The sequence below is a fragment of the Gobius niger genome (genome assembly GCF_951799975.1).
Source record: "Gobius niger genome assembly, chromosome: 17".
NCBI classification, from domain to species: domain Eukaryota; kingdom Metazoa; phylum Chordata; class Actinopteri; order Gobiiformes; family Gobiidae; genus Gobius; species Gobius niger.
The window spans coordinates 25,491,278-25,561,146 of record NC_136868.1 but is presented as its reverse complement, the minus strand read 5'-3'; the positions used below and the strand labels follow the sequence as shown (position 1 = coordinate 25,561,146).

The 69,869-nt window shown below is 42.8% G+C and overlaps 4 protein-coding genes across 15 annotated transcripts; 1 reads left to right on the top strand and 3 right to left on the bottom strand.

Annotated features, from left to right (window-relative positions):
• Positions 1 to 12,325: 12,325 nt before the first annotated feature.
• atg4c (autophagy related 4C, cysteine peptidase) lies at positions 12,326 to 20,223 on the bottom strand. The gene is made up of 11 exons (XM_079575610.1): positions 20,031 to 20,223; positions 19,814 to 19,934; positions 19,149 to 19,232; positions 18,791 to 19,024; positions 17,324 to 17,663; positions 17,150 to 17,220; positions 16,660 to 16,862; positions 15,526 to 15,604; positions 14,679 to 14,755; positions 13,960 to 14,079; positions 12,326 to 12,761 (listed from the first exon to the last, which is right to left on the bottom strand). The coding sequence occupies exons 2-11, from the start codon at positions 19,887 to 19,889 to the stop codon at positions 12,603 to 12,605; spliced, it is 1,443 nt and encodes a 480-aa protein (XP_079431736.1). The 5' UTR covers positions 19,890 to 19,934; positions 20,031 to 20,223; the 3' UTR covers positions 12,326 to 12,602.
• A 424-nt stretch (positions 20,224 to 20,647) lies between these two features.
• Positions 20,648 to 61,101, top strand: dock7 (dedicator of cytokinesis 7). Of its 11 annotated transcripts, XM_079575560.1 has the most exons (52): positions 20,649 to 20,835; positions 22,082 to 22,181; positions 22,773 to 22,948; positions 23,139 to 23,207; positions 23,296 to 23,425; positions 23,844 to 24,056; positions 24,202 to 24,287; positions 24,385 to 24,451; positions 24,745 to 24,894; positions 24,971 to 25,051; positions 25,130 to 25,292; positions 25,652 to 25,794; positions 25,910 to 26,003; positions 26,102 to 26,264; positions 32,814 to 32,931; positions 33,005 to 33,075; positions 36,045 to 36,183; positions 36,273 to 36,374; positions 36,457 to 36,543; positions 37,848 to 38,079; positions 38,358 to 38,522; positions 38,882 to 39,051; positions 39,863 to 39,952; positions 40,919 to 41,008; positions 42,465 to 42,560; positions 42,638 to 42,778; positions 43,130 to 43,243; positions 43,321 to 43,488; positions 43,564 to 43,703; positions 44,156 to 44,325; positions 46,451 to 46,626; positions 46,776 to 46,958; positions 47,294 to 47,453; positions 48,617 to 48,713; positions 49,175 to 49,192; positions 50,732 to 50,828; positions 50,899 to 51,033; positions 51,315 to 51,467; positions 51,789 to 51,947; positions 52,040 to 52,140; positions 52,217 to 52,409; positions 52,506 to 52,649; positions 52,721 to 52,852; positions 53,321 to 53,335; positions 54,595 to 54,720; positions 54,809 to 54,898; positions 56,460 to 56,696; positions 56,951 to 57,094; positions 58,955 to 59,061; positions 59,147 to 59,314; positions 59,464 to 59,483; positions 60,364 to 61,101. In XM_079575560.1, the coding sequence occupies exons 1-51, from the start codon at positions 20,798 to 20,800 to the stop codon at positions 59,477 to 59,479; spliced, it is 6,417 nt and encodes a 2,138-aa protein (XP_079431686.1). In that variant the 5' UTR covers positions 20,649 to 20,797; the 3' UTR covers positions 59,480 to 59,483; positions 60,364 to 61,101. The 11 variants fall into 11 exon arrangements, with proteins under 11 accessions (XP_079431683.1, XP_079431688.1, XP_079431686.1 ...); XM_079575559.1 differs by lacking the exon at positions 59,464 to 59,483 and having other exon boundaries at positions 47,318 to 47,453; XM_079575554.1 differs by lacking the exon at positions 59,464 to 59,483.
• On the bottom strand, positions 27,002 to 30,664 carry angptl3 (angiopoietin-like 3). The gene is made up of 7 exons (XM_079575611.1): positions 30,039 to 30,664; positions 29,858 to 29,968; positions 29,676 to 29,772; positions 29,486 to 29,599; positions 29,227 to 29,322; positions 28,585 to 28,851; positions 27,002 to 28,145 (listed from the first exon to the last, which is right to left on the bottom strand). The coding sequence occupies exons 1-7, from the start codon at positions 30,555 to 30,557 to the stop codon at positions 27,958 to 27,960; spliced, it is 1,392 nt and encodes a 463-aa protein (XP_079431737.1). The 5' UTR covers positions 30,558 to 30,664; the 3' UTR covers positions 27,002 to 27,957.
• Positions 61,102 to 62,038: 937 nt separating the features above from the next.
• On the bottom strand, positions 62,039 to 66,817 carry usp1 (ubiquitin specific peptidase 1). 2 transcript variants are annotated; one of them, XM_079575593.1, is made up of 9 exons: positions 66,677 to 66,817; positions 65,947 to 66,172; positions 65,516 to 65,660; positions 64,864 to 64,965; positions 64,630 to 64,790; positions 63,898 to 64,544; positions 63,658 to 63,816; positions 63,375 to 63,576; positions 62,039 to 63,258 (listed from the first exon to the last, which is right to left on the bottom strand). In XM_079575593.1, exons 2-9 carry the CDS (start codon positions 66,114 to 66,116, stop codon positions 62,556 to 62,558), a joined length of 2,289 nt encoding a protein of 762 aa, XP_079431719.1. In that variant the 5' UTR covers positions 66,117 to 66,172; positions 66,677 to 66,817; the 3' UTR covers positions 62,039 to 62,555. The 2 variants fall into 2 exon arrangements, with proteins under 2 accessions (XP_079431719.1, XP_079431720.1); XM_079575594.1 differs by lacking the exon at positions 66,677 to 66,817 and adding an exon at positions 66,382 to 66,543.
• Between the last annotated feature and the right edge of the window lie 3,052 nt (positions 66,818 to 69,869).

Sequence of the window (69,869 nt, the reverse complement as noted above, 5' to 3'; positions counted from 1 at the left end):
CTTATCGAATAAAGCTTCTGGATCAAAAAATCCTTTGTAAAAATGAGTAAAAGAGAGAGCCTTATCAAAGACATTGTCCCATTAAACTAAGTAGTGAAAAAAAACACAAATAGCCATCAGATGCACTTTGACATTAAGATTGACTATCTCCATGGCGACACTATAGTAAGTGGCACCTTTGTACACACTGCCCACATTCAAATTCTGGGTTATGTTTATATTTCCTTGACATGCTTACATCCTACTATGTATTTTAACACTCACACACCACATCATTCCCCAGTACATTTGTTAGACTTTGCACCAAAATATATTCGTAACAGATGCGGTTACATCAGTCAACCTCGCAGCCAAATTCACAGCCAATATGGGCTTCGGCACTGACTCTGTTCCCGGTCCTTCAAAAGCAATGCGTGTGTAAAATAAGGCTATCCCGCGTATGACAGCAACCCCCCACTAAACCACGCCGGAGCGGACCCAATTTTGAGCCTCGCCGGTGGATGGATGCGCGGTGGCGTTCGGCGCGAAGGGGGGTAAACTGTATTGATCCCGATCTTGTCTCATTTTTGTAAGCAGACGGCATTTCGCAGCATGTTTGGGTGCCTTTTTGATGCCCCCTGTCAGGCCGGCGCTGAAGCCTGTCCGGGACGATTTGACTGGATTCTGTTATCGGGAGGAGGGGACGGAGGGAGGGGAGAGTTGGCATTAGTGACAATCGCCTCGGCCTCGGAATCAATTCGCTCCTGTTTACAGACCATTTCACAGCCCTTTACCTGCAACATCACTTGTGTCAGTCCCATTAATACCAATGGATATATAATGCTTGGATTAGCATAATGGCTAAAGCGGGGCGCCGGATGGTGAGCACACAGCAAATGTCAACATGTTCACTTCACAGAGCCAATTAGGCGGCTATTAGCAGGCCCGCTCGGCTGCGAACATCATCAAAGTTAAAGGCGATTCCAATGAGCATCCCCCTTGACACGTTTGTTCCATTGTTGGAACAGGCGGGACATAGGAACTGAAATGTTAGTAAACAGAAGGTTGGTTCTCCCTACCCCCTGCTACTCACACATGTTCAACCCAGGAACCATACAGCCTCTTCAGCCTTGTCATCGGAGAGAGGACTGGGGAGTCTAGTTCAGGCCAGGTCCAACTGACTGGACATCCGTTAAAATGTTAGAAACTTGCATGAATTCCCTGATTTTGCCCCAAAAGAAATAGACTGGAGTGTCTTAGATAGTCACCTGGTGTAAAGATAGATGAATCAATGCATACAAAAATGGAAAAAACTGCACATATGGTTAAAGTATTAAGAGAAACTAGATGCTACTGTGTTGTATATGAACAAACATTACAATCCAAACGTCGAAGGAACCCACACAACTGGGGATCGAACCCAGGACCTCCTCACTGTAATGTATTTCACACATTGCACACCATTCAGTTTTCCAAATCTCAAAGGGGTCCCCGTGCGTTGTGTTTTTTATCCCCCCGTCCACGCACTTAGCCCTTGGCCTTTTTTATTGAAAACTGAAACACAGTGGTGCTAGTGTTAAGCAAAGGCCTTGAAAGTATTGTCACAAAACTGCAGCGCCAAGCAAGGCCAGGAATCAGCTCCTCCACCGGGCAGGACCACACATCATCCGGACGACCTTCGGGAACGCTGTTAGCTGATACAGGCCAGATTCAAGTTCCTCTGCACACTGCATGTCATCACCGCACACATCCAATTGACTTTATCTATAAATTCTTCCATTCAAACCTTTTTATCTGCGAACTTTTCTGTTAACTGGTCAGCAATTTCAACATGCCGAGGTATTTACTATTTTTTAAGCAGGACTAAGTAGCTTGTTTACCTTAATAAATCCTTTTCGTTGTCCCTCTGGGGGTAATACAAGTGTTGATGTCTCTGGCCAGAAAGCCAGAATTGCAACTTTCCCTGCTCCGACCCGGAGGCGCAATACACACTAATGGAAACACGAAGGAGGAGCTAACAGGCCAAACGGGCAAAGCTAACTGCAGGGTGCCGCCACTTAAACAGTATTTACAGCCAAGTTTGGGAGGACAAAAATGATCTCCATTGTGTAATTGGATGTACAATATCCCTCTCTCCCTCTGTCTTTTCTGCCAGTGTAGTATTTACTCTCACGGACAATTAATGAGTAAAAAAAACGCAACATGACGACAGCTGCAGTGGCGCTTATGGCCTCTAGGGGCATGAGTTACCTAGTACTGCTTTAAACGGAAGACAACAGTGGGACACATGAAATTGAAAAGTGAAAACTGAAAAGTTGACATATTTGCAGAACATGAAATAATACCAGGCTAGAAATGATGATCTGCCCTTTTTCAGTCAGAGATTTAGCTCACCTGTATAGTTGCTTGCTTTAAAATCGGATGACTTGGAATCTTGACGACATTTCCTTTTTTACTTGGGGTTACCACTCTCATAATCTGATACATCTCCACAGTTAGATGTATCTTTCCACTTTCTACACATGGGTCACTATTGTCTTTCTTTTCCCGTCCCACTCAAGCGCACACTTAATGCAGTTCTGTGTGATTACAACACCTCAGCCAGTATCTGATAGATTTACATACGTGAAAACCACCAGTAAACGACTGCTCTTATTGCAATTTGAAAGTGAATGAAACCATGCAGGGTTGCACCGTTTTATTTGTTTTTTTGCAGTTCACACAAACAATACTTTACATATCATTTCCATAGGCAGCACAGTTTTTATAGTTTTTTCCCCCCTACTCTTTGTGGTAAAGGGTCCCTCCCCAGGCATGGTAAAAAATGCTAATATCCTCCATCAGTGACATCCACAGAAATGGCATTTCATACATAAAGTTATGTAAGATTCAGAAATGCTATAGAAATGGTATCAGACGTTTGCACTCAAGTTTCATACAGGTTTAACCAACATGCAATATTTAATGATTGGAGTAAATGCTTTTGAAGTGAAAAGTGCATAATGTGACTGCCAGTCTGTACATAATGACAGATCTTTCATGACTGAATCTTTACGCAGACCAATGCACAGTGATCGTAATATCTCGTAATATGCGGCTCAAACAACCTGCACTCTGTTGTCTCCCAGGCTGATCAAATTCTACTGAGTGCTCTTTCGCGGGCACTTCTCCCCATCCTTCTCCCTGTTTGGACTCGTAACAAATGCTCCCGGGCCTGGTGCTCCGATAGCCGTCCTCACGTCTGCATCAAGGATTCAGCCCTTGCTGTCCAGCGCTGCCCCACTCGTCTTCAGCCGCCGCCGTGATAAGTCGTCCCGCCAGCCCTCGTATTGATCGGGGCTCCTCCAGGCTTACGCACGGCCGAGGAGGGAGGTGACTGATTGTGTTTTACAGAGAACATTATTACTCCACTCAACGCGGGAGGGCCCCCGTTGAATTTCCGCGGCGCGAGGAATGGAGACGACCACCCAGGCCCGGAGTATATGACTTGACTCAGTGAAGCGCTAAGTCCAATTTGAAAGCCAAATTGTGGGGCTTAGAACAAAAGGCGAAAAAAGAGAGAAATGGTCACAGTTTGTCTGGTGATTTTTCTCCCTTTAGTTGACTAGTCCATATAATACCATCCTCCTCGTGTCTGCTGCACTTTCTGTAAATTCATAAAGGCGCTGAAACAAATTGCTTCTCTGGTACGTGATCAGCATTCTCCCCATTCGCTCAAACTCGACCAGAACACACTCGGCTATACGGTGTGCATTCTTTTCAGCTTTATCCCCTTTTACCCCCGTCAGAGTTGCTCCATCGAACCCTGGCACGGTGGTTTCAGTTCATCCCACGCCACAGCAAGGAGTTCCTGAATGTTTTCCCCACGCCTGAGTGGATTACCTCTTTTAGTGCTTCAATTTCTCCCTTTTTGGAAAGTCTGAGAACACCTTTTGAACACCTGAGCTGCTTTTATGTAACAAAAACGGCAGAGCGCTAACAAAGACACTAGCTCTCTGGCTTCTGTGGACCTCACCCTCGAAAAACCAAGAAAGTGCGTTGAGTTTCATCTTTATACTTGACTCCACCTAGATACTTGCAGATTGGGTTCAACATGCCATGAGAATAAAAAATGTTACTCGTCAGGCGTTTGTAGAAATGCAGAAAGGCCCTTGTGGAGCTACGGTTTGAGACGTCATTTTTTCTCACAAAGGAGTGGATTCTGCTGTAATAGCGTGGACCTGCGATTCTGTCAGTTACACTTGGAGATTAAGTTACAGATTAAGCCTAACGGATGTCATAATCTCACACAGAAGACACTATTGTTTGCTGAAGTAGATGCTCTTCCTTGATCACGTTGGCCCTAAATAAAGCTTGTATTCTCCTCCAGTAATCAGGCCAGAGCATCAGGATCTAATAGACTCACACAAGCTCCCTTATCAGCCAGGTGCAATCTGAGGCGGCTGCCGCTTAACAAGGAATTAAACATTTTTCCATGCCGCTGCCAGCACTTTAATTGATTGATGCTAAAAGTTTGCAAAATAAAGGGCTGGAGCGAGAGGCTGTGTGCGCGCTGTCCATCCGCTGGCCACATCAGGCAGACAGCGGGCCTGGATTAGAAGTGGCAGCTCGCTTTTCAGCCTGAGCCAGCCCTGTCAACCCAGTCAGCCCGGGCCTGTGCTCCTTCACATGGAGAGCAGCGACTGAAAGACACATGTACTCCAAATAAGGGAATCAATACAACACTTAATGAACAATTAGGGGAACAGCTGTAGGCCTGTCAGACACCCATCTGTACACATGGGCAGTGAGGGAGGCAGCCTCTCGGCTCGGAGGCCATGGCTGCAGGTCATGCTCGACCCCCTGCAGTCAGAGTCAGGCACGATTCCACCCGCCTCCACCCCTCAGCTCCCATTAGCACCAGAAGTGGCTAAAGATATGGAAATAGCACAGGACATCCTTCAGGCTTGTGTCAGGGGCGGGGGATCGATAAATTTGGCAATTCATGGCATTTAATTAAAATGGCTGCCGGAAGCTAGGCAGTTTGTTTTTCTGTGGGGGACACAGGCCGGCGTTTATTGCTCAAATGAATACATAAGCGTATTCATAAGCACCGCATACATTAAATCCACCTCACTCTTTGAGACGAGGGGGGGGCTTTCAACTTTGAACAGTGCACGAGCACGCGGACACATAAAATTAATATCTCCACCTCTCCCCCAGTGACTTTTAACGTATTCTCGATGCATAAAGAGATATCCTCCTCAACAAGAGCCCTGACAAATGAACGTGGACCGCAGTCAGCTCTCCTGATTTGCCTGTCTGTGACAGTGGCGACCTTATGTGCCAGTCAGCAGGAAAAATAGTCAACAGTAAACGTACACTGACAGCAGTGTTGGATAGATCGCTTCAGCCTTCATCCAGGCACCTGACGTTTTTACTTGTACACCAGCAGGCATTGACAGACAGCCTTTATGTTGCCCGAGCACAGGGATCTGACACAGTGCAGAAGAGCAGCCAAAGTCTAATAATTAACCTTGTACAGACTGGCATTGTTCTTTATTAACACTTCATTTAAAGAAGAACAACGGCGGGTGGGCCCTGCGCTGCACCCTTTATCTCTGCTCCCTCAGCATCTCTAATGGATCACATAGGAATCCATTATACACCCCACACCAGAACGGAGTAGGGCCCGAGACCTGCTAAAAATATATATTTTTAGTACTGAAAATTAATGTGTTCACGCAAGCCACTGAATCATTTTAAATGTTCTTTTTTTACTATATTAGGTATACGTGTTGAAAAGACCTATATTTCAACGAGGCTGGGGGCCCGAGGTGTGAGAGTAATAGGTGTGCTAATTTATTCATGATTTTAGCTGTGTCCTTAGCTGGGTTTTCGCTTGTGGTTGTTAGCAAAGTGCAAGACTGTTTCCAAAGTCTATATTTTGTTTCCAAGCCTGCACTTGGTATAATGGCTCCAATCCTTGACGGGGAAAAACTTGGCTGGTATGTTTATAAAAGTGACTGATAAATCATGTTCTTGATTATGTCTCAGCAATAATTTGTGTTCAGGTGACAATCCATGCTTAAAGTGCATATAGGCCGAGGTCAAGCGATAGTTGTGGCTTTGTGTGCTGTACTTCCTTAAACTTCCTAATCTGAAGGATCAGCGTTAAACCTTTTCCACATTTCCTTTGCGAAGACTCTCTCTCCTCTCCTCCCCACTCGCTCGCGTAGAGACGGCGCCCACTCAGCAGACTGCAAGCTTTAATATTTGCCTTGGACAATGGACCACTCATTGTCCACTCAAGAGTTTCAAAATACGGAATGATTATCAGGTGTATAATTTTTTACCATTCTAATTTCTGGGGTATTAAAAGGTTAGATTGCTCCATTAGGTTGACTGTGAGCACAGGTGCTGATTAAGTTGATTCACTGTGGCAATTACAGCCAGATCCCCTTTAATTACTGTGGGTTTTATTGCGACCGCGTGATAATGGTGCGCGGGGGCCTGCAGGAGTTTCAGATGGAGCTCAGATAGACACGGATCTATAAGATGGAGGAGACCTTTCATTGTGCATGCAGCGCACACATACGGCCTTTTATCGGTTTGGAGAATATCACATAGGCGCTAATTAGATTCTCGCGCTCTCTAACAGTAATTCTGATTGGCTATATGTAACCCGAACCCTCGAAAACTATTAACATACCTTTATTGTTTTGCCTGACACCATGTAAGCCATGTGACCATCTAATAATGGATATGTTCAGTGCAAGGTCTACAATGTGGGGTTCTTACCCATATGGCGGCTGTGGAGGACGAACAGGCGGGTCAGGAAATTGTTTTAGTTGACATACTTGTTGACGACGTTGTTTCATTTCCCCTAAACCTGAATGTATTATTACATCTGCATGACCTACAGAGAAGAATCACAAATTTCATTCCAAGAAAACAAACAAAATGCAACATCCTGCTAGTGTCAAGTCCATTGGATACACGTACATAAAGCAGAACTAAGTACTCATGTCCCTAGAAGCCATAAGCACCACTGCAGGTGTTGTAGCATGTTGCGTTTTTTTTAGTCATTAATGGCGTTAGCCCGCAGTTAGCTTTGCCTGTTAGCCTGTTAGCTTCTTCTTTGTGATTCTATTAGTGTGTATTGGGGCCTCCAACCCAGAGGTAGGAAAGTTACAATTGTGGTTTTCTGGCCAGAGACACCAGGGGGAGATGAAAGACCCCCAATCATCCCATCAACACTTGTATTACCTCCAGAGGGACTATGGAAAGGATTAATCAAGTAAACAAGTTATTTCGTACTGCTTAAAAGTTGGGGGGGGGGGGCATGTTGAGGGCCTGTAGCACATTGTAGACCCACATGTTCGATGATCATCGGTGTATAGCAATTGTAGTAAAGGTCACAAGACTAATAACTCCATCTAGATTAGAACGATTGGCATTAAAGGGGGGGGTATTATGCAAAATCGACTTTTTCAAGCTTTACATCATGTTATTATGTCATTCCCTCATTAAAAGCATGGCTGAAGTGTTGCCTTGGCACATTCACATATTTGTGAGTAATCTGTAAAAACTCTGATGGCGGCCATTTTAGGGATAGGTTTGCCTGAGTCCTCCTAGGAACGCCCCCACCTCCTGGAGACGCCTCCGAGCTTTCATCACCAGCCGAGTAACCAACCACTGCTCCTCAGCAGAGCCCCCTCCCCACTGATGCCACAGACAGCGTGTGGAGGGGGCGTGTCTGAAAGGCTCAGAGGTTCTTAAAGAGACAGAGGCCTATTTCAAGACATTCACTACAGCCATTTTGAGAGAGCAATTTTATACAAGGCAGTTATTCTAATTTACTGCATTTACATCATTGTAGTGTGATATAGACTGGTGCTATGTGATTGAAAAAAAAGCATAATACCCCCTCTTTAAACCTTATCAATCACGTTATGTTAAAACAAAGAAAGGAGCTGTAATACAAAGCTTCGGTCCTGGAGGGAATGTGAGCGATGTCACAGACTGGCAACAGAAGCCACTCAAGTCTGCGTTGTTATTATTTGACACTCAGCCTGGAACCTTGATGGCTCTGTTTGGAATGAAACCCTCTGTCCAGCTAGCATACTATATAGCCTATAGTTTTTGCTTGGGTGAAGGCTTTTAAAATCTCCATTGGTATAACTTACTATGTCACTATGACTGATCGATCTCAAATTGAAGCAGAAAATATAACCAGCTGTTGTCATGTCAAAGCGAAGGCAGGCCTTATTGACATCAGTGCTCTTGTCTCACAGAAAGAAGGTCCTGAAGGCGCACTCCCCTGAAAAGGAGAATCTCAGTGACACTATCCTGGTAAAAGTAGTTATCATTCTGTGAAATTATTATTTCATTTACATTTATGTTGCACATTTAACATTTCCCTAAAAACATCAAAATGATCCCAAATATTCTAGGGTCAAAGGCCAATGTAGAGGGTGAGCTAACTTTGGATTCTACAACCAAACCAGTGCCGAATGAGTGATTTAGTCCACAGCATGATGGATACCGCATACACAAAGAAATACTCTAAACATGAATAAAACCTTTATACAGCCGGGGCTCTGGAAAGTGTACCAAACTTGCTGTTATGGCATAGACAGATGGTAGTAACTGTCCAAAGGAATGGCTGAGACCCAGCGGTGTGCGTGAATGATCCCGCCCGAAATTCATAGCATGTCCAGGCGCAACACACGGATACGCGGGGAGACAGGCTGACACCCCGCTCACCTCCGCCCAGGCTTCGGCGGCGAGAGGAGAGCCGACAGCTACAGCGCAGCCAATATCCCCTGCCTTCAGCCCCGGTGCCTGCTCCCGGATGCATCTGGTTAGTAAAAGCTGACAGAGGGTTGGCCATGCCTCAGAGGAGAGAATGAGGGATTTCTCCACATTCGGCGTTCCTCCACATCACCCTTTGAGATGGTGCACCCCCCCCCCACCCCCACCTCACGAACACCGCTCGCTAACACAAGCTGAGGTGTGCTCCCAAGATGGGCTGTCACCGCGAATGGAAATGGAAGGGAGGCACACACATCCGTTATCTAAATGTTAACTCCGGTGCCCTTCTTGTTGTCACAGCCGGGCGAGGTTAGCCAACAGCGGGCCAGGTGCTTTGCTTTGGGCCCCTGCCCATGTGCTCTGCTGCCTCAGAGGGGGAGAAAAGGCAGTGTGGGGTGTAGGAAGAGGGTACAGGGGCACAAGTTGAGGGGCTCCTTGATCTGCGTCTATTAAAAGAGACCTTTATAAAGAGTTTTAGATATTGCATGAGATTCAAATGTTTGAGTCATTTTTATTTATATAGAAAATAGAAAGAGAACTTCATATTCTAGTACTTAAATATTGAAGGCAATAAATTATGGTGATAATAACAACGATGCCAGATTGGACATTGCGAACCGATAAAGGATAAAGAGTCAAGCCTAAATTCCAAAATAGTATTACCTCTTACCCCCGCCCTCTGTTACATCAATAGCATTATCCATGTTACAAGAAAAGCAGTTTTGGTAGTTGTAAAAATATATTCCCTGGGTTCAGTTTGCAGGGTGAGAAAGTTGGAGAACCTTTGACCCAGTCCGGTGCGGGTCACGTTCACGGGGAGGTCATCCATAGAGCCGCTGTCCCGCATGGCGTTGATTAATCACGGCGTCGTGACACGTGTCTGGCTCAGGCCCAGCCTGGATGTGCCCGGCATGCGGCGTCTCAGCACTTCTGCGGGACACACAGGGGGTGCGTGTGTGGGTGGGAGCGGCCCGCGCGGGAGACGCCTGGAGACAAGTGGACGGCGGTGTGGACAGACTTGAGACTAAGGGCTGTAACTAATGATTATTTAAGTAGTCGGCTAGTCGGCAGTTATTTTATAGATTAATCAGCTGTCAATGATATTTCTGATCTTTTCAGGGATTTTTTTTTTTACCCGACTGAGGTGGAGGTGCAGAATAAGGGCCGCTTGATGGAAAATATTTAGACTATTGTCATTTGCAAATCAAAGATATATTTTGCTGTTGTTCCATTTTTATTTCAATTGTTCTTTCTTTCCCGTAAAGATATTTTTAACCAGATAACAATTATTGATTACTAAACCAATCATTGATTATTCTATTAGTCGTCAGGGCAGCCTTTCTTGAGACTGGCCCCAGCCTGAGTGGACGGTATTTACGCACTGCCTGAGGGGTGGAGGTGTATCTAGGAGCCGGATATATTTAGGCGCTCTGAGAGATCACGCTGAGATGAGATTTCAAAGTGGAGTACCTGTTTGAAGATGCGTGGCATTCCACAGGGGTGGGCAAGGCTCCGGCGCATAAATCTGACAGGCCTGCACCTGGTGTGAAGACACGGAGGCGCGGTGACGCCGACCAGTTAGGATGACTTACACTGTCCCCACACATGTGTAAACTACATGTCCACTGGATAAATCTCCAGACGGTAGAATGAACGAAAGAAATCCCATTATGTGTTACAAAACAAGCACATTTTTGATGAAGCTTATTTTCATAATGGGAAAATCACTCTAGTATGGAAATGTTGTGTTTGAATCATGTTCAAATCATGTGTTCATTTGAAGTACTCTTACAAGCAGTAAAAAAAATCAATTTGAGAATTTTGTCCATGCTCATATATTCTTTATTGTGGGGGTACATTTTATTTCTTCTTTAGTTTATAATCAAAACATTCTTTTGCCTGTAAATCATTTGAGCAAGTACATTTCTGTAAAAATACTCCTACATTTCCAAATGTGAACCACATGGTATTCAAGTCATTATCAGCCTTTACATTAATGTGGCTCAACTTTCTATTTTATTTTCCATGTTTTGTACTGAATCTCCCTATAAAATGACTTTCCTCGACTTTGTGCAGATGCCAGTGCCAGTGTGTCGGACAGAACATTCCTGCTGCTTCTGTGCGAACATGTTTGTTATGGGCTTGCTTTGTAAAGCCATTACATTTCCCCAGAGCCTGCCTCATTAATCAAATATTCATATGTCCCTTGTAAATACATGGAGAACACAGGCAGGCCCTCTGTGGTGCGTGCCCCCCAGCACAAATGCCCTTTTCATGTTACGCTCTAAACAAAATCCCCAAATGCCCCTCGACGAGCTTCTCTCATCTCTGAAACCCTTTCCACTTCCTTCCCATCCTTTAAACTCCCAAGAATGTCTTTTGGCTGTCCGTGCACCTCAAACAGTCCTGATAAACACAAACGGATGGGACGGGGGGACTTCATAAACGATGCCTTTATGCGCACTTGTGTTGTTGCATCTCCATGGAAGTGCCCGAACAGACGCGGGGATTCTTCTGCCGCTCTGTCCGGCCCGTCCTCACCCTTGGCCCCTCGGCTTCCACAAAACAGAGAGTCAGTGCCTTCATTTGAAAAGCCATCATATTACAAGAATTTGCATTGTACGTGAAAACAGAGGGACATGGCGGGAGCGCGCGGGGGGACGGGGGGGGTCCCAGCAGCGCACGCATTATCCATGGTAACGGAGCTTTGCACACAAGGATATTTTCTTTTCCTTCGCGGAGGAACACAGCGGCCGCCAGTGTCACCGGGTCACATTTTTCCCCGGTCCCCTGGTTAATGGGCTGTAGAGATGGTTAGCACGTACGATTAGTTTTAATCTGCTACATTTGACTGCGAGAGAGAAAAAGGGGGACAAAATACATTTCAACACACCGACGGGGTTGGGATCGGGGCCTGAAAACGAGGCGAACTCCCCCCTATGTTGGTCAAAGAACTGGCTGAGAGAAACTTCAGGCAAGACTCAAAGAGAAAAAGTGAATCATTTTATTGAATCAGGAAAAAAATTACATCAACAATTTACACTTTCTGTATTGATTTTGAAATGACAAAAATCAAAATGCGTGATCCACAGAACCTGCATAATGATACTTCATCGACCCATGAGTCAAGTGATAAAGTTTTTGTTAAATTAACTTCTGAGGTTTACCTGAAAAGTGCATGGCTAGCTCTTCGACGTAGGAAAATACTTATTAGTTGAGAGTCAATGTCTTCATAATAATCAATAAGACAAAATACTTCAAAAATAGTGGCTAACACAATAGAGAGCAGTGTCATGAAATGTTTTGGCAACATACACTTCAGTCTTTTAAGTATTGCGATTTCAAAAGCATCATCAAAATCAAGATTTCGTTCACAGTGCACGAGATACACATCCAGGACTAAATGTGAATTGCAAAATGAATACAGGAATCACAGGCGTTTTTAGACGTCTAAACCGGGGTTGCCAGGTTTCATTTTTAGATTTTACGAAATAAGACCCCATGAGGAACGAGGACATTACCTAAAAATTGCAATTACGATTTGATTGTGATAAATTGTGCTGCCCAATTCTTTAGTGTTTCCTTATGTTACTTAAAAATGATTAGTTATTATTATTTGTTTTTAAATGAACTGCAAAATAATCTCCGTAGCTTCAGCCAACATTGTAGCAAGAAAAACAACAAAATCCAGTAGAATTAGGAAAAACAATGTGTAGCAGGCCTCTCTTACTCAACCAAAATAACTGCAGTGTGATGACTAAACCGGTATGGCATTACTTTTCGACACATACTTATTGGTTTGAGGTCTCTTGTGTCGGTAGTTTGGGTCAGAGCAGCACAAAGTCCCCTGTGGTGGTGACTGTCCGGCGAATGAAAGGCCACTCTCTCCTCTCAGGGGTCAGACTCGCTGACAGGTCGTAATCTTTGCTGCGACCTTGGACAATGGTGAACACTGGGTACTTCTCTTTAGCTGAAGGCTGGAGCACCTGGGAAACAGCATAAAAAAGGACATTAAATAGCACCTTTTGGGAATTACATGTTTAGGTAGAGGGATGTTTATGTTTAGGTGAGCAGAAACTCTATGAGATGGAAGAAGGTGGAACGACCTGATGGCCAGTGCTTTTAGCGCACAAAGCATGAAAGAACACGCATTCATGGCTACATGGTGCCATCTACTGGCTACCATTTATATTGCACAGTTTGAAATAGACCATGTACTTTCAGTTAAAGGCAGTGAGTTCAGAAAGTTTTCAGACCTTGTTTAATGTTTTTCTACTTTACAATGTAGCAGCTGATACTAAAATTACAGACATCTGTTTGTATATTACCATAGAGTAATACATTAATACAATAGGTTAAAGGTTTTCTGTTTTCTGTCTGTGTAAATGATTTATACAGTGTATGTAGGTATGGTTTTAAGATAAAACTGAAAATGTTAATTTTGTGTAGAAAGGCCCAACCAGGGACTAGAGTTGAAAATTAGCACTAGCTATAAACTCTTTTTGCATCACATCAGTAACAAGCTTGTTTTGTACTATGTTGAACTGCAATGTCCCTGTCAAATAAATAAATAAATAAATGTTATTGGAATAAAATTTGTTTTGTCCTTTAGTATATGGTAAAAGCAGACATTTATCCAAAAACACTGGTTTTAAAGCCTTTTACACAGACATAAAATGTCAGGCTAGTAGGCATTTTTTACAGTGAAGTGACAGTTTTCCTCTGTGAAAGTTGTGAAACCTGGTTTAAACTCAGTCCCTGTGACGAATTTTGATGTTGTCAATGCATTAGGAAAGTTTGAGGTGAGCTTGGACCACAAAATAGCAATTTGATATTTGAGTGACCCTGTTTCTTTGTACAATCAGGTGTGGCTCCTTTAAGAGAAAAATAAGCATCAGTCCTCTGTGTGATTTCGATCTTCTCCTTTTGTTTTTAAACCCAATTTGTTTTTGTATCCGCAAGTCTCCCTATTTGTTGAGATATCGATGGACCAGGGTTTTCTCTGGCAGGTTTATCTGCCTGTCAATCACGTCCATCTGATCTGAGACACAGTGTCTAAGACTGTACATCTTTGCATAGTCTTGCAGAACCATGGGGTCTGGCATTATAACATAGGACTGGTTAGAGGTGGATGAATACTTTGTGAACTGACTGTACATGCTGGTTGACTAAATAATATAGTACCTTAGCCAGCTCCTGACAGATGCGCTCAAAGTCTTTGACACTTCTGGAGTAAAACCCTATGGTGCAGCTTGGGTCCATTTTACTGAAAGGCATCTTCTTTGGCGATGGACAATGGAAAGACTAGAAGCACAAAAAGTACTTATTGAGTAAAGCCATATCATCTGTACACAAGCAACAGAAAAATCCTATACGTGATCTTTTAAATCAGTACCCTTCCTTAAAACTGCATTAAAAAAAATCTTTAATGTAATTGGGCATAGGCCAAGGATAAACATTACTTGGAGAAATGGCTGGTGGATCTTCAGAATATTGTGAATGATATGTACTGTCTGATACGCAGTACAGTAGTTTTTCTGGAGTAATATACATTTACACCAGTCAGTTGTACTGTAACAATTTCAAGTGAGTATTACTTGTTGTCATTGACTATGCTTTTTCACTACATACTGTACTTCCTCCCTCTCTTCAGGTAAATATGCAAACAGTGCCGTAATCACTGAGGCCATGTTTAAGTCAAAGAATGCTTGCATTATGCCTGTTTCGCAGCATCTTGCTTTACACATTTCCGAACGGCTAATAAATCAACATAGATGTATAATATCCAGTATGTAATTTTCCCCTCACAGCCTCTGAAATGCCCGCATCCTTAAGCGTTATTGAAGTGGTTAAATTCACATTACAGCGGCCCCAGTCGGCCCGTCTGCGTAAGTCCCCATTACCTGCAGCGGGAAATCGCTGCTGCTGACGTCCACAAAAGACTGACAGTAATGAGGATCCATGTAAATCAAGCTGTCGTCTGCAAGGACAAAACAAAAGACAAGTTATTCAAAAACATCCGATTATTACCAAAAACGCGCGCTCGCCAATTTCTATGCAGAGTAGCTCAAAGTCACCCGCCCCGGCTTAATGTTAGGCTTGTGCGCGTCAAATATGCCTCCCAGAAGGTTGTTGCTTTTTAATATCCAGCAGGGTGGATTAGAATCTGCATAATCAGATGTACACGTGCATCCTTTACCGCCACGAGAAGCAGGTTGTCATTTAATTTTGCGTGTGTGTGTGGGGGGAGAATTACTTTTACAAACACGCAAATTATAATTTCAGGATTTGCATGTGATAAATGCCTTGCCGGGCGGCTCCTTGGCAGCCAGAATGTATTGCTTGTCATTTAGACATCATCCACCACTGTATTTCAAATTTGTAAAATGTAAATGCGTAAATATTGACTGCGAAGATGTACAACTGAAGGTTCCTCCCGGCTCCTGAAGGTGATGGAGAGTGGCTCACTTTGTGGAGTCCGGATTAAATTTAATGCATGCTTCCTATGGAAATCAATTACGCCTCACAACTTGGGAGGTTTACTCGTGATGAATGGCCGTGGCTTTGATGGGTCAGAGAGAATAAAGTAAGCCCTGCTTCACCTGCCTCCGTCTCCCACTCCTCTCCGTTTTGCCGCGCACAAACAGGAATACATTAACTTACTTAGAAGGGTGTATTATGCAAAATAATCTGTTATTCATGCCAAACTCTCTCTTTGTCTTTCCGGGTCGCCGTTATAGCAACACTAACCTTGAAATCCGACAATGTAGCAGGCCTGTTTGGGCTTTCCACCGATGATGCCGAGGCAGTAATCCAGGCTTAGAATGTTCTAAACCAAATAGAGCAGAAAAAGACAGGGCACGCTCTGAATTGAACCTTCTGTACAAGTGTAATTGCTTATCACAGCATGAATAATAGTACAACATATATGAAACACAATAATTCGATTGGTTTATTTTCACTAGAGATTGCTATGCTGCAACAAATTCCCAGCCTTAAAGATGTTTTTTAGTTGTTCAGTGGCTCTCTTGTTAACTTACCATAGTATGACCGTTATTTCTGACGTACATTTAACATAGAGAATTTCAATCACAACGTTTAAATTGTGGCATATGACATCGTTCTCTTGTAATTGGCAACATTAATCTAACAGAACCCATTGTATTTTTTAACAACTTTTAGTTTTTAATTAAAAATGTTTCAAAAAAGTAATGTTTTTCTTGTAATCTTAGTTAAAACTGTTGTCAATAAACAATTAAAGAACCTCTAATACATTTAGTCAATCCAAATTAGAGGTTGACTGATAGATTGGCCGGCCGATAAATCGGGTCGATATTGGGGTATTTTGCAATATTGGGTATCGGCTGATCTAACGCTGATATTATCTCTACCGAAAATGATAGGGTTAGAGAGTTTTTACAAGTTTGTTAAACAGTAACACAAGTTTCACCATCTAAACCTCAGTGAATATGAAATATGAAACATGCTGCATTTTGAAGCACAGAACCTGGAGATTTAACTTCCCATTTTTGATCGCCGCGCAAAATTCCACGGCTAGCAACAGTATGCTAATGCTAACGGCAACTAATCAAAGCTGGGACAAAAACTATGATTGAATCACCTAAAGTGATAAAATAAAATCAGGATTACAGACCACACATTTGGAAAAATAGGCCACTAAAAATCCCCCAAAACAACATTTCGAATATGGTTTTGGAGTAAAATTCTAATTCTTGCACCAGGACCTTGTATTTCTGGCTTTAGTTATGAAGATAAAAGTTAAATTTCGCCAAAATGAACACTGAAAACAACTGACACACATTTTATTTCTCTTTTTCGACACTGACACCACTATGAGCCAGTTTGCCGTTGCTCTTCTTATACCTTGACAAAGTTGACGTAGTCAGGGTTGGTCTTCTCTCCTCCCAGCCGCACAGGGATTAATATGACGACGGCGCGACTGTTCGTGGGGTCGGTTGTGGACGGTTCTTTATGTGGTGGAGGAGGAGGAAGGCCATCCGATTTGCCAGCAGAGTCCTGCCCTGCCCCTGATGCCCAGTGGCTGTCCATGACGTCCGCGCTGTATACTATGGGAGATCAATATTACAAAGGTCAGACCGGGGCCATCTGTCTGTGCGCTTTTCCAAAAATAGTCAGTGTAGCCCTCGAGCTATCTTTGCTTTGTTTTTTTACTGTTTTAGACTTTGAAACCTGTGAAGAAAATGCCAATTCAAGCCATAAAACTGATTCCTTATACCAATCATGCTGGGGTCTCATTTAATTGCTGAATATTTACACAATCACAACTACGTGGAATAGATAGGCCTTTCATGGCAGTTTTTTGTTGTTGTTGTTTTGAAAGGGAATTTTATACCTGTGCAATCCTGGGACACATACGCTGTAATCCCTGCCAAGATGGGGTCTACTGCTTCATCGACAGCTTTCCTAAGAGACAGAGAGTGAGATTAAAATGAATCTATAATCAGTACACTACAAACAAACAACAACAAACAAACAAATGTAATGACGTTTTAAGAGTGTGACTTACTTGAGGATGTGTGCCACAATAGCAGGTCCATACCAGTCTCCGGCCTGTTTACCCAGTGTTAAGCCGAACTGAACAAGCCGGTGAATGCCCAGCTGAGAGGAGGTATTATCGCCGAACCAGGACACCAAAGTCCTGTGGTACATTTCTTTCAAATGCGCGTCAGCCTCTTCAGCGGAGCCAAAAGCCTGGGTTGGGGGCTTTTCTGGCGATTTAAGCTCAGATGATCCAGGAGAGCCCTGCAGTGATGCCTCGAGCGAAGCGACGAGGCGTTTGGCCGCGGTGGTCGTCCACGTCTCGGTGTCTAAAGGCTGGAGCGTGAGCGCCTCAGACCATGTCCAATCTGCCAAAACACAGCTCGTGACCTCGACTGAACACGCTCGTACATCCATACATTTCCAGTCATTTTCTGTCATTCACATTTCAGATCTGTGCTTCTGTTTATGCTCAGGGCTGTGCAATTCGATTATAATTTGAATTGAATAGACAAGTAAGACTGCTGCCCATCTGGCTCTATTCATCTTTGTTTTTTATTTAAAGATTTTAAGAGAAACATTAAAAAATTCGATTACCGTATTTTCGTTTTGTGATATGTTCCAGCCCTATTTACACTGGATGCACTTCTTGATGCAGCCTCTTGATTTACCAGGTTTGAAATTGTGTACAATTACTTTTGATGAGGTGTGGCTTGACTCCAAAGTTTCTGAATTCAAAGTAATTTCTCATAAAATAACTTTCCAATATATTTTCCTAATGTCAATTTTTTTCTGAGGGATCCGATTGGCACTGAGCAAAACAGGTTGATGGACGGGGAGAAAAAAATTCTGCCAAAGCCGGGAGTCGATCTCATGTGCTCCAGTCTTCCATCGTTATCAGGGATTGGACCTTACTTACTAGTTCTAACAGTAATAATAGCCCTCGTATGCGCCAGCGTTCTGTTCACTTTCAACTTTGAGTGCCCCGGTATTTCACTTTAACAGAACCTTATCCTTACAAACTTGGAGGGAGCTTAAGGGCGAGACAGGGGGAGTGGCATTGATCATAAAATTGTTCAAAGCATTATCAAAGTGACCTTGAATGACCAAGTGTGAAATTGATCAATAAATGTGCTTAAGTGATCATTAAACCTTTTATTGGCGAAATATTTCATTTTTGACATATTTTAATTTAGAGAAAAGTACAAGTTTAAATATTGTTTTTAAATGGCTGCATTAAATGGAAGTCTTTACATTATATTCATCCACGTAATGAGAAGAGACCAGAGGACATGAAGCGTAGGGCACTTTAAAGGGGATGAGTTTAAACCCACTAAATTAACCTTTAAAAATATCAGGATTCCTTTTGTCAAATAGATTAAATGAATGTTGTAATCTACATGTTTTATGCTTAGTAAAATGAAGTTAATTAATGCTGTTGAATAAATACTAAACTTTCCTAGGACTGAACTTCTCTGATCATGATTCCACACACCTCGGCCGAGCAGGTGAAGAATAAGGGCTTGAGCCAGCATCATCTGTCCCGCCCTGAGCATACATCCCCAGCCACAGTCAGAGGTCAGAGTGGAGCCAGACAGAGGTGGAAACTCTTCTCTATACGTGAGCCAAACTCGAGACGCAAAATCCCTGCGGAAAGCCTCAACATTTCCCATGGCAAAGTCCTCATCTGTGGCTTCACAGCAAGCTTCCTCTGTAGGACTTTCATCATCTGAAGCAAACAATCAGTTGTAAAGAAGTTACACTTTAAAACTCAAAAGTTCATCCAACATGATACATAGAACGCTACAGTTTATTGTTTATGCAATTTTAAAGGCATAATTGACCATACATACCTTCAACTTTAAAATGGTAACATTTACCAAGTAAAAGCACTGGTGAGTTTCTACTGAAGGAGGTCTTGGACTTGAGAGCCCAACCTATAAATAAAAATAAGTATATACATTCATGTCAACTGTGTCTGTAATTTAAAAAGCACTTTGCTTGTGCAAAACCAGGACAGATGACAAACATGTATGACTATTTAAAGGGCTGACTCACTGAAATGTGATGCTTCTTTCACAACTCACAAGATAGAATAAGGCTGAGTCTGGCATTGTGTTGTTGATTGCATTTAATGGATAACTTTACAATCTCTTTAAGTTATATGTCATGACATCTACACACATGTGACCATATGGTCTCGCTCTGTTTTGGTGATCCAGTTTTGATCTGTTTTCTGCTACGCCTCTTTGCTGCTGCTGAGACTGTTACAGTAACTACATGTTGTGCCTGCACTGAGATAATGGTTGTGCTAATGTTTACACAGCGGCTATTAATGGGAATCTGCACCTTTTATGCACTTTCACAACATACTTTGTACTGTTGTAATGCCCAAAAGTAATATCGTTATGTATATGACATTGGCAAAAAGAAGCGGTTGGCTGACTGAAAGCTACAGTTAAATGTAAGATGAAATATGGCTTTTAGTTTTGGCTACCGTGGATGACAAAATACTTACTGTACTTCACATTGTGCCACACCGACAAGAACTTCGTCTTCAGTTTTTCCACCTCGTCGCTCCCTTTATTCTCCATTTAAGCCAGCGAAGGATGGGACCCATTCCCACCCGATGACAAAGTCTACGACACAAACAGACACATACAATATGACTATTGTAAGCTCTACTGTATGTCCAGCTGTGTCAAAATGCTACACAAATTGCTAAACCGTGTTACCTTATGTCGTTGTACCTGCCATTAAGATGTTTAAACCGATTTTGTAGCTCTAAAAATACTGCCTTTATAAAAGCATTGTTACATGAATGTATCTTTTTCCATTGCTTGCTCAGCCTAACTGTTTAATTTCACACTGCCCTGAGAGCGCAATGTTTACATTCTGTTAACACTTCATGGAAGTGCCACAAGCCTGCTTGGTCTCGCGAGGCTTCACTCAGAAAACGAGAAATGAGCTCGACATGCGCTCCATTCAAGTATGGTCACCGTCCGAGCGGGCGGTGACAATACCACCGACCACCGACCACCTTCAACTTCTGAGTTCCAGATGTTGCCAAGTGCCCTTGTCCCCTCCGTATTATTGGTCATGTTTCTACTTGCTTTCGCTGTAATATACTCTAAAGAAAAGCAAACATTAACATTTTTTTTAATAAAACCATTAAAAAGAAGAAGAAAACTTATGATCATAAAATGTGTATTTTTTTGAGACAGATCATGTCAGGTGTTGTTTCTGTCAATGTTTTCTCTTTTTTTCGCAGTGCACACTTTACCGTAAATTGCTATGATATGCGCATTGCGGTGGGTGTGTTCCCTTCTGTTCCATTCATACTATGCGCATTTCTGGTGCGCACCATCCCGGAGCTTACGGTAGTCAGCCCATTCTCCCGTTTTCCCGTGGTTTTCCTGTGGGAGTGAGTGTGTGTGTGGAAAGCCGAGTCTGCCTGCTGTCTGCCTGGGAATTCTCCTAAAACACATCCGCGGCCACTGCCATGGCTGAACGCCGCGCCTTCGCTCAAAAAATCAGCAGGTAAATACAAGAGGATTTATTACAAGCATACAATAAACGCATGTAGGGCCTTGACGTTTTATATAGGTCGCTCGTAGACCCTCCGTGAAGGGAATCCAGTGGAGGAGGCCCAGAGTAGGGCAGAGCCCGTGCTAGCGTTTGTTAGCTGCATTGGCAGAGATGCTCAGACCCACCCCGACAGACAGCGGCACAGCTTGCTGTTGCTGTTTTCAAAGCAAACAAAGAGGCAAGGTGTAATAGCACTGTAACAAATGGTGATTCACTGTGAGTCTGTTCGTTTCGCGGTCTCCCTCTCTCTGGTTTATACTAAAACAATCATGTTTGGATCAGCTGCGTTGACTAGACAGTAGTGGCACCCTGTACAGCCTGATGTGAGTGGACTTTCAGTCATGTATACAGTTGACCCTCATGGAAGCGCACATATTTTCAATAAAGCCTGTCTGAGAAGATCAGACTCCCCCACTACAATTAAACACCGACAATGTAATCTCCTCTCCGCCTCTCAGACAGATCAAAGTAATGCCCTTAACAAAGGGCTTTGTGCTACCTGTCAAAGGCTCATCCCACATGATGTCTCAATAAAAACAGAGCTAGCCATGGCATGGGAAACTTGTCACCGTCTGACTGTAATGATTGTTTACTACACTGTTACACACTAGCATGTCCTGTTACTTGCATCAGTTGAAATAGTTATTGGCTCATACCTCTGTGTATGACAGCCCAGTGGAGACAGCACAGGTGTAGGAACTCAAAGGTCCAGGGTTCAAACCCGTGGTGATCTCAGCACATTAAAATACTAACAGCACAAACTGTGCTTTCATGTTTAGTAAGTAGGGTGAAAGAATTCAGTAAACAATCAGAGCTGAGACTTGAACCCACAAGGCTGAAGATTGAGCAATGTTTTGCCATATGTACTGCAGCCTTACTCACGCGACTATTGGCCCACTGGGACAATAAAGTACATTTTAACCTAACCTTAACCTACCTGTCACCTGTCAGATTTCTGGTCTGCATGTCAACATAGCCACTTGCATTGCTTTTAAGCTCTTCATTCAGTATTACATTGTATTACATACATTATCGTACTGTAAGACATCAAAGTAAGTGTCTTCAAGTGTCAAGTGTCTTTACAGTTTTATATTATGCTAATTATCTGACTTGTCAATATCAACATTGCTGTAAAGTGTAATTTTGTTTTTGATGCTCATCAAGTTAACAATGACTGTCTGGCTTCTCTCTGTTTTAGGACTGTGGCAGCAGAGGTTAGGAAGCAGATAGCTGGACAGTATTCAGGTTCTCCACAGCTCTTCAAAAACATAAATGCAGGGGCTGCAACAAGCAACACGGTGAGTTCTGATTATCAATGAAACCATTGGGACACCTTATACTATGTTTGATATATAATATGCATGTTCTATTATTCTAGTACTTAATTAAAAATAAAACACAAAGCAGGCTGCATATATTCATGATTAGTCAATATCTTAACAGGTCTAGTCATTACAATAATTCCCCTCTGCAGAACTTAATGCCTCGGGTGGCAATGGTAGGAGTCGTGTCAGTTCCACAAACACCTTGCAGGTATAACAGATAATGAACTCGATGTCTTTTTATATGAATGGATTAAGGGTTCAGCTCTATGTACATTGTTATACAAAACTGACTTTTATAGCCTCTATGATATATGGTATGAATAAATAACGTTACAAAACAAACACAGTATTTAGTCTATCTGCTCAGCCGCACTCAAAATGGCTGCCCACTCTCCAGTAAACATCACGCTCAGAATCCAAACTCCAGACATCGTCACCAAACTTTGTTCTGATCCTGACTGTGCTCAGACACTCTTCCTTGCACAGATGTGTAGGACTTTTGGAATATCACAATTGCCTTCACCACCATCACACTGTGTTCACTGTCTTCTTTCTCTCTCACAGGTGCCACTCACAGAGGCCGTGGATCCAGTGGATTTTGAGGAGTACCTTGTTACGCACCCTCCTATTGTAGAATCTGGACCCCTGAGAGACCTGATAGAGTTTCCTCCTGATGATATCGAGGTCACTTACACACCGCGGGAGTGTCGCACAGTGGTACAGGCCGTCCCAGAAGAGGGGTAAGTCCAGGGAGTGTTAAGGAAGAGATGATATAAATGCCAGGCTATTTTCAATGCAACACTTTGGTTTTCAATTTTAATGTGCTTTATTAATATTTTACTCCATAGTTGTTGAGGACTATTATAGATGCTGTTTTAATGTAATATTTTTTTAAACAAAGCTTTTACCATTATAAATGTTTACTTACAGAGACACCGATGCTCATGTCAGAGACTGCGTTCGATCGTACACAGAGGACTGGGCCATTGTTAACAGAAAGTGAGTGGTTGTTTGAGTGCTTTAAAGTGCTGATGCTGAATTGAAGTTGTTTTTTTCTAATTATCTTATATTCTGATTTACCTCCCAGATATCACAAACTCGGTACAGGTTTTAATCCCAATGCACTTGACAAGCAAAAAGAGCGCCAGAAAGGCCTCCCTAAGCAAATCTTTGAAGCTGATGAAATGCCAGAGACCAGCAGCTACCAAGACGACCAGGTATCATTTTGTAAAGAGTTTTTGACTGTATTTAAAGGAATAGGCCACCATTTTTACATACTGAGATATGTTCTTACCTCACTTTAGCCAAGTTAATATATCCCTGTCTGGTCTTTGTCCGTGCGCTCTGTCACGCAAACGGAGCACATACGCAGCCTCTCCCACATGTCATATAGCTCCAAAAAAGCTCACGATAGAAGCTACCAAGCTCTTCCACGTGTTCCCTATTTAAATAAAGTTACGTGAAGTGTTTTCATGTGAAGTATATTTACACAGAAATGTAACATGTCGATTTTATAAGCAGATAAAAAGGGGTGAATAAAATAAAAAAGATGAAGATAAAAAGATGACTTGTTAATATCTGGAAATTATTATATGCACGCACTGTTTTGAATGGTATCTCCCGGTGTGTCTTTAGGATGACTTGAAGCGCCGTTCCATGTCAATAGATGACACTCCCAGGGGAAGCTGGGCCTGCAGCATCTTCGACTTAAAGAATTCTCTTCCTGACCCGCTCCTCCCACACCTTCTCGATCGTGCTCCCAACGAGGAAATAGACCGACACAATGAAGACCAGCGCAAGGCCAGCCGCCATCGAGAGCTGTTCGCGCTGCACCCTGCTCTGGATGAGGTAAGGATGATGCACTTATGATTATGATCTCATACAGACTTTTTCAGGAAAGTCCCCAGATACTAGCCATGAAGTGCATTAACATTTCTGGTTACCATGAATTTTCAATTATGCCGGTTTGATGTGGTGGTGTGTATTTCCTCAGGAGGAGCCCATTGAGCGTCATTGTGTTCCCGAAGTACCTAAAGAGCACTTTGGACAAAGGCTACTCGTCAAGTGCTTGTCCTTGAAGTAAGTAGTGGGCAGCCTTTTTCAGACAAAAGCCTCTTAGCTGTTTTATTTAGCTGCAGCTTTCTGCTGACCTTTTGTTTTTCATCTCCTGTTGAAGGTTTGAAATCGAGATTGAGCCTATATTTGCTAGTTTGGCCTTATACGATGTCAAGGAAAAGAAAAAGGTAAGCTGTTATGCTTTGCTCAGTGCCACTTCAGCCCTGAGTTATTAGGTCACTTTTCCGAACCATTAAAACTGTTGGAAAGCCAAGTGAAAACGGTGAGCACCCCATAAAATGTCACATTTTAAAATCTGCTTATGTGTACAGTATACACAGATAACACTAGAGGGTAGTAACTACCCTGAAAAGGCTAGGCTAGGCTCATTTTGCTTGGGCCAGTAGCTTTATTACCTGTACACAATATGACACATCGTCTCGCGTAGTTACTGTATGTTTGATTTCCTGTGTTTCCCCAGATATCAGAGAACTTTTTCTTTGATTTGAACTCTGAGCAAACCAAGGCCATGCTGCGTCCGCACATTCAGACAGCAGCCATCTCAACACTGGCCCGCTCAGCTGTTTTTTCAATCACCTATCCATCCCAAGATGTCTTCCTGGTCATTAAGGTATGACACTATCATTTTGAATTTGTTTCGATTAGTTATTTCCTAAGTTAACAAAAGAGGCCAATGCTTCCCACAGCTGGAGAAGGTTTTACAACAAGGCGATATTGGAGAGTGCGCGGAACCCTACATGGTCTTCAAAGAGTCGGATGCTGCCAAGGTAGACTGCTGAACAATGAATGACTGACCTGTAGTTTGCATGTGTCTGTTACTATCAGTGTTTCATACATTTCAATAGAACAAAGAGAAACTGGAGAAGCTTCGAGGCCAGTCTGAGCAGTTCTGTCAACGCCTGGGCCGCTATCGCATGCCCTTCGCTTGGACTGCGATCCACCTGATGAACATCGTCAACAGCGCGGGCAGCCTGGAGAGGGACACGGAGATGGAGATGAGCCTGTCAGGTGGGTTAAGTCTCCGCTCTTCATCCTGTTTGTTGTTGCATATTTCCGACACACGGTTCGATTATCGAGTCATGCAGGAAGCTCATGGGCAGGTCAATACATTGCCACACTTCAAAAGCTTTATCTAAAAACAACTTTCCAGCGACAAATGTTGAAGCCTATTTGAACAAATTCTCCCGCCGTATTGATCCTGTCCGTGCTATTTTGAGTTTGACCTATTTGTGCACGTGATCTTTGACCTCTCTGGTGGGTTCAAACGCAGCTTGGGTGACCAAAAAATGGCCTCAAATCAGTCCTTGCGAAGGAGTTTAGACTGTGAAGAACACGTGAGTGAACTGAGTTGATTTTTCTTTTCACAGAGAGAAAAGGCTCGTGGTCAGAGCGAAGGAACTCGAGCATCATGGGGAGGCGTTCGCTGGAGAGGACCACGAGTGGAGACGAGTCGTGCAGCCTCACAGGATTCCGACCTGCCACACTCACCATCACCAACTTTTTCAAACAGGTCTCCACAGCTGTCATTCGCACCGTGTCTTGACATTCTCTATTGTTTTTTTGTTTCTTTTATCTTCCATTGCATTTCTTCTGAGTCTTTGTTCTCCTGCTCCTTTACTTTTTAGGAAGGGGATAGACTGAGTGATGAGGATCTCTACAAGTACCTCGCGGACATGAGGAGGCCTTCTTCAGTGCTGAGGAGACTCCGGCCCATCACAGGTAAGCTTACGCGCTCCTCTTTGGTATCTGTTATGTGTTTTTACAAATGGAAATACTCACTGTCTGTCTGTCTTGTGCCACGATCGCCCCCTCTCCAGCCCAGTTGAAGTTGGACATTTCTCCAGCTCCAGAGAACCCCCACTACTGCTTGACCCCTGACCTCCAGCAGGTCAAACCGTACCCCGACAGCAGAGTTCGGCCCACGCGCGAAATTCTTGAATTTCCTGCCAGGGATGTCTATGTGCCAAATACTACATACAGGTAAAGGCCGGTGTAAGAGCAACATGTTTTAACTAGTGGTTTCAGAAAGTATTCACTCATCTCTTTTTATTCCCTTCCCACAACTATAACTGAGACAAATCAACTTCACTTAAAGAAATGATTATTTTTGACATAACTACACTAGTCCGTGTAGATTTTCTTTGACCAATTGTAGAGAAATGTATTACTTTTTAGTATCTGCCTGCTACTTAGTGAAATAGAATCGATTAAAGGGGTCTGAAAACTTTCTGAACCCACTGTAAGATTAATTAGTGACTTAAATGTAATTTCATAATTTGCTTGACTCATTTGGAACTATGCAAAGATGACCTAAATTCAAGGTTTTGAAAAGAACAGAGTGTTATCCCAGAGTTTGCCTTGTGGTGACACTGCAGTGTTAATGTTCACCACATGTCTCTTGGTGCACTCAGTGAAAATTGTGTCTGACCAACTACTATTTTTGTCAAGGTCACTCAGAGTCAGATTCTCATTGCCAGACGCGGCGGCTGCCTTGGCCTGCTATTACCAGACTCATTTGTCTGCAAATAATCGGTACCTTTCAGCGGCAGATAAAGTCAGATCGATAGATTACAAAGACCTGCTGCAAGAGGAGGTTTCAAAATGTCATTGGCAAGAAGAAAGCAGGGCTCGACTGAAAGATATTTTGAAATCTCAGTGGGACTTTCTTGGTTAAAGAAGGGGTACATTTTTTTTTTGTACAGTTGTTTACACTTGTTGGCATCGCCAAACCCTTTTTATTGCAGCTCCTTAAACACATTTAATGAAGCCATTTACACAGCACTTGAGCACTTGCCATCAGAAACCATTTATTTTTATTTGAACAACATAAATATATTATTGTGTAACCCTTGCTAATTGTAGGTGTCATTATGAGGCATTAACAGTACAGTTATTGAAGTTATACTTAAAACAAAAGTCAATATGACTCAAAATACAATGTAATGACAGTTTCTCGTAATATAAGCGTATGTCTTACACCACTGTGAAAATGGTTTAAATACACAGTAAAAAATAATAACAAATGAGAGTCAGTGCGCTGTTAAAATGAATAAAATAGTGTTTGTTACGACACATGATGAAGAATAGCCCCCCGCCCCCCAAACATAAAAACAAAGTCTTTATAATAATGAAAATAGAAAATGAATAATACATAAAACATGATAAAGATAAAGGCAGAAAGATTATTTAGAGACTAATCTGTGGCTTTATGCCGAGCTCCTGAAAACATGCAAATGTCATAAAACCTATTCAATTCCTAAGCAAAGACAGATGTGTTCATAGCTAAAGCGTTTGTACATTTTCAAAAGCACAGTCGTCGCCACTTGCCATGCAGTCGCGGCCCAGCACTGAAACAGGTTGCTGATCTTCTTTTTGTAAGTGAGAGCAGATGTTGCATAAGAACAGCTTTACTGTTCCTGTTGGATCGAATCCATTAGGTTATTGACCCGGGCGCCATGGTTGCATCATTGCCGTCGTTCTATCTTTTGGGATACTTTTGTCGGTCTGCACCAGTGTCAGAATCCTTGCAGAATCCCATCTATCAGTATGGGTTTGCTGATAAACTAATGACATTTCTAATGCCTCCCACTGCTACAACCTGCTCTAGCACCTATTTCTATTTGAGCTGGCCTGTGCAGTGAGTTCGTGTAGCCTGGCGTCCTGAATGGGCGCGTCAGTATAGGCGCTCTGAAGTAGAAGGGGCCGGCCGTATGCTCATCTTTGTTGTCTTGAGTGAAAACGACGGTCCAGTGCTTGGCCTCCAATGAATGCCTTTCCGTCTCATGGCACGCCCCTTAGCCCGCAGCCACAGGTACCGTCCATTCAGGTTCGTCTCTCCGCAGGAATCAAACCACCAGCCACCTAAGAGCAAGGTACTGAGTTACTTGCTCGTCACTTTTGACATAATCATCTACAGTGAGTTCAGGAAGTGTTCAATCCATCTATTTATATCGATGTTATTATATTTGTAACAAATAGCTAGAAGCTGTGTCATGGCCATTAGAATTTGGCATAAAGACAACGTTTTTTTCACAGCTCTTTTTAAAGGGACTAGATGGTAGATGATGATTTCTGTATCAAACTGCTGCATATTAGAATAGAAATATTAAAGTGATAGTCTGTAGGATTGCCAAATGGAGAGGAGAGAGTGAGGAATTTCAAATTGCAGGCTCAGGCGGTCCGTTATTCGCAATCTATTAAATCTGTAAAACTGTTTAACTCAAAGACTCACTTTAAAGTGGTCTAACAACTTTCTGAAGCACCATACATTATAATCCCAGTTCCACTTGTTTTAGTTTACCTGTGTAATGACGAGGGCAGTTTTGCTGGTTGTCATTCGGCGCATCTTTGGTGGAGAACTGCATGCCGGTGATGTTCGCCAAAGCGTCGGCCAGGTCGCCAGAGAACTGGCTGAGGTGAACGATGTAGTGGGTGGAGGGGCCGTCCAGCGAAAATCGATACTCTGCCCAGTGTTTGCCATCCCTCCAGTCTTCCAGGTCAACACGCAGGATGTGAGCTCCCTGTTGTGCAACGCCGTAGAACTTCTGCAGCCCCAGCCAGTGGTCCCCTGAATGGCAAACAAGAGATTTAGGGTTCGTCCTCTAAACAAACTGCAGTAAGGAAAGTAGCAGGCTTGTCTTCTTTTTTTATTTATATACCATTTGCATTATTAGGGCTGGGTTCAACAATGGAATTGGAAAAAAAGTAAAGTTCTTTAAAAATGAAAAACTTCTGAAACATTTTTGACACCTGAAGGGTCCTGAGATCGTGTAGCTTTTAGACAGTCCAAAAAACAAACTTTTATCACATTTATGGACATTACTTTTCTGCTTTTGGCAGTAATTCATTCATCATAATGTACTGACCACTATTGTAAATAAACCTTGAACCCAGCTCAGTTCATTACTAGAGAAGTTGCAACAGAAATTTCCCATCTACATACTTTCAAGATTTCCGAAGCCCTTTTCGTACTTCTCCCATGTCTGGTCAAAATCCACCGAACCATCGACTCTGCGCTGAACAACAGTCGCGCCTCCATCTGCGCGAGACAAACACATTTGAATTGTTTACACTTTCTGAAGCCGCCTTTAACTTCAGTGGTACGTTCAGATTGTCTCCCATCCTGTCATTATGGAGGTTTCCAGATGGTTTTCTCTTGTATCACGACTGGAAATCTCCCACAGTGCTCCAAACTCACTCACCTGGTGTCATTTCGCAGTAGACGTTGAATGGCTCCGAGTGGTTAGGCTTGATTACATAGACGCCACTGTTCACCTCTCCTTTGACATACAGTTCACTGCAGTCGCATGGAAGATCTTGGGAAATAACAAATCAAAAATAACGATTGAAGTAGTCAATACAAAAAGTATCTTGGCTTCCGAATCTCCTTACCGGTTGAGTTCACCATGAGATACTCAAACATATCTGGAGATGAAAGGTCAGACTCCATCGACTTTTCCATTGTATCTTGGAAGTTGTCGTTGCTGAGCTGCGATCAATATCTAAAGTTAGTGTTTTGACAACAGATAAAAAAAGTCTTACTGCAGTCAAATAAAAATAAAAAAGACATCTACCTTTTCCTCCAGGTTTCTGATCTTGAGTTTTTGGTTGTCAAGCTGATCATGTTGCTCCTGCACCGCGTGCAGGAGATTTGTAATGGTTTTCTCCTGAGCTTCAATCACATCCTGATAATGCCATAGCAAAATGTCAGCTATATCATGTAGTATATATTATTAGCTCTGGAATAGTACTTACCTTTAGTGTGGATATTTCACCGATTTGCTCGGGTGGGACCATGCTTTGCGACAGCCCTTGAAGTTTCTCCTCCAGCGTTCCCACTTTGGTCTGCAGCTGCGTCCTCTCCTGCAGGATGTTGTTGATCTTCGAGTTAATTTCCAGCGACAAGTTCCGAATCTCCTCATTGTTGGCTTTCAGATAATTGGTGGTCCTCTTCAGCTCCTCCTCCTCCTCCTTGATCTCGGACGTGACCACGGACAGCTGGTAAAACGAACGGTCGAAAATGTTCAACTTTTGGAAGATGTCGTTGATTTGACCTTTGGTCTTGTGTACGAATTCTCGGAGGCTCTGGCCCAGCTGGAGCAAGCCGTTGGCCAGGAGCCGCACGTCGTCCAGCATGGCGAAGCGCGACTTCGCCTCGGTGGGGCCCGGGGGCAGTGTGGCGGTGAGCGCCGCGCCGGGCACAGTCGGGCCACTCTCGCTCTTGCCCCCTGATGTCGCAACCAAACTGGCCACAAGTAGTAGTAGCAGCTTCATCGTCGCCTCTTTTTGCCCTCTCAGCTCTGCTCTGCTCCGCTCCACTGACAAATTTACCTAAATGTTGAGCGCAACAGACTGGCTTGTGTTATATACAGCCCTCCCGATAGAGGCGGGGAGGATTAGCTGATCATTAAACTCCACTGTGTTTTAGCGCCGAACCCAACCTCCCTCACCCCCCTCCCTCACTGCCCTCCCCTCTCCTGAACAAACAAATCACAGCAGTGAGCAAATGACATGTGTATCCCCCCCTTCCCCACTCCGCGCTGCCATCCATTTAACCCCAATCCACCTCACTCCACTCCCCCGCTGCACCCCAACCCGACTGGCCCACCCTGTGCTTCCCCATCTGTGGCACTGGGGGCTTTGGCTGATCAGCAGAAAGCCTCAACAATAGCCGTCCCAAGCTTTTTTGATTGATCAGTCTCATAACCCGGAGCCCGCACACTTTACCCTGATTGATCATGCCGCTTGTAATTAATGTTTGAGTTTGATTTAGCCTCTTGCTGATTCAGCCCAGTCAGGGGTGAGTCGGACAGGCGGGATGGAAGTTGTGTGTGTGTGTGTATGGGGGGGGGGGTGCACGTCTGTCAATTGTGCCGGTGCCATGAATGATGCCCAGGAGTTTGGACACTGTGTACTCATCATTTTGATTTCATTGCACAGCCCTGTCGTATTTCCAAAAGTTTGTCGTGCCTCGCGCTATATTTCTGACGCCGGTTGACACCGAATGGGAACGATATGACCAGCTGACTCGCTTGCAGCTTCTCAAACAAGCATGTCTGTACACACTTAAGTGTTGTCGTAAAACGCTTTTATTAGAAGTCAATTAGTGAGTTCCTCTGCAGAGATTACAGAGTGGGATCTACTGTGTAATTAGAAAGAGAATTACGAAGACTCTTAACTCCAGCAGACACAGGTTACACATTTGGAAGTAAAACTATTCTTAAACATGTGCTGTATTGTGGTCTATGCGCTACAGTATGCACCAAAGGCTTGCTATTTTTAGTTTGGCTTGTTGAATGCAGGAGGCAGGACATTTTATTCTGAATTAGTTTTTAATAATATAAGAAAAAATATCGCCATCGCTCAAGTCGACACCTCCTAATGAGAAAAAGTGAGAAGTTTTGTGGTTTCAGGGATGAATCACTTGAGTTCTTGGCAGTGAAAAACTGCTGTTTTTCTTTGTTATGACTGGAGAGGGAGTTGTGGTCTTATGAAATAAATGGCCACACACTGAGTGAATGTGACAGGAATTTGCTTGTTCAGCATAAAGCTGGCAGTGATATGCAGTATATGTTGACCTAGCATAGTGTTTAGTGCAGGGGCTCATAGCCCCAAATTCCTGAGTCTAACCCTAAACCAAACAAAGTGATTTTGGTTTATAATGTTTAAACGTGGATACAGGGGGTACATTTATAAAGTTGAAGCGAACATCATTTTCTCATTTTCCTGTTAGCGTTAACAGTATTACATAATACCAACCAACCCTTGGCTCTGATGAGGGAATCTGATAATGTCATTTGTAAAACTACGAAGTTGTAACTTGTTTTATATATTGTTAAAGGGGATCATCTGTATGCTTTGTCTTGCTCCTAAATAAAGAGTTGCCAGTAAGTAATAAAATAGACAGTGAATGTTGTTATCTTAGAGATTCCCACGCTTCCATTTACTTGTGGTTCCAGCTGTGGCCCCGAGGGACCTTCTCCTATTTACTTGTCCATATCATTGTGGTTTTTCAGCTGTTTTTGTATTTCCTCTTGTTGATCTCTTCCTGCTCTGACGCGCCCCCTGTAGTTTGAACAATATTACCTGGAATCAGTGGTTAAAATACTGGCAATGCCCCTCTTGTAATATACTGCCTCCTGTTAATAATTCCTGCCCACATGCTTTTAATCAGAATCAGAATCAACTTTATTGTCATCGCGTTACTACACAACGCACTTTGATTTGAGGCTCGAAGTAGGTGCATTAAAAACACAGAATACAAACAGCAGGCCTTCGGTCCTGGTGGTTTGTTGAGCCTTTACTGTATCTGCCCTTTGAATCTGATGTAACTGTAATACTCGTAACCAGGTCAAACACAAAGATGGATAATACAAGAGGCTCAGCGTTTTCCTCATCAGTGCGCTCCTATTGTCTCACCAACGGTTTTTGTTATGTCATAATGCCACTTATTGATTCTTCGTGTTGATATTCGTACAGTGTGTTAAGCTCATTACACTCACCAGACTGTTGTGTATCTGTGTCTTTCAGGAATCTGCTGTATATCAATCCTCAAAGTCTTAACTTTGCCAACCGCCAAGGCTCTGCTCGCAACATCACTGTCAAAGTGCAGTTCATGAACGGAGAGGACCCCAATAATGCTATGCCTGTACGTAAAGATGTATATCCTTTGATTTGGCTCATTGTACCTGTTGTAACATGTTTTATTATTGTTGTTTAAGGTCATATTTGGGAAGTCCAGTTGTGCAGATTTCTATAAAGAAGCCTACACTTCAGTGGTGTACCATAACAGGTAGGTCCTTACAGAATGTTAGAGGCCATTGTGGCTCAGGGGTTTGAGCATTAATCTATGGATCCCGGTGCATACTGTTGTTGTGTCCTCGAACAAGACACTTCACCATCACTTTAAGCTTTACATTAAAGGGACTAGATACAAGTTGGCCATTTTATACTCACTAATGCCACCTCAGGCCATACGTGTAACTGCAGGTTCTATAATAAAGGAATAGGCCACCGTTTTTACATACTGAGATATGCTCTTACCTCACCTTAGTCGAGTTAATATATACCCGTCTGGTCTTTGTCCGTGCGCTCTGTCACGCAAACGAAGCACATACGCAGCCTCTCCCACATGTCATATAGCTCCAAAAAAGCTCACGATAGAAGCTACCAAGCTCTTCCACGTGTTCCCTATTTAACTAAAGTTACGTGAAGTGTTTTCATGTGAAGTATATTTACACAGAAATGTAGCATGTCGATTTTATAAGCAGATAAAAAGGGGTACTATATTGTGAGGCGTAATGATACGAGGAGCAAAATGTCCGCGCAGTAACTCCTAAAGACTTCCCCGCTCACTTCCGTCAATAGAAACTGCGTGACTTGTAGAGAGCCTTTTACAACAAGCAGAAAATATATTTTGGGAAAGTGCTGCGCATTCCTACCTCATGGTAGAGGTCCTGAGTCCTGTGTCGTCGTCCGGGGTGAGTTGGAAATCTGTGAAACATTACTACACTATATACTTTCTGCTTGTTATCACAGCCCGGCACGATGCACGTAAAAGGCATTGTTCACAAGTTATCCACGCTTCTTCAACTGTTCTCTGCTCGCTCTCTACAAGTCACGCAGCTTCTATTGACGGAAGTGAGCGGGGGAAGTCTTTAGGAGTTACTGCGCGGACGCTGTGCTCCTCGTATCATTACGCCTCACAATATAGTACCCCTTTTTATCTGCTTATAAAATCGACATGTTACATTTCTGTGTAAATATACTTCACATGAAAACACTTCACGTAACTTTATTTAAATAGGGAACACGTGGAAGAGCTTGGTAGCTTCTATTGTGAGCTTTTTTGGAGCTATATGACATGTGGGAGAGGCTGCGTATGTGCTCCGTTTGCGTGACAGAGCGCACGGACAAAGACCAGACGGGGATATATTAACTCGGCTACGGTTAGGTAAGAACATATCTTAGTATGTAAAAACGGTGGCCTATTCCTTTAAGATCGTGCATGACGGCAATTCGGACCCGAAGTAACAACTTTTTGAGTGACAGTGCAGGATTTTAGAGGCAGTTGTGGTGAACAGGTCTGGGCTCTACACCTTAGGACATTGCTGGAACATGTAGGGGGAGGAAAATACATTTTTCTTTTTACATTTTTAAACTCTGTATAGTTCCTTTAACCTTAACCTTGCTTCTGTCTGAAGGTGGTATATCAGTGAGTGACCACCACCAGCTGTGGATAATATGCTACAGTGAAGTGCTTTGAAAAGTGCCATACAAATACAGTATATGTGATTATTATCATTATTGTTCAATATTGTCCGGTCTAAATGAGATGAGAGTGATTTTTCTTCTGGTCCATGCAGGTCTTGTATTTGATCTTATGTCCTTGTCACAAGTTTCCATAACCTATAGTGGCTGAGCGGTGTCAAATATTTTATCACCACTATAAATGTTTTACGATATTCTGTGGTTTGTCATCTGTCACTAAGGGTCATTTTGTCAAGGCTAAAATTAATTAACCCGGAAAAAAGGTATTACAGAAAGTAGACATATGCACCATTACGTCTTTCCTTGTACTTTACTTAGTAGTTTACATCAGCTACCGTCATCTGAAGCCTTTGTCATAATTTTTATCAACATAAAAAAGTAAATTATGAAGGCTAAAGGAGACATCTCATGCAAAATTAACTTTGTTTGTTTGTTTTGTTTGTATGTATGACGTGGTTTAGTCATCACAGACATAATTGGAGTAGTATTTTACTTCGTTCAGGACATTTTGTGTTGCTCACTTTGGCTGTTACGTCCTTGTTTTCTTCTCCTTTTGAAACACACTGAGCTGTACTTGCTGGGTTATAGGTTAATAGGAAAAATACAAAACAATCCTCTACATTTTTAAATCCCGTAATCCAACTTTAGATCCATCCTGAGTTGTGGACACTGCGGCTCCACAGAGTTGCTAGCCACATTGATGGATGAAAGAGAAAGTTTATTTTTACTAAGTCTGCAGGGGGAGCCTCAGGCCAACTCCTCACTAGCCCTGGCGCCTGTATTTTAGAGCCGCTCTCTAATTCTAATACAGAGACGTTATTTCAATTTGTGAAAACATAAAATATCAAAACTCAGGTGCCCCAGATAACGTTTTTCAGCCTTAGATGCATGATACTGTATGTCCACTTTAATCTCCGGATATTTTCATTGAATAATAGAAAGAAAGAAAAAAGCATGAACACAATGGACAACACATTGAAAACAAAATCCAACTTCCTGATGAAACAATTTCAACATGATTTTCTCCTTTTCAATCAATGAGCATCAAGTCCCAGTTTCAGCATCCCAGGAACAACGTTATTCTTTTCTACATTTTCCCAAATATAACATATTGTAACACTTTATGTTCAGTGCGTTATAGAATAAATCTGACACAATGTCTCCTGCATCTTGATACACAGTGTTCCTTAGTGCGCCACTTATGGCTGACCTTTGAGTGCATGGTTTCCAAACTTGGACACTGATCTTGTGGGTTTGTTGCTTGTCTTGTGCGAGTCTCCCAACTTTTGGATGTTTATGGTCTTGTGGGACGTAAAGCTATGCAGTTGTTGCATAGTTTCCCGCATGTTTAGATTGAATGAATTCCAAGGTGAAATCTCGCCGCCAAAACAAATGCATAAAACATTTTGCCCTGTAATGTGCTTAAAGATGCTTTTTAGATTTTCTATTTAACGCATTAACATATTTATACTTGTTTTTTCCCCCTGCCAGATCCCCAGACTTTTCAGATGAAGTCAAAATCAAGCTGCCCGCGTCTTTGTCCGACCACCACCATATTCTGTTCACCTTTTACCACGTCAGTTGTCAGCAGAAGCAAAACACCCCATTGGAGACTCCTGTGGGTTATACGGTAAGAGCGTCTATCAAAAGCCTCAGTAATAGTTTTTGTTATTGTTTCGTCATTGTAATATTTCCTGCCCCTGATCTCCTGCTCTCCAGTGGATCCCCATGTTGCAGAACGGACGCCTGAGGACTGGAAACTTCTGCCTGCCCGTGTCACTCGAAAAACCTCCTCAGTCTTACTCTGTGCTCTCCCCTGATGTGAGTCTGCTGCTTAAAATTAGTTATATATAATGTTTTTTGGTTGTTTTCAAGATTCTCTGAAACTGTTCTTGTATTCTAGGTTCCCCTTCCAGGAATGAAGTGGGTGGATAACCATCGAGGTGTGTTTAATGTGGAGGTAGTGGCAGTGTCCACCATTCACACACAGGTAACTACACGCAATAGCAAGGTCGTCTATTATGGTTTTCTAAGAGCTTTTGGGTATCAGTATTTCACATGTTATGACTCAAAATGTGATGTAATAATGGGTGGAAAAACAAGTTGATTTGAGGACTTGTTGCTCTCATTAGCTTGGTCCAAAAGCACTGGTTCACAGGGTGCACAAAACTAAATGGACTTAAGTGATTTAGCCCTAAGTTCTGAGCAGACAAAGCACCCGGACTTGTTCTCTGCTGGCGCAGCGCAGAGTGAAGTAGTTAAAGCTAAAAGAAAGGAATCGTTTTTGTTGTAGAGACAATTTATGAGTCGAAAACAGTCCAGTGAAACTGCCTGGACATTAAACGCACAGAGGAGCATCGTGACATCAGCAGGTGGATTAGTTCCTGAGAAGGAGACCAACATGATTATGTAAGCTTACTCGAAAATGTGAATGAAACAACACATCTTCATCGATTGGTTTGGGTTTGCTTGCTCAAAAAGTTAGTTTCACTTTGTATTAACTTCCAGCATATTACTTTAAGGTGCATTATGCAACTTTTTTATGCGGACAAAAAAAAACGTTTTTGTGCGTATTTGACCTCGTAGTGACCCAGTGGTGTATGAGTGGTCAGCACGGCACCTTTACTTTTGATCACGGTGGTCTCTACAACGCTCCAGGATCAATTGTTTTGTAGGTTTTTGAAGAGAGGGTCCGTCAGCAGTGAAAACCTTCCAAAGAATTGATCCTGAAGCGTCCTAGAGACCACTGTGATAGAAAGTAAAGTCGCCCTGCTAAGCACTCATACAGCCGCTGGGTCACGACAAAGTCAACTTTTTTTTCACATAAAAAGTTGCATAATGCACCTTTAAAGTTAATCAAGATTTCCAATTAAATACCCTTAAATTTCCCTGAAAAAATAAATAAATACATTTATTTATTACAACTTGCTGGACTTGTATGTCCACTACAAAGTAACCTCAGTTCATACGGTTCACCTTGGCAGTAATTTACTGAGGCGGCTGCATCTCGGAGGCGCTTGTGTGGTGCACTTGACTGTGGTCGCTCGAAACCTCAGCGAGACTAATGCGTTCATAAATCACTGCTCCTGGCTCGCCTTGTGTTATCTGGGCTTTTCCGCGCTATTGTAGATTGTAGATCTTTTGGTTTGTAGCCTCCACTTGGTGAGCAAACTTGCTGTTAAACTGAGAAATAGCCACGGTTACTTTTTTTATCTTTTGCTCCGCTGCGTGCCATAGAACTTTTGTCGCTCCGGTCATTTTCTCATTTCCTTTTTTCCACTCTGCGGTTTTCAGGATCAGTACCTGGACAAGTTCTTTGCCCTGGTGCACGCCCTGGACGAGCACATGTTCCCGGTCCGAATCGGAGACATGCGCATCATGGAGAACAGCCTGGAGGCCGAGCTCAAGACCAGCATCGCGGCCCTCAACTCAGCACAGCTGGAGCCCGTGGTCCGATTCCTTCATCTGCTCCTGGACAAACTGGTGCTGCTGGTGGTGCGGCCGCCGGTTATAGCTGGGCAGATAGGTACGTGATAACAGAAAAAGGCAAGGAAAAGAATATTACTTTACAGCACAGCCTGAGCATGGTATAGAGATATTAGCCTGGTATCTACATGGTCACTATGGCAACTACAATATTGTAATAGTATCTACCATAATGCAAGGAACATGCATATTATTCTTCATCACCAATTCATTACTGTGCTGTGTAGTAAAGTGTGACCCAAATAAATAGAAGTAATAATCTTGCTGTAAGGTTTTGTTTGAGAGCTAAAATTGTCTGTCTGTGCTTGTCTGCTGTAGTGAACCTGGGACAGGCGTCGTTTGAGGTCATGGCGTCTCTAGTAAACCGGCTCCATAAATATCTGGACACCAGCCAAGACATGCACGGGCGCAACAGCCTGCTGTCGTCCTATATCCACTACGTTTTCCGCCTGCCCAGCACCGACCCCAACTCTCCCTCACCTGGTATTCCACATAAATGTTCAAAGCTGTGAAACATCCTCACCATTTGTCTTCTTGATTTCTTTTGTTGACTTATTATTTTGTTAGGTCCATCTAACCCTAAGTCTGGTCTGTGTTAATATGCATGCCATAATTCTCTTTATTTCCCCCCTATTTCTGTTTTATGCTTTTCTCCACCTACGTTCTGCATATTTTCTTGTACCTGCCCCACAGACTCCGACTCATCTTCAACAGGTATAAATGCATAATACCTTTCATTCCATTTATCACTTTTTTTTTTATTCAAAGCATTCTCTGTAAACTGTGGTTCATAAATGTTACAGCTGTAGAAAGTGCTGATTGTGTTTTGTGTGTGATCTCAGGCCCAGGGGGACTGGGAGGTTCGGTCCACTATGCCACCATGGCTCGCTCAGCTGTGCGGCCGGCGAGTCTCAACCTGAACCGCTCCCGCAGCCTTAGCAACAGTAACCCCGACATCTCCGGCACCCCCACCTCTCCTGACGATGAGGTCCGCTCCATCATCGGCAGCAAGGTACGCCCTGAGATATTCACCGCTGCTGGTCAGCCCTTATCAGAAACTTCTTACTCCCAGTTCGTTTTTTCGGATCCACTTTGCACGTGGCTGTCAGTCAAATATTTATCACCTCCAGTCCAGCAGTCTTATTGACTTAGTGGTGTATTTTAGACACACCGATAAAGCTGAATGTACTAAATGTATCTTTTTTAACCTACTTCAGGTCAGAGGCCTGGCATGTGCTCAGTGACCCTGAGAACTATTTTATCTGCATGTATACCCTATTGCCAATATGTAAACATGCGGCCTGGACATCTTATCTCCAACCGCAGTCCCAGCAGCCGGCCACACACTTACAGTGTGGACAGCTTGTGAAAGCGTGATTTAGTTTTACTGTGATGTTTGATAAACAAATGCTGTTCCTATGATACAGTACAATAGTCATATATGAGACGGTTTCAGGCACCTTTGTGCTTTTATGGTTTGGTCAACTATTTTATGTGCCTAATTTGTGGTTTGTTTAACACTCTCTTGTGTGAATTAATTTATAACCTTGTTACTTTGAATGCAGCCACTTGTTCCCTCTGATCATTTTAACCCTTCCATTTTGTTAAAGTTAGGTTTTTTGCACATATAAAGGGAAAGCAAGATTCTTTTGTTGTTCTACTGCAAATGAACTAACTTTCAGCTAATGTTTTTGGGCCTTGGTGTCTTCCAGCGTTGTGACCTGTGACCCTGTTTAACCTGTAATTATTGCTTCCCTCCTCCTGCCTCTGCTGCTCGCTCATTCCCCTGTTTGCTGCCTGGCCTTGTGTCTCTGACCCTATAGGGCTTAGACCGCTCCAACTCGTGGGTGCACTCCATGGGCTGTAGTGAGCCCTGGGGAACCAGCCCTGGGTCTGCTCCAGAAACCATGCAGGTGGTTTTTACCAATGCCCCTCCTCCACTTCAGCTAGACCTACTCACCATCACCATGCTCACGGGATATTGGCAAATTTGAAGATCTGGTTTCTTTGTATGTGGATAATGTTAAAGTAATTCATCAAATAAATTTCTGGAAAACATAGTGCCCTGACGAACGATACAAAGAAAACAACCAAACTTCAAAGTCTTGTAATATTCAGCTGAGCAGTTTCAGACATTCCACTGACCATAGTCATAAACGTCTAGTAGATCTCTCACATTCACCTGTAGCCTTCACAAGATCTAACAGTCCTTTTCTTTTTCACATGTTTTTGTGATTCTTTTATTGTTTAAATTCATATTTGCAATGTGTATCAGTTAAAAACCACTAAACATTCAAATGCAGAAAGAGAGAAAAAGTTTTGTTAGATCTTCCCTTACATTTTAGATTTATTTTTCTCCATACCGTTTTACGATTTATGCCTCCTAAACATTTCATCCTATTTTCACCCTGTCCTCAAATAGCTCCCTCTTTGTCTCATCCTCATATAGCATATGAATGATTTGACACTAACCACAGCATCCTGTTTCACTGGTGCATGGTACACCTGCGCGCGTGAACGTGACCCTTCTCACCTGTCCCGTCTTATTCTGTCCTACTCATCTTTTAGATTTCATTTATATAGTCATTCTTTTTATTTTAGTTATTGATCAGTTTGTCACTTTGAGTTCTCATCGTGTTGTTTTAGTGAATGTATATGGATTATTAGAGTCTAGTTTTTGAACATAGCCCAATGTGTATCTGTAGAAAGTGTTACATAGTTTAGTTCATAGATTGTGCATTGTCTGCGTGTTTGTGGCTGTAGATCCATGTGTGAGTGGGTGACAGTGGCAGACACATTTTCCTGTGGAAAAAGGTGCAGCTCCACGCTCCGTTGCTCCTCCACTAACCTGTTGTCACCTTCATTCATCCCACCCATAGGCCATGGAGCGCAGTGGCAATCGCATGTCTTCGCACACTGAGAGCGCCAGTTTCTTGCAAACTTTAACAGGACGGTTGCCCACAAAAAAGGTAGAGCCTCTTGCACTGGGGGAGGAGACAAACCTGCCCAACTGTTTTTCGCCTCCTCTCACTCTTGTCTTGTCCGTGCTGTGGAATGGTTGATGTTGTGTTTGGTTGCTGTGCAGCTGTGGTGAATGCTGAATGTTTCAATGATCTGCCTCTTACTCAGAATGTGTTTAAGTTTGAGAGTTTGCTGAGGTCTGGCTAACACAATGTCAACTGAAGTGCTGTCCGCTCAGTCTGATAAGCCTCTTTATGTGTCTGTCGCACTAATAAACATTTAGGATAAATGCTGACATGATGCTGGCTTATGCTTGGACCGTGTATAAAATACAACTTAGTGTTACAGACCACATTCACCAATTTATTTTAAAGGACACTATTTTAGAATATAATACATGTTTTGCCAGATTTACTGACTGTATTAGCCAGAGTCTCGTTATTGATTTTAACCTATTCATGCACACTCAGATGAAACAAATACTGCACACTCCATGAACAGCTTCTGAACTAACGATTGTGATTTGCATGGCAGCATTTTGAGTGTACGACGTCACTCGAGCAAATGTGGGCTACTACATCAACGATGCTTTTTCTGTTTTTGCTGTTTGTGGACCGGCATTCTGCTATATTTTCCACAATGGTTTTACATATTGATATGAGGCTCTCTTTTGAAAGCATTTCATTAAACTTTTATCAGTTACATACTGTAAATAAATGATTACATTTAAGTGCACTGTACACAGAGGTGGGTAGTACTCAGTTACATTTTGAAGTAGCTGTTTTTTCATACTTGAGTAATATTATAATCAAGTGTCCGTACTCTTACTTGATACAATAATAGTAACTCGTTCCACTGTGAGTAAATCCTCACCATGACAAATCTTCATTTTGGCGCATAAAATAGATGTATTTTGTGTTTTGTTACTTAAGTTAATTCTGCAGAATGATTCCTTTTTACCATATATGTTTTAATGCAATTTTCACATTACTCAAGTAACATTTTCTGCTTTTTTAATCTTACTTGAGTAAATATTTTGGCTACTCTTCCCACCTCTGACTGTACACTGGTGAATTTAGTTGAAGATGTTTCATCTCATCTTCATTTCAGAAGATCTTTTGGTCTGGGAGCTCTGTGAAGGAGCAGCTAGATATTATACTAGCATCTATGTCATCTTCAATAACTAATAACCTTGTCCAGATGACTACTTTTAAAACCTTTGTTACTATATGGAACATGTCTGGGCGACTGAGACCCTGCATAGACATATACTTACCCTGTTATGCAGAATACTAATCTGGATTATTTCAACATTTTAGATAACATTCAACAAGTGTTTTAAAAAATCTGTAATTAAAATGACAATGTTACTCTAGTTGTTGTCTAGAACTAGTGTCAATGCACTGAGTTTACCGTTTCCCCTCGTGTCTCTGGTGTGTGGTTTTGTGTGTCTCTGTTATCCAGCTCTTCCATGAGGAGCTGGCTCTACAGTGGGTTGTGAGCAGCGGCAGCGTCCGTGAGGGCGCTCTTCAACAGGCCTGGTTCTTCTTTGAACTGATGGTACTTTACTATTATCATTACTAGCACTATCTTCATCACTGTACTTTACTGATGCGCTGTTTGTGCCTTTGTCGCAGGTGAAGAGCATCATCCATCACCTTTACTTCACTGAACGTTTGGAGTCACAGCGGAAACACCGCTTCCCTGAGCGCTTCATGGATGACATCACCGCCCTGGTCAGCACCATCGCTGGGGATGTAGTGTCCCGCTTTCAGAAGGTATTGGTTCATTTACTTGAAAAAAGTCTTTCCCAATTCTAAGGGTGAGCAATATGACAACACACTATCAAACTCAATGGTCCCGTCTGCCAATTCAGAGAGAGAAGTACATTTTAATTACTCAAACACAGGCACAGCTACTTAACCCCGCCCACTCCCATTGGCCAGCCTCTGTTAGGCTGTTAGTAAGTGATAGGCAGAGTAAACCAATCATTGTTAAGCATGAATCCTCAGAAGAAGCAGATAGCTTAAGCCACACCTTAAAGGCAAAAAGTTATATGTTTTTTGTATTTATGTATACCTAACCATTTTTATACAAAAATAATATGTTAATCTGACTGATTTAACCAGGATTTAGAGCTTGTGGAGAGACTCAACACCAGTCTGGCCTTCTTCCTGAACGATCTTCTCTCGGTGATGGACAGGGGCTTTGTTTTCACTTTAATAAGGGCCTACTGGAAGCAGGTAAACATTTGCTTGTTACTTATTCAAATACAAAGCGTTCATTGCATTGGTGTGTCTCCACCCATTTCTTTTTTTAGGTGTCAACAAAGCTTTACAATCTCCAAAACCCCACGCTGGAGTCACTCCGGCTCGATTTCCTGCGGATTGTGTGCAGCCATGAGCATTATGTCACACTTAACCTGCCGTGCAGCCTGCTCACCCCCCCTGCCTCCCCTTCCCCCTCGGTGTCCTCAGCCACTTCTCAGGTCAGTGTTCAATGCATGGATTAGATCATCAAAAAATGGTCACTATTTAATTGTTCTTTTTCCCTTCCTCCTTAGAGCTCTGGTTTCTCCACTCACGTCCAAGACCAAAAAATAGCCAACATGTTTGAGCTCTCGGTCCCATTCAGAGAGCAACACTTTTTGGCTGGACTGGTGCTGTCTGAGCTGTCTGTGATTCTGGAGCCAGACAATGAAGTGTAAGCAGAAATTTTACATTACCGTATTTTCCAGACTATAAGTTGCACTTTTTTCATAGTTTGGCTTGGGGTGCGACTTATACTCAGGTGCGACTTATATATCAAAATATATAATCCCACAATGTTGAAAGTTTGGAGTAAGCGAGAAACAAAAAAAGCTAATCGCGAGCTACAAGCTAGATGGCTATAGCTAGAGAAATGAGTTCACAAATGGGTGCCTGAACAACGTGATGCCGGGAGAGGCTTGTACACGGTGCAGTTACGCCTCTATGCCCACGTAGTCACCAAAGCTGCTGTGACTTATACTCCGGAGCGACTTATATATATTTTTTTCCCTCTTCATTTCGCATTTTTTGGCTGGTGTGACTTATACTCCGGAGCGACTTACAGTATAAAATATACGGTAATAGTGAGCATTTTGTCTCTGTAACGCTGTCGTCTTCTTGTTTCAGGATGTTTGGACTCCATAAGAAAGTGGTCAATGTAGTCCATAACCTGCTCTCCAGCCACGACTCGGACCCTCGATATGCAGACCCCGAGGTCAAAGCCAGAGTCGCCATGTTGTACCTGCCTCTGATCGGGATAGTCATGGAGTCACTCCCTCAACTTCATGATTTCACAGGTAAACGAACGAAACCAAAATTCTCTGCCATTGACCCATCCCGTTACTGTTGAGTCATTTTTGTTCCTTAACCTAGCCATCGCCTCTACTATGATGGAATGCTCCTGAACAACTGGAGTTGAAATTAAGAGAAACCAAAGCACTGATCGTGTATCAAAAAATTTAAAACCTTTTCTCTAAAAAAACAGGGTCAAACTGTGCCTGCCCAACAATAGAATGCCTAAAAGTAAACCTTCAATGACCTTTCACTAGGTTCATCCTTTTAAGTCCCCATAAGGTTATCAGTTGGCCTCAAAACGTCAAGTGGCCCTGAAACATAATGTACCAGCTGATGTCTAACATGCGTTCATTCTTGTCATACTCCAATTCTCCTGCCCTTTGCCCTTAAGCCTAACAAGACCTTTGTGCTGAAACACGACAAAAATTAGGTAATAGTATCTTTTAAGTTCATATTTAACGTCTGGATTCCGCTGCAGTAAAGACACCAAATTTAGATTCTGCTCTGTGATAAAATGCCTGTACAATATAAAGTATACACAGAGTAGTGGACTTTTTCATTGCATCACATTGGGAATCACAGTGGCAGGAGGCGTATATGTTCATGCCTGCCCATGCCTGTGTGTGTTCTCTCGAGGTACTCCCACGGAACAACTTTTGTAACTCTGGTGCTTATAAGGTGACAGTTTGAGCTTTTAACCATGTTGTAACACTGTTCCTTCATCAAAAACATACCTGGAACACTATTCCAATTCATTCACACAGGTTTGACTAATCCTGGTGAAGTGTTTAAGTGTCTGACCTTCCTGGATTATATTGCATCATAGATGAAACACGAAACTGTTGTCCATACATTTTTAAAGCATTTCTGTGCCAGTGAATTTACCCGCTCCCTCTTGTTTGTAAAAAATCTGGCACTTGCTGCGTCCAAAATGTGTTCATCATGGCATTATCCCTGCCGTCAGGTAAAATGTCTCAAAGACATTTTGGAGAAAGAAAAAAAATGGATCACAATCTGTTTAATATTGACACATTAAACCGCCACAAGGGAAACACGCTTATACAGGCGAAAGAGTCTTCTAATTCAGACGTAGATGAGCTTGTTCTGGACCTAAATGTGTCCGCTCTAGAACCAAACCCCAAGAGCTGCTGAGGACCCGAGTGCATAAAACTTCCCGGAGGCCAGGAGCGCGGCTGAGGATGTGTCCACCTTCGCCACAACAGCAGCGCCTTTAACGTGAACAGTGCCAAAGTTTGATCAAGAAGCAATTTCTGTAATATCGCTGAAAAAGAGAGAGGAGCCTGTGCGCCGTCAGACTGATGGTGACTTCGATTTTACAACAGGAGTTTTCCTCTCATTCGGATCCGAGGAGTGGGGGGAGAAGGAGAAGCTTCTGCGGCCACGTCATTGCCTCCTCTGCCTCTAAACCTGTGGCTTTGTATCTGAGACACACATTTAAATTTACGCGCAAAAAGATGGTAATGTCTTGCTTAAACCAGCGCATTTGGATCTGAACCGCTGGTTTGACAGTACGACTGAGGGGGCGGGGCCAGAGCGCAAAGTCCAAACCTGAGTCTGATGTTCAGAATGAGCTGGTCACTGGGACAAAGCAAAACACTCAGCTTTACCCATTCGCACTAACAGCCTGTTTAAAAAAAAAAAAAAAAGTCGTTTTTTGGATTTACACATTCTTAATAGCGTTAATCACCCAGACGAGCAAAAAAATATTGAATGCGGAAAACCTGCTTGAGGTCACGGTAATAATGGAGGAAATAAATACAATATTACATGTGATATTCCCAGTGTTTTCAATCGCGTTAAAGTTGGGGGTACGCGACTCGTCACTCAAAGCTTCAGGGGTACTTGGGTCCAAAAAGTTTGGGAACCACTGCTCTATTACTATCCTTACATTTATGATTATGTCCATTATGTAGGCTCAGTTGACACCAACCACCCCTACTGGGAATAAATGGCTGTCCATCGATCTTTTATTTCCCTCACACGGGCATCTCTTTTGCAAATAGCAAATAAATGATGTACCCACACAGTGAGTTTACTTGTGTTTTTTCCTGGAGATTCCCAACATCTGCCTTTCTAAAGCCGATTTTCGCTCCTTTGTGTCCGTAGAGTCCCATAACCAGTGGGGGCGTCCTGGAGGACCCCAAGGAACCATAGTGAGTGGCAGCGGGGAAGAGGCAGAGGGCGAAGCTAATATAATCAGCCAAACAGTTGCCATGGCAATAGCAGGCACCTCCGCAGCGTCGCCAATGTCCCGACCGAGCAGCTTCTTACTCAACTCACAGGTATGTTTTCACAGATTCAGATCATTAGACTTGGATCATTTTACTCCCTTCTGTTAACTTTTGGTTTAGTTTTTATTAATTGACAGAAATATGTAGTGATTGGGTTTAAGTTTTCTTTGCCAAAATGTAACAAAACAATGATTTTCCAGACCCCTCGTCAGCATGGAAGCTTCTCGGCCGAGTCCAGCCGTAGTCTCCTGATCTGTCTGCTGTGGGTGCTGAAAAACGCTGATGAACTGGTGCTGCAGAAGTGGTTCACTGACCTTTCAGTGACACAGCTCAACCGCCTCCTGGACCTACTTTACCTCTGCGTGTCCTGCTTCGAGTACAAGGTAACAATACTGACCGACCGGCATGATTCGTTTGTGTTGTTTTTCCAAACTTCTGTCCACCTCTTGGGTTCAACATTGTTCTCTGGTGGGCATATTGGTTTTACTCTTCTGCTTGCTGCCAGGTGCCTTCTTGCTATATAGATGTTCAGATGCTTAACGCTGGCTATATTTCATAAGGTTTTGGATTGTTTGTAGTTCAGTTCAGTGTTCTCTTGATGCATCTTTGCTGGTTTGTTACTAACTTGCTTTGCTTGCTGAGTGCTGTGCTGCCAATAACTACCTGGCTTCTTCTCTGTCCCTCACTTCACTCTCACCCTCTGCATCATGGATACAAGGCCCATGTTGTGTTCACAATGCAGGGGAAGAAGGCGTTCGAGCGCATGAACAGTCTGACGTTCAAGAAATCCAAAGACATGAAGGCCAAACTGGAGGAAGCCATATTGGGGAGCATCGGGGCGCGGCAGGAGATGGTGCGACGCAGCCGCGGTCAGTTAGGTGAGATTTGTAGAACAGTTTCCATTTCTTTCTAAAAACCTCCGATACATATCATACAAATGATTCACTCACACACAAACTCAGTGCTATTTACAAATGGGTTACAGTTCTGTTTCCAGGTGAACATTAACTCACAAAAGGTTAGGTTCAGTGGGCAGTGAGTTCCACAACTTAAAAGTTTAGTATTAAAAGGCAGACTGACCAAATGAAGTTTTGCAGTGAGGAATCGTACAGTTGTTATTGATGAAGCCTGTGGTGTTGCTGCTTTGTCTCTGTATAAATGAACTGAGCACCTCAGGTGCTAGATTATTGATACATTTACATTTTTGTTTGAAATCGCTAAAGTTGTCTAAGTTTAGCAATTTATGTAACAATTTAGGATGTATAGTTTTTGAGATTTTTTTGAAGATGTTTATCAAACTTTAGTTGGGTATTTAAATTCTGTTACCAATTTTTTTAAATTGTATTTTGCAAATGTATTTGGAAATGTTGCTCTTCATTTATTTTTTAATAGAAAAACACATTGATACAGTTTTAGTTAAATTCAACACCAACTGACTCCCCTCAGCCATACATGTGGACAAAACCTCCGGTGACTTGACTGGTACCAAGTATCAGTTCAGGCCTGTCAAATGACAAAACCCATATGGTTAATTGTGTGTAATTAACAAGCACGTCACGAGAATAAACTTGTGCTATCTGGAGATTAAAATATGTAGTTTATAATGTGAAGAGGCTGTATATGGATAATGTGGGTCTGTTTTTCCAGCAGCTGAAAACAATGGTTTCCAGCTATTAGAAAGAAATGAAAGAAGAGCTGAAAGGTTTGTGAAGCAGCTCATGAATGACATCAGCAGGTGACAAGCATTTGTTCTGAGCTCTAGAGAAGGAAAGAGACTTAATCAAAGTGTAAATGTAACAAAACAAAACTCCACCAACATTGCATCACATGCACATTCAGTAAAATATGGGTGATCTGAAGCACGTAATAACATCATAGTTTACACAAGAAGGCAGTATCTGATGCTTCACTGGGGTTGAGTTTGTCTAACCTACACACAGTGGATGCAACAGTTCAGCCAAATGTCGGTCACGTTTTACTGTGTGCACACGCGTTTCTACTGCAGCTTCAATGTAAATAAGTATTTCTCCATCTTTTTCAGAGCGGAGTCCTTCTGGCAGCGCGTTTGGCAGCCAGGAGAACCTGCGCTGGAGAAAGGACATGACGCACTGGAGGCAGAACAGTGAAAAGCTGGACAAGTATGTTGGTTTTGGCATCACTGATCAAAAATGGTGGCATGTTTTCTCCACCAGCTTCAGGACCTTTTCATACCTGTACATTCATTCCAACGGTGTTTTGTTGAAAACTAATATGGAAAATATTCAAATAATACCTTTCTGTATCATGGCCAATAAGTAATCGAAGATACCACAGAATCCAAAATGGGTCTGAAAACTATCTGAACCTGGTGTATATCTAGGTCTTTTTTTTATATGTTATTCAAAATATTACATATCATAAACCTGAACATGTGTATTCCCTTTCCTTCCTGGCATCTTTTGGCTTTTCTTCCAAAAACACCTCCCGACATTGAATCACTGCCCTGCGTTATCCTGTGGAAATGAACAGCGCTCGTGTTCATTCCTGCTCTTAACCCGGTTCTATTGATCACTTTCTGTTAACTTTCATTTGTTTTCTCATGTTGCTGTGTTTTATGTAGGAGTCACAGATCAGTCAGGTACTGTATGAGACATTTGCTGTGTTGCTCAGTGCGTTTCAGGCATCGCTTTAGCTCCTCCCTCCCCCCGTTCATCATTCTATTCACATGCATGTGTGTGCGCAATTCATTTATTTATAAATATTACATACCTGGTGAAGTGCTCAGTGGTTTTGTAGCAACAGTACTTTTAGTAGTTTGCTTGTTGACCCTAAAAATAAAATACCACAATTCTAATCTTTGGAAAATCACATGGTAAAATTTGATTTCAAGACTTGAGAAGGAGAATAGGAAAATAGGAGTTATTTCTAGTGTGATACATTTCAGCCCATGCATTTGAATAACCTCCCGCTGACCCCTGACCCCCTCCGCCCTCCCCATTCGACTCCAGTCCCAGTAACAGTGTCTGCCTCAGAGTCGGTTCATATGTAGCTGTTGCAGTGGGTCTGTCCTGCTTTTTAACCTGTGTGCTGGTTTTTGGGGCTGCAGTTTTTATGTGTGTCCTCTGGGTCCTCGGTGCCGTGGGGAATTTTAGCGAAACAAAGACTAAAAATTACAATATTCAGTTTGATTATTGTGATATTGTAAATAACCATTAACCAACTATTTAGTTTAAACAGTAAAAAATGGCAGCAATTCGTTGTCTTTTTTTCTGAAATTGGGTCTAAACAAAGACTTAAAGCAGAACTAAGTAACTTATTTACCTTAATAAATCCTTTTCTTAATCCTTCTGGGGGTAATAAAAGTGTTAATGGGACGTTTGGGGGGTCTTTCATCTCCCCGTGGTGTCTCTGGCCAGAAAACCACAATTGCAACTTCACTGCACTGGGTCGGAGGCGCAATACACACTAATGGAATCATGAAGAAGAAGCTAACAGGCTTACCGGCAAATCTAAGTGCGGGCTAGCACCACTTTAACAGTATATACAGCCAAGTTTGAGTGAAAAAAAGAATCTCCATTGTGTAATTGGATGTGCATATCCCTCTCTGCCTTTGTCTTTTCTGTCAGCGTAGTATTTACTCTCACAGACAATTAATGAGTAGAAAACCGCAACATGCTACGACACCTGGCCTCTAGGGGCATGAGTTACTTCGTTCTGCTTTAAAAGACAAAACCAGGCTAAAATGACCATGTGTTTTTGTTTTCCGGCTGTGTCAGTAGAAAAAAAAGACCTCAGTGCTTTTGCGATATATTGTGACCCCTTGTGTGTTGTGTCGTCACCAAATATTGCAGTAGCGATACTTGTGTAGCCATATCACAAAGCATAGTATCTGAAATACCAGCAATTATTATTAAACATGGTGCGTCTCCTCATTTCAGAAAGTAGCCACTTGTATTCGGTCAATGAAGCCAGTGTTTTTAGCCTTTTGGTGTGGTTTAGCAGATTGTGTGTTGGAAAGTGTGCCGTGGTGCTTTTGTCCTCTGTCTAAGTAAAGATAAGTGGCCTGTGGGTTTAATTGAATATGTTAAAGTAGTCAGAGACAAACTAAAAACACGTTGCAATCATAAGACTTTTTTTTTTTTCATGTGACAGATTTTTGTTGTCGCTTTGTTTTCAGGACGAGGGCAGAGCTGGAACATGAGGCACTTATTGACGGAAACCTCGCAACAGAGGCCAACCTAATTATTCTGGATACGCTGGAAATCATTGTGCAGGTAAGAAAGAAACGTAACAACGGGAAAACATGCGACGAATACTGAGTGCTCTGGTGGTTGTGCCTTTCAGACCGTATCCGTGACTGAATCCAAAGAGAGCATCCTGGGAGGCGTCCTGAAGGTGCTCCTTCACAGCATGGCGTGTAACCAGAGCGCCCTCTACCTGCAGCATTGTTTTGCTACGCAGCGAGCGCTTGTGTCCAAGGTTTGACTTCTGTTTTCACAAAACTAACCAGAGGCGGGCAATAACTTACTTTTGTGTCTCATCACACACGGGTTTTGACTTCTACTTGAGTAAAATTGTTATGAAGTTTCTACACTCTCACTTTGGTCACTTCTTTTGACTTCTGCTCGAGAGAAATCATTCTCAAGTAACGTCTCTCTTACTTGAGGGAACGCTTTGGCTATTTTACCCACCTCTGAAACCAATTTTCCATCTCTCGCCTTTGCTTTCTTTCTCCCTGATGGTTGATTTGTCATGTTCAGTTTCCCGAGCTGCTGTTCGAGGAGGAGACGGAGCAGTGCGCAGACCTGTGCCTGCGCTTGTTGAGGAGCTGCAGCAGCAGCATCAGCACCATCAGATCCCACGCCAGCGCCTCGCTCTACCTCCTCATGCGGCAGAACTTTGAGATTGGAAATGTAAGCGGTCAGAGTTTGAAATAACTATACGTACTCCTTTGAGCAGTTGTGTCACACAGTTCCCTCTTCTTCTACTTCAGTAAAATATTGTTGAAAAAAGGGTGCTTGATTAAACATTTGGTTACTTTTTATGTTTTGTTGTTGTTATTTTCTCACACTAAAATATAAATCAGACTTTTACGCTCATATAGTTTCCAATACTTAAGTAGTATTCATAAAGTTACTCATATGTGTGTATCTCACAGTATTTTGGGCACTCCAACATCCTCTTCTTTCAAGTAAAATGTTTCAACACTGTTCTTTGTGTTCCCTATTTTGTAGAACTTTGCTCGAGTGAAAATGCAGGTGACCATGTCCCTTTCCTCACTCGTGGGAACGTCTCAAAATTTCAATGAGGAGTTTTTACGCCGCTCCCTGAAGACGATCCTCACTTACGCAGAGGAGGACCTGGAGCTGAGGGAAACCACGTTCCCAGACCAGGTACACAGTCAAAACGTTGTGCCCTAATTGTAAAACTCCGTGCTGCATTTGATCACAGGCTTGGGTTCACAGCAGATGTCTTTTGCCCTCAGGTTCAGGACCTTGTATTTAATTTGCACATGATCCTCTCAGACACGGTGAAGATGAAAGAGCATCAGGAGGATCCCGAGATGCTCATCGATCTTATGTACAGGTAAAGATCCTCAAAGACAAACACGTCGATGACACTCTTTTTGTTGCTTTGACGTGTGATACCCGTTGCACTCCAGAATCGCCAAGGGTTACCAGACGTCTCCAGACCTGCGGCTCACGTGGCTTCAGAACATGGCTGGGAAACACTCCGAGAGGAACAACCATGCAGAGGCCGCACAGTGTTTGGTGCACAGCGCCGCCCTTGTGGCCGAGTACCTCAGCATGTTGGAGGACCGCAAATACCTCCCTGTTGGTTGTGTCACGTTTCAGGTTTGTTCAAAGCATGAATTAGTCGTGGTTGTAGATCCGTCAAGGGTAGAGTTGGTATTAATAGGAGCTTTGATATTTGCTGTTATTGCACCTTAGAACATATCTTCTAATGTGCTGGAGGAATCGGCAGTCTCTGACGACGTGGTGTCTCCTGATGAAGAGGGCATTTGCTCGGGAAAATACTTCACTGAAATAGGTCTAGTGGGACTCCTAGAGCAGGCCGCTGCCTCTTTCTCTATGGTAGGTGACCTTCTCATGACTCTGGTCACACTTAACAAGCCGAACTGGAATTGGTTTTGCTTTCTATTCAGGCCGGCATGTATGAGGCGGTTAATGAAGTTTATAAGGTACTCATCCCGATTCATGAAGCCAACCGGGATGCAAAGAAGCTAGCCACTATTCATGGTAAACTACAGGAAGCCTTTGGGAAAATTGTTCATCAGGTAACGCCTCCCATGACAAACATGTAGCTTATAACTGTACATATTGCATTTCTAGTACAAGTGTATGTAATATATCAGGATTGTGGACTTCTCCTAGAAACAAAGACACAGTTTGGTTCCGTTTTTTGATATTTCAGTTGCAATATTCTGAGTACATTAATTTTGTCTTGTGTTACACCTGGCATGCTTTATCTTCAGTCGTAAAGTATGAGTCAGAGAGTGCATGATGTTTGGGAACAAAATGTAGGTTTGTTTTCCCTAAAGGCCAGCCGTGTTCAGTTAGAGTCACAGCGGTTTGGTGCAGAAGAACCGCTGTGGAAAGCTAGTATGTCCAAACCTTTATGTTAGTGGTATTGTTACTGTGTTCTCGGCTTTACTGCGGCTGGTTCCTCTGGCTGGAACGGCAGCTGTTGTACATGTGGGTGTGCGTGTTGTGTTCACATGTCCTGTATTCTCTCTGTCACACAGAGTACTGGCTGGGAGGTAGGTGGTAACTGGTTTCTGCTTGGCCCTGCTCATGTTTTTTATTCGTCTTGTTTTTGTATTCTCATCTTGTTTGCTAGCTTTGGGCATCCTTTTGCTCTTTTTTATTTATTTTTTGCTTTGTTACACACATCAAATCCATTAACATCTGCAGACATGTTCACTGTCTGCCCCCTGCTGGGGACACTGGCCGTTCACTCTTTCCCCTCTGTCCTCGCTCCTCTGGCCGTGCGGGGGAGCGGTAACTCGATGTAACTCTACAGTGTACGCGGGCTGTGCATGGCAGCCCGACATTAACGACCGAGATGTCAGTGAATGCATCACTTGCACAGTCGTCCTCTCCTCTGTCCGCTGTGTGTCAGCCCCAGCACTCATCGACCGCGCCCCATCTCATCTGCAAAGCCAGGGCTCGATTTCAGCATTTTTACCCTAATCCAAACACCGGGTCAACACTGGCACCACCTTAGCGCACAACGTTTTTCTGGCATTGTCTTGTCATTAGTGGCAAAAATAATTTGATTGTTTTCATTTTTTCTGTAGTTCTCTAAAGTAAATCGATCCCTGATTTTTTTTTTCACCATACATCATTCTTTTTAACAGTATTAACCTTTTTTTTTTTCCTTTTTTGCATGGAATGGACAACACTCTGTTTATCGTTTGACTGCACTGTGGGTGCATGGTGTGTTTAAGGAACATGGGAACTTGGTTTCATTTTTTTTGACTGTATCTCTTTTTCTTTGCATGATCTTGATTTAGTCTCTGTTACTGAAAGAGTTGATTTATTTATTTTTCTGTCAGTCATGTTACGTTGTTTTTTTGTTATTTTTTTTCATTCTTTGGTGGCGCCCAGTCCTGATTAAATTTGTTCTGTTTTCTCCTTTTTGATTACCCTGGTTGCTGACCCTTCCTTCCCACTTTACTTAATTGTGTCTTGTGGTAAGTTTTGAGGGGCTCTTCAAATTTTTATTGTTGTTGTCAGATGAACATTCATGGGCTAAAAAGGCTAAAAAAGTTCAACATTTTACAAAGTGCTACACCTCCACTGCTCCATCAAAGGACTGAGGCTTTCTTAACTTAGTGTTGTCAATGTCAAACTCAGGAACATTTAAATCAGCGGTATTTGTGTCATTATATACTGGTCATATATTCATCCTGTAATACAGAATATTGCAGACTCATCACTTTTTCTTTTACAGCTTAAAACTCACATTGTTCGCTGTAAAGTAACACATCGGACTCTCCTCTTACAGGACGGAAAGCGGATGTTTGGGACTTACTTCCGAGTTGGCATTTACGGTACAAAATTCGGCGACTTGGACGAGCAGGAGTTTGTTTACAAAGAGCCGGCCATCACCAAGCTGGCAGAGATCTCACACAGGCTTGAGGTAAGGGGCGATGAGCATTTCATTTATATTTGGGTGAAAATCTCAATATAATCGATGCTGGGGGTATTTTGTGTGTGTGGTATTTTAGGGCTTCTACGGGGAACGATTTGGAGAAGAGCTGGTGGAAGTTATTAAAGACTCCAACCCAGTGGACAAGTGTAAGCTGGACCCGAATAAGGTCAGTGGAAGTAGCGATTACGATCATGTTTGTACTGGGAATTTAAGGTTTCCACGGGGAATTAAAAAGCATTAACCTCTTAACTCCCACTTTAATGCAGCACATTTTCTTCTTTAACCAAATCTATAAGCTTCTTACAGCCTACGGGCCAGTGTAACGCCTCATTTGAAAGCTAAGACGTACAAAACTGATGTAAGATTTTTCCTCGTTGTGTTTCCATGTGTTGTTGCCGCTTTGTCGTCACTTTTTTGTCATGTTTTTGTTGGTTTTTCATCACGCTTTTTTCAAGAAGCTTTTAGATTTGGGTAATGTCTGGATAATAACTGGAGAAATCGTGCTCTGTTTAGGTGGGGGTTAAGAGGTTAAAAGTCATTTAACGAAATATGGCAAAATTAAGGCCTTCAAAGTCATTCAAAAGCATTAAAACGCATTGAAATTGGCATTAAATTTAAATTTGTTAGAATTATGTTTTTTTTCCTTAGCAATAGAACCTACAACAATGGCATTTCTCAACAATTTGGCATGCATTTGTCAAAAACACAAAAACTACAGTCTAAAACAAAAGCAGCTGCAGTTCTTCTGACTGAAATTTGCTCAAAAGTTACCCACTGTGTCCAATTTTGTTTTGAATATCAAAATTTCCCCCTGTTTGAATGTTTACAGCTCTTGCAAAATTAATTATTCAAAGATTTTTTTGCATTAGAAACATAGTATTTTCAATGAGTGGCATTAACGTAGCATTAAAGGTATATTACGCAACTTTTATGTGGAAAAAAAGTTGACATTTGTGCGTATTTGACCTTGTAGTGACCCAGTGGCTGTATGAGTGGTCAGCAGGGCGCCTTTACTTTCCATCCCAGTGGTCTCTATGACGCTCCAGAATCAATTGTTCAGACAACAACTAATCGATTAATCGACAACCAATCGATTACTAAAATAGCTGTCAACTATTTCAGTAATCGATTAATCGTTTTCTAGTGAACACAGACTAAAATAGAGCAAAAATGACACGACAATTATGTATTTTGGATGAAAACCTGCTTTGTTTTTAAAGTGAGGGTCTGCAGTGTTTTGTACATTGTAAATTTCATGAATATCTGTCTTTGCCTCGTCCAATCAGAAAGCAGTATTAGCACAAAGAGCCTCCTACAAATGTTTACTTTAAGTTTACTCCATCAACATGTCCTCAAGCGGCGCCACTTTCGCTTTATGTGGTCAAAAAATTGAAAAAATACAATTTCCATGCACCTTTCACAGCCAAGCGATTAATCGTGAAAATAATCGGTAGATAAATCGATTATCAAAATAATCGTTAGCTGCAGCCCTACGTCTAATATATAGGTCAAATATGCACAAATATCAACTTGTTTTTCCCATAAAAAGTTGTATAATGCTGCTTTAAATTTGACTTGATGTCACCTGTAGTAACCCTGGAATTCTAAGGGTTGAACTTACGAACTGCAGCTTTCTAAAGACTCCCTAATAATTGTAGCCTGTAGGACTTCACGAATCGTGTCCCTTCGATCAAGAGTCATCTTAGAGGAAATGTCTTCTTCCACAGGCCTTCATCCAGATCACCTACGTGGAGCCGTACTTCGACACGTACGAAATGAAGGACCGCATTACGTACTTCGACAAAAACTACAACTTGCGCCGCTTCGTGTACTGCACCCCCTTCACGCTGGACGGACGCGCCCACGGGGACCTGCACGAGCAGTTCAAGCGCAAGACCATCCTGACCACGTCCCACGCCTTCCCGTACATCAAGACTCGCATCAACATCATCCACAAGGAGGAGGTCAGTTAGCAATGCTTTGACATTCTGTTGCCATAGAAAGGTCCCATTCTCTTTAGCTGTAATTGTTTTGTAATATTTGCACATCTTTTGTTTTTGGATTTCTGCAAACTGCTTCTCCCCCCTGTTTTTGAAAGGGCCTGAACTGTTTTTACTTGTGTCGAAGTGTTTCCAAATGTCCTTGTCAGGCCTCACTTGTATCTACGATATACTATGTTCTATCTCAGCCATGACCTTGCATTGTGCCTTTGTTCCAGATAATATCCACTCCCATTGAAGTGGCCATTGAGGACATGCAGAAGAAGACGCAGGAGCTGGCCTTTGCCACACACCAGGACCCGGCGGACGCCAAGATGCTGCAGATGGTCCTCCAGGGATCAGTGGGCACAACGGTCAACCAGGTGAGGACAGGGTTACACTGCTGTCACCTCGAGCCGTGGGAAGGGGAATTGAAGTAAACATCTGTAATTATGAGGCTTTTTTTTGCTACAGTGCCTTACAGGGACGTTGGAGTTAAGTACTGTATACACTGCGTTCCAAATTATTATGCAAATTGGATTTTTGTGTCAAAAAGGTTAAAAAAAAAAACAATAATAATGAAACTCATGGATGGTATCGTGTCTTGGGGCTCTATGAATCACTGACATGAATCTCAGAGACCTGGGATGATTAGTTTTCAGGTTAAGCCCAGTTAAGGGAAAAACTACTGAAAAAGGGTGTTCCACTTTATTATGCAGATCATCATTTTCAAGCAATATGGTAAAGAAAAAGGGACTTTCTGCTGATGAAAAGCATGAAATAGTTGAATGCCTTGGTCTAGGTATGAAAACCTTCGATATTTCATGAAAGATTAAGTGTAATCATCGTACTGATAAGAGATTTGTGGATGATTCAGAGCACACTCCGTTTTGTGCCGATAAAGGTACAATATGGACGGTTTCTGCCGGACAAACACATCAGATTAAGAGAACAGATGCTACAAAGCAGCATACAGGTATTTGAAGCTGCTGGCTGCCTCTGGAGTCTCCCGAACATCAAGGTGTAGGACCCTCCAGAGGCTGCAGTTGTGCATAAACCTTCTATCCGGGCCTCCCCTAAACGGTTAATTGAATGTTCATGAACAGAAACGGCTGCAGTGGCTCAGAAATACATGAGGACTCATTTTCAAACAGTCTTGTTCACTGATGAGCGCTGTGTAACCCTGGATGGTCAGATCAATGGAGTAATGGATGGTTGGTGAATGGCCACAATGTCCCAACAAGGCTGTGACGTCAGTAAAGAGGTGGCGGAGTCATGTTTTGGGCCAGAATCATGGTGAGAGAGCTGGTCGGCCCCTTTAGGCCCTTTTAGGCTCCCTGAAGGTGTGAAAATGACCTTTGAAAAATATGTGGAGTTTCTGACTGACCACTGTCTTCTATGCTACAAAAAGAAGAGCCGTGCTTTCCCGAACAAGATCATCTTCATACATGACAACGCACCATGTCATACTGTAAAGAAAACCTCTGCATCACTGGCTGCTCTGGGCAAAAAAGGAGAGAAACTCATGATGTGGACCCCCTCCTCCCCTGACCTCAACCCTGTTGAGAACATTTGGAGCCTCAACAAAAAAAACTTCTATGAGGGTGGGAGGCAGTTTTCATCCAAACGGCAGCTCTGGGAGGCTATTCTGACATCCTGCAAAGAAATCCAAGCAGAAACTGTCCAAAAACTCACAAGTTTAAATGGATTTAAGAATTTTGAAGCTGCTATCACACAAGGGCTCCTATGTTAAAATATAACTTGACCTATTAATATTTTTTTGATTGAAATAGCTTTTGATTTCAGTAAATATGACCTCCTAATGCTTCAAATACAACAAATGACCATTTTCAGTTAATTACAAGCTTTAAAATGTATTGAAACGATGAGTTGCATAATAACTTGGAACGGTGGATTTTGAGGTTTTTACTATATTTATTTTTGAAAAAAATACTGTTATCACTAGGAAATTTTTTCCACCACATTTAAATGATCCTCTACCAGTTAAAGACTTAAAAATTATGCTGACTCTCATTTGAGTTGACAATTTAGAAAATCTTAGAAAAATGTCATTTGCATAATAATTTGGAACGCAGTGTAGTGTTACAAAGACGTCATGGTTCTCATTACTATGTCTTCCCCCTATAACAGTATATTATATGAAAAACGTGTGCTTCGGCAGAACCAGCCTGTTATACTGCAACACTCTTCCATAACCCTTTTTTGTTTCTATCTTTTGTCAGGGTCCTTTGGAAGTGGCTCAGGTTTTCCTGTCGGAGATCCCCAGTGACCCTAAACTGTACAGACACCACAATAAGCTGCGGCTCTGTTTCAAAGACTTCACAAAGAGGTCTGTACAACAAGAGGAAACTGCGGTTCACATGCGCTTAACACATGAAACTGCAGCGCTTAATCTGTATATTATGAACTCTAAGGTGTGAAGACGCCCTGCGCAAGAACAAGAGCCTGATTGGCCCAGACCAGAAAGAGTACCAGAGGGAGCTGGAGAGGAACTACCACCGCCTGAAGGAGGCGCTGCAGCCTCTCATCAACAGAAAGATCCCACAGCTTTATAAACCTGTCCTGCAGGTCAACGCACACAGGTGAGGGGGGTGTGACCCCGCGCACCGTGTCACGTCATAGCACCAATACAGTTACTTAACTTTCTTTTATTATGAGTTCATGTTACTTTTATTTTCATTTAAGTTGTAGGAATTAAATGTTTTATTTTACCTTTGTAAATATCTTGCAGCAAAAGGACAACTTGATCAGGTATTTTAATATCGTCTTGTTTGCTTCTTTATGGCAAAAGCTTTTCTCGTTGACATGACGTCCTGACGTGTGTAAGAAAGTTCAGCTGAGGTTTACGGGGCCACAGACGCCAAATGTTGCATGTTTAACATGGAACATCATTATCTCATCAAATATTGCATGTAAACCAAAGTTGATTAAACTTTGACAAAGTGGGGTCAGACACAGTATGTCTCAAAGTAACCTCCTGCTCCTCATTTTTCCTGATACACAAGTTATATATAAAACTATACGGTTAATTAAAGAATGAGTTTGTCTCTATGTCTGCATTTTGTCCAGGTGTTAAAAGTCATACGCTTGTCACTACTTTACCATGCATCCACAGGCCGCATGACATTTTGCAACTTCCACATGCGATGGGGGTAAAAAAACACAAAAGAAAACTATTCAGTCCCTCTATAAGGATGTACAAAAGGGCACACTGGGAAATCCGGTCAAAAGTACGATTAGCTGTTTACAACTGTCTAAAGCAGTGGTTCCCAAAGTGGGGGCAAGACAATGAGGTGGAGGTCACGAGATGATTTTTTTTAGATAATACTTATTCAATTTATACATTTGAATGTGATGTATTATTGATTGAAAACAGAATATTTTAGTGAAATCCAAACCAAACCAACATCACCAAATTTGAAATGTTTTGCACCTAAATGTATTTTTACATGCAAATTACTTTTTACAGTGGGGGTTCCCGAGTGGTTGGTCTTGTGACTTTGGGGGCTCCTTGGTCCTAAAGAGTAGATTGTGCATAATGAGACTTGCAGGCTTTATATAAGATATATCAAATCTAAACACGAATCATTGTTTCATCCTTTCCTAATCGTCTGTTCTTGGCTTCTTGCAGAGACTCCTTCAGCAGACTGAGTCTTCGCAAACTTGACATCTGAGGATGAAGAGCGCAGATCCGAGAGACATTGCAATATTAATTTATTTGAGTGTAAATAATGTTTTAAGTTGGTTAGCGTTTGGAGAGTGAACTAAAAGAGAGACTATAGTGTTACTGTTTGGTACGTCATTCCAGTGTCTTGATTTGTTTACAGATGAACTGTTACATCAGAGGCTTGAACAAGTGGATCTTAAATGTTTCAAAGGTACCTTGACACTTCATTTCAAACCAGTGTATTTCCTCTGATTGTCACGAAGAGACGTTCATTTTTTCCTTCAAAAACCGCTGCCTTGAAGATGAGCACCTGAATGCATACCGCGAATGCTCGAAAACTGCTTTATCCATTCATAAAAGTGCCAAAACCTTTCTTCTTTCTCGCCAAATGTTTCTGCAAGAGGTACTATTTTAAAATCAAGGTCTTTTTTTGATTTACCAATGTATTATGTGTCGAAAATCTGTATTTTATTTCATGTGTGCACTTTTTTTATTTACTGTGTAGCAAGGCATTTTACAACTTGAAAGATTATGTAAAACAAGGGGAAAACATGCAAAAAGTAAACTCTTATTTATCACGAGGCTTTATCATTTTGACTTGAGCAACAATGTTTTATCGTTAGGTTCTCGCAACAGACCTGTACAATGTTTTTGTTTTTATCGTACATATTTTACTAAATAAATATTTTAATGTTGAATCCATGCCGCCTACGTTCTCTTGGTGTTTTGCATGCAGTAAATCAGGAACACCTTAAAAGAATGACTGAGGTAAGGAGCTTTATTGCTTCTACAAGAGAGAAATCATGTGGCAGAGTCAACATCACACTGGGATTGAACAGTAAAATGAAATCTTTCACAAAGTAAGTGTCTTATAAATATGGCTGGTGGTTAAATAACAAAGTCACCACAACTGACTGAAACGCTGCCATGTGGAGATCAACACAGTGACCGCCCGTTTCCAAACCCACTCCAGCTTCTGAAGTTAATATTGTGTCCATTCTTCCCATTGACTTCCCAACATTTTGAGTTGATGGAAAGCCAATCAACTGTACATCAAATGTGTACCTGAACTGACACCAAAGTCCAAAAGGGAAAAGCAGACGGGCCTTTTGCTTCTAGAACCACAGCGGGCTTTGACGTGTGCGGGGCTGTTGAGCTCCACAGATCCTGAGAAAATGCACTGGATTAACAGAGGTGAAACTAGGACAGAATCTACTGAAAGACTCGTGACTAGTACAATTCCAACTGACTAAACAGTAAAACACCAGCGAAGGATATGGGCCAAAGATGAAACATTTGACAGAAACGCAGGTAAAACATTCAGAAAGTTAGGTGTAAAAGACAGAAAGTCCGTCTAGATTTACTCTAGTAAAGAACATCTTTAAGGCACCTTTGTATTTACATGTGAACGTGAGCACTGTTAGATCACAGATGTGAAAGGGTAAAACAAAATGAAGCTGCTAGTAAAATATCACATTTAATAATATTAACAGTTGCTCTGTACTCTACTGATATAACTCATATTTGTAGCTCTTAGACTTAGACCCAGTCTCAGGTTACCAACACCAACTCTTTTGGATGAGGAATGTTAAAAGTACATTTTCCAAATAGAAAGATCGCCCGAGAACTTATTTTGAAGATCACGTTTGAGAGATGTAAGAATTGCTTTAATGCCTCTCAACTAGAATTTATCGTATTCACTGCAGCACTGAGGTTGCAATTAGAAAAACTACTAAAGAACTTGTGCATAACTGGTATATTTCCTACTAAATAGAAGACATACTACATGGAAAAAACATTTTCAAAGTTTACTCGATGAAATGTTAGTTCAAAAGTGCTTTTCAAATTGTAAAAAAAAGGAACAATTTACATCAAAGATGTGAGGAATCATTCCAGGACGTAAAGCTGACAGTGACAAGTGTTCGTAAAGTTACAGAACAGCAAATGACAGAAGCCCTGGTTTACAGTCGACCCAAAAACACGTTTGTATCGCTGACAGATAGAAAATTTAACACCCATTTACTATGTAAAATATAACAGCTTATACATTTGAGTCCCTGGATACAAGTCTAGAGAGCTTTCAACACATCGAGGCTGTGGAGACGATATTGGCACTGTCGTGTTTTGTTCAAATGTACAGATGCCAAATCTCCCAGTCACTGTTTGGATGTCCTCTTGTAGAACAGCAGGTACGGCGTAGAGGACGAAGAGGTCTCAGGGGAACAAGCTCTCAAGAAGTCTTCCTCGTCAAACATCCTCACTTCTGAATCGTCAAACAGCATCCACTTGCCCTCGTACTCCAGTAGACTGTTCAGCACTTTGCTTTCTGAGGCTTTTTCACTGGACGGCTGCGTCTCGGGCCCCTCCAGCGAGTCCTGTTCTTTCTTAAGTTCACTGCCCAGTGTCTTCCACCTCTTGCTCCCCTCCGCTTTGTCTTGTTTGCTCCCGAGTTCGCACGAGGACAAACTCCTCTGCCCGCCTAAAAGTCCCACCCCGCCTTCAGAGACCTTTTTGCCACCGGCTTTGGCTGCAGCGCCCCCTCTCAGCGCCCTGGGGAATGACACCTCTCCGTCGTCGTAGTCCGCGGCTTCGTCTTTCGCTTTGGTCTCTGGCTTGTTATCCTTTTCAGCCTCCTCCACCCTCTGCGGGGACCACAGCTTGGTGTCTCGCAGGTGGGACATGCGCACGTAGGCCGTGTAGTGGCCGCTGCTGATGGTGACCCCGCTGTGCATGACCATCGCAAACAGCTCGTAGTTCTGGCCTTTCGCGGAGCGCTGGGTGCACCACTCGTCCAAGCACAGGTTCAGGGGAGTCTGGAGGGGCGTGTTGACTTTGGACAGGCCGGCATACAGGTCCAGGCTGAAGAAACCAGGAAAAATAGACATTACTAAATAACAGAGACTACTATTATTTAAATCAGGAGGGGATCCAGCATCTATGTTTCAGGATTTACAACACTCCATCAGTCGACTTACTCCAGAGTGTTTGCCGAGAAGCGTTTCAGGTGAATGGTGATGACCTCGGGAGTTTTGTCGAACAGCAGACTCCTCTCGGCCTCCGTGTAGTGATGGCACGTCTCGCAGAAGTACTTGTCCTCTCCGAAGATGTGCTCCACCGACGCAAACTGGCCGATCGCCCAGTTCAGAGTCTTCAGCTCGGGTTTGGGGTCTGGAGAGACTAGTGGGAACAGGAAGGTCTATGTAAATGACTTCAGCCTCTTCCTTTCGGTCAACATTTGAGGATCTGATTATTCCTTACTTTCTGACAGGTCCTCTGGGCTGGCGGGCTCCTCGTCCAGCACTGGCACGCTGATGTCCTGGAAGTCCTCCCTCCTCTCAGTGAAGCTCTCACACTCCAAACAACGCGTCCTTAGAACCAGCTGGCCCTGGAACAGCTGCTCCATCAGGTCCCAAACAGCTGGAGAGAACACATTGTAGGAATGAAAGAAATGTTGATATATTGTTTCACGTAGACATTTACATTTTGAGCATTTCATACCATTACACTTTGTAGAATCCTCTTCTGCCTTTGTCTCCAGTGTGGTCTCCTTAGTCTTCTCCTCCACACTCTCCTCAGGCTTGTCCTCTGACTCCGATTTGTCCTGGTTCTTTGCGGTGATGGAGCTGATCCGTCCCACGCTGCGGAACTTGGAGAAGATGCTGGGCTGTTTTCTGGAGGGCCTGAGCCAGCCCAGCTTGGCCCTCTTCTTGCTTTTGCCGTCCGTCTCCTTTGCAGACTTGCCACCCTCGCCTTCGTCCACCTGCTCTGCGCTGGCCGCCTCCTGCTCCTTACTGCTGGCCTGAGCAGCCTCTGGAGGGACGTCACTGGAGGACTTTCTCTTAGAACGCGTCTGCACCGTGCTCCCACTCGGCTCTTCCTCTCCGTCTTTCGATTTGACCGACTTTGGCTTCTTCTTGGCGTTCCCTGCCTCCGTGTCACTTTTTCTTTTCCCATTCACCTGGCCGTCTTCCTCACTACCGGCTTTGGCGCTTTCCTCTGAAACCTCTGTCGGAGTTGCTTTCGCCTTTTCCACACCTTGCTCTTTCCTGATAGCGTCACAGGCCTCCTGGAGATATCCCAAGATGCACTGCAGCACCTCCTGCGCATCGTGCTGGAGGTATCCTTCGTACATCGGGTTAAGCTGCCTGTGTTACAGATCATTATTATGAGTTTAAAAGATGCTTCTATCATCCATCATTATATTAGCTGTAACAGAGAGAAGACGCCGACCTGAGGGTATGGAGTATTTTGCGGGGAGGGGTGGCCAGGTCTCCTTCAGTGAAGCCATCAGGGTTGAGCAGGAAGCTGGACTGCAGCTGCTCCGCTGAAGTAATCAGGTTATTAAAGCTCCAGAGGAGATCAATGTGGGCTGGCACCGCCTCCTCTCCAGACTGAAAAGACGACAATAAAGCTTTAAATGCAAAGTTGCACCAATGCTTTATGCAACACATGCACAACACCAACCTCTTCGCTTTTCTCGCCCTCATCCTTAGTTTTTTCTTTGTTCTTAGAGAGGGAGAACAGTTGCTTTAGGCCTTCTCTAAGCCCTGGACAGTGGTACAATACCTATGAGGGGGACAAAAGACAAAACATAAAGCAAAAAATAGACTACATTGGTACTCAATGACAGCACAATGTAGCAAAAATAAACAATCTTTCAATATCAGTATCTAGGTTGGTGTTTTATTTCCTTCTCAACAAAAGCTACGAGGCCCAAGGCATCAGTTCATCTCGGCTTTCAAAAGAGAGTACTGCATGTACATGATATCAGATGTCAGAGGGGAAAATAAATGCCTTTCTCATTATTGTGACAATGTAAAAAGTGATGGACTGTCATGGGCTCGAACATGTGTTGACCGTTAACGTGACCACTGTTTGCACAATAACCATGGAGGAAATATGATAATGTCTAACGAAATATCACAACTTACAAAAAACAAACATGCAACTCGACAGCTGTACGGCACTGCTACAGTCTGTGCACAGCGCTGGAGGACAAAGCTGCTGCTCAAACGTGCGAAACCTCAAACTGCCAGAGTTACCTGCAGCATGCTGTGCACCGCTGGAGGAAACAGCTGCAACTCAAACGTGTGAAATCTCAAACTGCCCGAGTTACCTGTAGAACGCTGTTTAAATAACAGGTGTTCCCCAAATTGTTGAAGCCAATAAACGGCACCAGGCTTTCCTTCTTCTCAAGAGACAACAGGAGGCTCGGGGAGGGCGGACAGGGCGATGGACCCGGGACTTCCTGATCACAACCGCTGGAAAACACAAACATGTTAGCAGGGAAGGAAGGACTTCATTTGTATAGCACCTTTTACAGACATTGTCTCACAGAGCTTTATATGACGCAAGTAAAGTAAGAGTAAAACAAACAGGCACCTGGCAAAAATGTGAACTGTTTGTGCGTAAAAAAAAACAGTGACACAAATTAGGAGGAAAAAAAACTGAAATTCTGTAAAAATCCTAGTATTTCCAAAGGCCATGTAAGTACATGTACTTGAGTAAAGGTTACTGAGTATTCTCTGACTATAACACTACTCTTACCTTGGCTCTTGCAGGGGTGGGTCATCCGCTTTTGGCTCATCAGGCTGGGGTTCAGAGAAGTCCAAAGCTCGCTTGGTTTCCTTCTTGTGGAAAAACTTAAGGGACAGTTTATTCTTCTTCATGGGACTCCCCAACGCCGCCACAACAGTATCGCCCTGTAGGCCTGGCATCTTTGGGAACTTTCTGCAGGTTTAGTCCGTTCACATTGACGCAACAGCGCACCCCACTGGCAGAAAGCAGAAAAAACAACATGAATACAGTGGGCGCCATCAGAGTTCAGTGTGATCCAAAGTGCGCACGTCAAGGAAACACAATCCGGTGTTTACAAAGTGGCTTGATTCACTGTTAATGTTGTATAAAACATATTTCTATCCAAAGCAACATTACAGCGAGCCTAGCATTATATAACAGGTTAGCAGGCTAACGCTAACTTACTGCTTTCATTGTCCGCTCAACGATCCTATCAAACTGCTCAACCCTGACGCCGCTCAGCTCAAGAAATAAACTGAGAACTTCGCCAGGCAACAAGTTATACTCGCAAATGACGTCTAATTCAGACTTGCGGCGCACTTTGCCTTCAACCCAGCAACTAAAGTGGGTCAAAGCAGTGTATGGTGGTGGAGAAGAAGTGGGAGGAGAGCAGGCAACACGCTGCTGCTGGAACCGAAACACGGCACTTCCACAAACCGCCACAATCCACACGCGCACAACTTCACTGCTGGACACTTACCAAAGTTTGTCATCTTCGCTTGATGTTTGATCGATCTTACACCATATCCCACATTGTAGTCGAGTGAAATTTTGTATTCAATTCAGACGCAGCCGCAGAAGTTGGCGCTTTTTCCTCCCGCAAGACCCAATGGCTTCTGCTTCGCAAACGTGACGCCGGGGCACGTACACAAAACAGTCGACGGAAATGCTTTAATAAAGAACACAAAGGTACACGAGCGTGTTTAAAATAGACATATGATTTTACAAGTGGTGCATAAACATAAAAAAATAAAATAAAAATCGTCGAAGAATGTACGCGGCAATTTTGCAGGCATATGTTGCGGCGCCTATGGGGCCTTTTTAGGAGGCCATATTTGTAGTTTCCTAAGCTACTTGAACATCGAACTAGTGAACGGAGTAATTCAAGTCTCAAAACTATTTATTCATAATTTAAATATTTTATTAATAATAATAATAATAATAATATTATTAATAATAATAATAATAATAATAATAATAATAATAATAATAATAATAATAATAATAATGCATTTTTTGATCTATTAATTCTCAATGTTCTGGAAGCAGTCTAATTATCATTATGAAGTACTTATTATGCTTTGAGGCTACTTCACCTACTGGGCCTTGCGGAGTACCAAAGTTTAGGCTATTGACTGATTGATGATACTATTTCAACAACGAGAAAGAAAAGTAATACCACAGTATCATCTTAATGTTTTTAAATCTCACCAAGACCGTAGTCTAATTTGACTCATCAAGCTTAGGCAGAATAAACATGCAAATATTTGGACATTTCCTAAGGCTGGGGGTGAAAAAAAGCTCCTGTCATGTGATTCGCCTCGCCTTTTGCCCACAAGAGGGCGATATTACACATGAAAACGAAGCGTAAAGTGTGGAGCAGCATCCTTCCCTCCTTCACCACAGCATCTTCCATCTGACAGTGCACACACTACCGTCTCTCCCACCACGATTTCACGGTAAGACACATATTTTTCTTTGCTCCCTTTAACGCCACTGCATGCGACTGCGACTGTGTTAAACCATTTGCGCGACTGTCGAGCCAATCGTGCTGCCGTGCACAAGACTGAAGTGTAGTGACTGGCGTGTTTATCGAAGAGGGGAGGATCGCAGTTGCCTGGACGCAGCGTAAAAATACGAAATGACAGGTGTGTCGTCTCTCCTTTTGCTCCGATCCCGAGCGAGCGTTTGCTAAAAAAAAAAAGGATGCTAGGCTGTGTGTTTGCAGGCGGAACCGCTCCTCATGCTGCTGCAGAGTGGCTGCTGGGTCAGCAACGAGGATGCATCGTTGGGCATGAGCTTCCAGCCTCTACTTATCTTTTCAGGCTTTTTTACATAGAGTGGCGGAGCTGTGATGAGTCTGATTGTAAACGCAGAACGCTGGTTTGAGTATATGGGACAAACCTTGGTCATCACTTTCTTCTTGCACATCTTACTGAGTGTTATATCAGCACAATCTCGGTCTGTGCTGTCTGTTTGGAGGATGCTTTTTAGGTCACTGAATACTACAGCATGCCCCTTGCTCCAGTGGGTTTACAGCATGCTAAAAAATGGAGAGAGAGAGTTTACTCTGAAATGTTTTCCCAGCAGGTGTTCCATTCAGGTTTTAAAACAGCTTTATGTTGGAGGATTTTTTTCCCCCCTTACATGTAAAGCCCCACTTTTACTATACAATTAATTAATTCACCGCTCAACTCATGGCAACCCTTTCCTCAGGGGATGGGTGGAAGTTTTTATAGAACATGCTGTGCTTTCCAAGTCGACTCTACTTCACTTAAGGGAACTTGCAATTCCAGTGTATGCTTCAGTCATTAAGGTAGTCTGCTACCATTGTTCTTGTTAATCATGATGGATAAACGTAAAGCACTTGATCTAAATTTAGGTGTAGTTTATTCTATGTTTTTGTCAAATCTTTATTATGGTCATGCAGCCAAATGAAACCACTGCAATTTTAATCTCTGGTAACCATCGTAGCCACGGCGAAGGAACGATTTTCTTCCCGGTGTGAATAATCCTAAATTAACACCAAGTTTCGCCGAAAACCCAAGATCTAAAACCATAAGATCTCAGAGATGCCACCTACGGGCAGGTCCCAGAAGAATTTAACCCTTAACCTGTGCTAGTAATGAGCACTAGTCTCCATGCATTGAGCTGGGGAATTACTGGCCCTCATCAAGGCAGTCTTTGTCCCCAGAGACTGTGGGCCTTGAGGACTGCACAGCGGTGGAGGTGGGCGGGTGGGGTGAGGCAGCTGAAAGCCTTGGCCCATGAACCAGAACACCCCCCCCCCCCCCGGCTTGAGCACTACTGTCTCCCCGAAAAGAGGGACACTGCGGGGGTAAAATGAAGGCATGTTGAGCGACGGGCAATGGTGCACTTCAAGAATGAGAGGCATGTCCCGAACTCTACTACAGTTTGCTGCTCAACAACAAGCTTCTTTATTCCCCCGGGCCATGCAATCCTTTTAATTAAAGTCGCCCGAGTTTGTGATTACGCATTCACGTGGACGTTGCGGAGGAATCAAAGGAGGACATGTCGGAATTTCCCTGAATACTTTTTGCTTATCTGTGTACCACACCATTGCCTATACCTCATCCCTTTATTATGGAATGGTTCCCCCCTGCTCTCTGGCGTTGGCGACATGACGCGGCTGAATGTTATCGCATCGCACCGGAAACCGTATCACTCTCTCGATAATTAGTGAGGTATTACTACTGTACGCCTTAAACAACAACTTCATCATTTGAGCGAGCACCCAATTGGTCCACAGTTTAGCGGCGCAGATTATTGCGAGCTTCGCCAGAGCACTAAATCCCACAAACAGAGCCGCCGCGGTGATGTCGGATTATGCCTTAATACCATTTGTATTGTTTATTTAAACCCTGACACACACCTCACACCACCTGCTTCTGCTTGTAGACCTCAGCTGGATTCGTTTCATAGCGATGTAAATTGTGCCGTCGGGTGCAGGTGCAATATTTATCTATTCATTGGGTTTGTTGAATATATTTTAGGCGCATGCTCATGCTCTGCTTATCGCCCGGAAATACCAGAAATGACTTATTATTGGTGTTTGTTTCTTTTCCGTTCACATTTATTTACTTTTATTATATACACCTGCCCACTCTCTTGTATATTGCTTCCTCTGCTGACATTTTGTGTAAGAACATTTA

What these genes read in the sequence shown, in the direction of transcription:
- dock7 (XM_079575554.1), top strand. Translation starts at nt 20,798, where the DNA reads ATGGCTGAACGCCGCGCCTTCGCTCAAAAAATCAGCAG. An exon ending in AGACTCCTGTGGGTTATACG is followed by an intron (nt 36,184 to 36,272) that starts GTAAGAGCGTCT and finishes CCTGCTCTCCAG; the next exon opens with TGGATCCCCATGTTGCAGAA. An exon ending in TAGTGTCCCGCTTTCAGAAG is followed by an intron (nt 42,779 to 43,129) that starts GTATTGGTTCAT and finishes TGATTTAACCAG; the next exon opens with GATTTAGAGCTTGTGGAGAG.
- usp1 (XM_079575593.1), bottom strand. Translation starts at nt 66,116, where the DNA reads ATGCCAGGCCTACAGGGCGATACTGTTGTGGCGGCGTTGGGGAGTCCC. An exon ending in AAAATACTCCATACCCTCAG is followed by an intron (nt 64,545 to 64,629) that starts GTCGGCGTCTTC and finishes TCTGTAACACAG; the next exon opens with GCAGCTTAACCCGATGTACG. An exon ending in GGATTCTACAAAGTGTAATG is followed by an intron (nt 63,817 to 63,897) that starts GTATGAAATGCT and finishes TGTTCTCTCCAG; the next exon opens with CTGTTTGGGACCTGATGGAG.
- atg4c (XM_079575610.1), bottom strand. Translation starts at nt 19,889, where the DNA reads ATGGAGAATAAAGGGAGCGACGAGGTGGAAAAACTGAAGACGAAGTTC. An exon ending in ATTGTGGCACACATCCTCAA is followed by an intron (nt 17,221 to 17,323) that starts GTAAGTCACACT and finishes TCTGTCTCTTAG; the next exon opens with GAAAGCTGTCGATGAAGCAG. An exon ending in TGTGTCCCAGGATTGCACAG is followed by an intron (nt 16,863 to 17,149) that starts GTATAAAATTCC and finishes GATCTCCCATAG; the next exon opens with TATACAGCGCGGACGTCATG.
- angptl3 (XM_079575611.1), bottom strand. Translation starts at nt 30,557, where the DNA reads ATGAAGCTGCTACTACTACTTGTGGCCAGTTTGGTTGCGACATCAGGG. An exon ending in GTGAAATATCCACACTAAAG is followed by an intron (nt 29,969 to 30,038) that starts GTAAGTACTATT and finishes TGGCATTATCAG; the next exon opens with GATGTGATTGAAGCTCAGGA. An exon ending in CTACTGCGAAATGACACCAG is followed by an intron (nt 29,323 to 29,485) that starts GTGAGTGAGTTT and finishes TGTCTCGCGCAG; the next exon opens with ATGGAGGCGCGACTGTTGTT.